This window comes from Ammospiza caudacuta, chromosome 6 (genome assembly GCF_027887145.1).
Source record: "Ammospiza caudacuta isolate bAmmCau1 chromosome 6, bAmmCau1.pri, whole genome shotgun sequence".
Lineage (NCBI taxonomy): Eukaryota > Metazoa > Chordata > Aves > Passeriformes > Passerellidae > Ammospiza > Ammospiza caudacuta.
Window position 1 is genome coordinate 29,091,342 of NC_080598.1, and position 70,514 is coordinate 29,161,855.

General features: G+C 46.4%; 2 protein-coding genes across 4 annotated transcripts; both read left to right on the top strand.

The window, feature by feature from the left end:
* The first annotated feature begins 11,117 nt into the window (after positions 1-11,117).
* LOC131559432 (transmembrane protein 151B-like) lies at positions 11,118-12,829 on the top strand. The gene has a single exon (XM_058807785.1). The coding sequence runs from the start codon at positions 11,145-11,147 to the stop codon at positions 12,540-12,542; it is 1,398 nt and encodes a 465-aa protein (XP_058663768.1). The 5' UTR covers positions 11,118-11,144; the 3' UTR covers positions 12,543-12,829.
* Positions 12,830-18,471: 5,642 nt separating this feature from the next.
* TYRO3 (TYRO3 protein tyrosine kinase) lies at positions 18,472-59,707 on the top strand. 3 transcript variants are annotated; one of them, XR_009274834.1, is made up of 19 exons: positions 18,472-18,812; positions 22,069-22,252; positions 24,315-24,415; positions 28,392-28,562; positions 31,230-31,316; positions 35,242-35,357; positions 38,171-38,348; positions 38,810-38,952; positions 40,233-40,377; positions 44,461-44,590; positions 45,420-45,520; positions 46,455-46,550; positions 48,263-48,343; positions 49,989-50,081; positions 50,790-50,911; positions 51,276-51,385; positions 52,805-52,969; positions 54,293-54,429; positions 57,272-57,359. XR_009274834.1 is itself a non-coding variant. In XM_058806648.1 (19 exons), the coding sequence occupies exons 1-19, from the start codon at positions 18,725-18,727 to the stop codon at positions 57,645-57,647; spliced, it is 2,619 nt and encodes an 872-aa protein (XP_058662631.1). In that variant the 5' UTR covers positions 18,472-18,724; the 3' UTR covers positions 57,648-59,707. The 3 variants fall into 3 exon arrangements, 2 of the variants coding, with proteins under 2 accessions (XP_058662631.1, XP_058662632.1); XM_058806648.1 differs by having other exon boundaries at positions 52,805-52,964; positions 57,272-59,707; XM_058806649.1 differs by lacking the exon at positions 22,069-22,252 and having other exon boundaries at positions 52,805-52,964; positions 57,272-59,707.
* The last annotated feature ends 10,807 nt before the right edge of the window (positions 59,708-70,514 follow it).

The window sequence follows — 70,514 nt, forward strand, 5'->3', positions numbered from 1 at the left end:
ATGCTGCCATCAGCCCTTTTTTAGGATGTCCCTGCAGTGTAGGACCAGGGGCAAGGGCACCTGCCTGAGCACCTCTGTGCAGCCTGGCTGGCTGTAGGGGGGGGGAAGGGGCTGCCTAGGCATGAGGCAGGCTGCAAAATACCCAGTGACACGGCCAGCTATCACTCATGTCATTCACTTGGCCTTACTAATTCAACAGTGGCTGGGAACTGCATCCTAGGAGCATTCTTGTGGTTGTGTGGTGTTTTTATCAGTTAACTGATAAGCGTTGAGGCAAGCCATTTAGTTATACCTGTGAAATTTACCCCCTGTCTACTGGAAACCACCAATATTCAAGGCAGGGGAGTAGGCAATATGAGCTAAGTACAATGGGTTCTTAAAGCGTAGAAAAAAGAACTGTTCTTGCTCTGAGGCAGCTTGAATCCCAGCTTTCCTTTCCTGATGAACTCATACCCAGTATTGGCATTACTGGGGAAAATCCTCTGCCTCCAAATATGTTTTTTAATTGATACAGAGTCAAAAGCCAGTGGCAGCAACATCAGCAATTTGGGGGGGAAAGCAGTAATTTTGTTAGTGCAGCATTTTCGTGATCTTGTAAAAAGCTGCCACAAAAATAGCCCTGATTTCTATTTTGTAAATCGTGATCATTTTGTTGCTAGGATTCCTTGGCACTGAAGATGCAACTGCACAGTTTTCCTTAGAGCAGAGTGAGGAAGCATCACTTATGGATGTGTTAAGGGCCAAATTCTTCATGACAATCACATATGCACCGTTGTATTGTACTAAGTGTCTTTCCCATCCTGCTGTAATAAGCAGCATATATGTTGGCAGGGATCCAAATGGCTTCTCTTTCTTGGATTTCCTTTATTTCTCCCTGAAGAACTCAGATGTATCCTGCAGGAACTAATCCTGAATCTGACATTTTACAGTACTGTAGACTCCTTCTGTCCTGACTTCTGCTTTCCTCCCCTTCAGATGCTGGCTTGAATTCATGAGGATGATTAGTGTGTGAAACAGCAGACTGTCTTTGTATGGTATTTCAGGGACATCCTAGCATCTGAAATTCAGCTGGATCAGCAAGATTTGTGTCTTTTCATAGTTCTGACTTGTCCTGCAGTAGGCTCTGCTGCAGAAAGGATTTAACGCTACCATTTTGTGCACCTGCCTACCCTGAGGTGTTCCCCCTGACAGCTCCCTTGATGGAAGGAGGAGATTATATCTCCACAGGGATTTAAATCATGAGAAACCAGACAATGCCTGCTCACCACAGGAGGGCACTTGCCTACGCCTGAGCCAGTGATGCTACAAACTCGTGGAGTGCATGATGCAGGTTCTTATTTTCAAACCTAGTAACAGCATTTCTGCTGCACACTGACATCATGGCCCTGCCTGCAGGAACTTCTTATTCTCACAGTTTTGTGGCAGACAAGCAAATAGATGTGCAGCAACCAATCTATGTGTTCAAGGGCTGGAGGGAGATTATCTTTGATGCAAAATGGGGTTTTTTTGGTTGCCTTCTATCTCTTGTACTTCCCTTTCCGTGCTACTGGCTCAGCAGGAGCTGGGGGTAATGGGCTTCATGCCGTTCAAGATGGATGGCAGGAGGCGTTTTGTTTCAGGCTCCCCAGGAGGGCATTGATGAGATGCCTGTTGTAATATCTCCCTTTCTCCTGACCAGGCCTTATTACTGATACCCCATGTGGTGCCAGGATTTGGTCACATGGTGGAGGAGCGCTTCTACCCACCATTACACCGGGGCCTGGGTTAGCACAGCCTGTCGGGCTCCTTCTCACTGTAGTAATGAGCATCTGACTTGGGAGTTCATTTAGCCCTGGAAAACAGTGAGAGGTTGCATTTCTCCTGCAATTGTCATCTCCCTGGTCACCCCAGATTTCTTAGGCTGGTTTTTCACTAGGATCAATTAAGGAGCTGGAAGATGATAGCTGCACCCACATCTGTTGTGGCTGCTTGGGGACAGTGGATAGAAATCTCCTTGTTCTTGCATCATCCCTGTCCACTGCAGAAATGGTGAAGCCCTTCTCAGCGCCAGAAGCTGGTCCTGGTGTAAGGGCTCTCCTCAGTTTTGATTAATAGCACAGCCTAGGGCTTGTCTAGCAAGGACTCAGTGGTCCTCTCTGTAGTATATCCTGCCATCAGGAGGTGGAACATCCTCCCCTGCCCTGTCTTGACCAAGATTGAGGAGTCTGTCATAGTTAGAGACAAAATTCTGCTTTCATCCAGACTCTGGTCACCACCTGCTAAAGTGTATGACTTGTGGTTATTGATTACTCTTTCTCTCTCAAGTATCTCATTGGGATATATTAATTACAAGCATAAATCCACAGGGCCAAATTCAGTTATGACTGATGTTCATTTATCCACCATTTTTTCTTCTTTCTTTGCTGATTTTATCTCTTTTTTCTCAGTCCTCTGTCAGTGTTTCCCCCATTCCTTTTCCCCCATGGTCAGGAAGATTATTCTTTCTAAATAAGACGAAAAAAATACAATATTAACTCTTTGCTTACATGAGTAATCAAAAGGAGTGGGGTTGTTTTGTTGTTGAAAACAATCAAGTCACCTTGTAGCCCCAAAGCCAGGTTTTGGCAGAGAGCAGGAGCATGCTGTGATGCCACATCCTGCTGAGACACAGCTGCAGCATCAGCCCTGCAGTATGCTCTCACCTCTGTGGAAATCCCTGGTTCAATTTAGCACAGCCTTGTCCTTCCAGGCTGTGGGGAGGAGAGAGGGGCATAGATCTGTTTCTGGAGAAGTTGCCAGCAGTGAGAACGCAGCCATTCAGGAGTATCTGCTTTCCATGGATGGGCTGGGGGAACTGCTGGCTCAGAGGATGCTTTGGTGCTGTCAGGCTCAGTGCTGCCTCCATTAATCTTCACCCAGGTCCTTTCTCTGGGTGTGATTCCCTCCTGCCCCTGCCCAGGCTGACTGGTCTCTATCCTCACCTGCCAGCACCGTCCTCCTGCCTCAGTGGCACTGGCATTTGGAGCATGTCCTGGCTATCCTTTTCCCTCTTTCACTTCTTCCCACCTTCCGTGTTTCCCCCTCATTTCTCTAATTCCATTCAGGCCACGTCTTTGCTACCCTCTGTTTTCTCTCATTCTTTCATTTTAGACATGATAGCATTTTCCTTCAGCAAATTTGCAGCTCTTGAGGTCAGCCACCAAGGACAAATGCATGTGGGATTTAAAAGAACAGGAAATGCTTTTGACATGATTTCCCCAAAGGAGAATTTTAATGCTTTTGAAATTGGGGAACACAGGTACCTCTCTGTGAACCAGGCACAGACAGTCAAGCTTGGCCCCAAACTGTCCACAAAACAAACAGAATAAACTCGTGCTGCGACAGCATATTTTCTGCTTATACAGCTCATGCTGGAGCTTTCAAGGAGACTGAAGAATAAAGTCTGACAGAAGAGGAAAAAGTCCTTTTGTCAATAAACACATATGAAGAAATAGCAGGGATAAGTCAAAATTATAGATCAAATGTTTAAAGAATGTGACTCCAAGATAATCTGGCATATTTCTTTTAGACATCACAGGCTATTTCTTCCCCTTCTATTGATGTCAATTTGGCAACTTTCCGTTCAAATTTATTGTGCTGGTCGAAATCAGCAGGGGGAAAAAACCAAGGGATTTTTCAGTGTAACTGTAACCATTTGCATGCCATCAGCACTACTGAGGCACCTAGAACAAGAGATGCTTCAAGCCCACGCTGCTACACAGCTGCTTCTGGAGTAAAATTCAGCTACTGCTGAAGGTCACACATAGCAATCTAGGTGATAATGTGCTCTACTGAAGCTTTGGGAGGTTCTCTTAGTATTCTATTCAGAGCTGCTCATGGAATTATTCCTGGCAGTGAACACTGGAAATGTGAGGAGCACCTCAGTGTCCACATAATGCTTACAGCCTTGTTTTTGTGATTGCCACTTAGTTTTGTGAAAACAGTTGTCTTGTATAAGTTAATGGGGTATTTAGCTATTAGACTAGCAGAGTTCTGCAGGAATAATTACCAGATTTGACACTGTTCACTGGAATTAGGCATAAAACCACTGCTGGTAGCATTTACAGTTGGCACAAACATTAGCAGGCAGGTCTATAATGATGAGATGAGCACAATTCTGTTTAGAGATCTCCTTAATTTGATAATTTAGTTACTCAATCCGAAGCCAAATCTGAAGTTACACATTTCAGGGTGGAGAGTACAGCCAACCTTTCAGCTGTCCTAAAAAAGAGTGACTGAAAAAATCCCTGGGAGCCAAATGAGCGAGAGGTTGAGCATGAACTCCTGGGATGTTGCTGGGCAGAAATATCTTAATGCAACCCTTGAAGACAGTAAAAAGGGGGAATGAGTCGAAGTGGAAGGTAATTTTATTTCTTGGTATGATGCCAGAGAAATAAGTGCTGGAGTCCTGTATTTACTTGCAAGGTACAGACTTAAGAAGGATCTCAAGGTGAAGAGAGAGCAGAGCTGAAGAGAGAGCAGAGTACTAGAAAGAGGTAGAGCAGTGAAGTGAAGGACTTGAAGACTTTGGCTCCTTTAAATTGTCAAAAAGAAAGCTGAGAGATGTCATAATGAGAATGGAGAAGTCTCTTCTGGGTGAGAAGGCAGTCATATAAAAAAAGTCTTTCATCATTTGGAGAATGGGCATCCTCCTGCCATGAATGGGGGGCTGAAGCCAGACAAAACTACAAGAGCGATAGAAGTTCATCACCAGAACAAATTTCAAAAGGAATGGCAGATTCTTCATTTCTTTTAGGCTATCAGTTGAAACAGAGTTTTTTTGTGGAAGATGATCTATTACCAGCCACTGGTTTCTGGGCTGTCCATAGGATGGCAGAGTGAAGTTGTGTTGCCTGTGAGACGCAGGAGATGTGAGGAGAAGGCATAGTGAATCCCAGTCCTAAATTTAAATGTAAATTGTGTTGTAATATAAGCTGAACCTTCCTGACCCACCGTAACCTTGCAAAGTTGGTAGGAGAAATTTCTGTGACTACCTGGAAGGACTGAAGAACTGTCTGGTTGTTTATTCTCTAGTAGGAATCCCTGCCACTAGTGAATGGCTGGTGGCTGAGTCCTGCTCAGTCCACACTTGTATCCAGAGGCCAGGGAAAGCAGCAAGCCAACACTGGCAAAACAGAGGCACCAGAGTTTCAGGTTAGGCATTCAAAAACCTGGGCTGGTGGAATCAGTCTGGGCTTCTTTGAGTGTGGCCCTTCCTCCTCCTGCTAAGTGGGGAGCTCCTTTAGAGGAACAGGAAGAGCCAGACCACCTTGGCTTCTGCCTGAGGAATGAATTTGTTCTATGTATCCATCAAGAGAAAGGGGACCTAGAGTCATTAGCACAATTTGCTTTTCCAGAAATGTGTTGTTCTCATTCTTTAGCATCAGTGTTACATTTTGAAGATAACTTTTAAAAGTCAGGGTTTGAGGGAAAGTAATTTTTTTTTCATTCTTGGCCACCCCCAGTGCAGTCACTTTCAGGCTGAGTTAGGGTGGTTACCAGGTACAACTTACCTACCAGTGTCCTAAATCTGGTCACTTGTGAGGAGTCAGGGGGTGGGTTAGAGAGCCAAAACCCTGACCACCAGGCCTTTGCTCCTGGCCACCAGAGCACGCTCAGCTCCAGATGTTAAGCAGGGGATGTGCCAGGCTGTGCACACCCCCTTGACTCTCTCTCTCTACCTCTTTACTCTAGGCAAGATTAACAGCCCAAATATGCACCCTCCTGTAGCACAGAGCACGTTTGAATGGTTTTAATTATGGTTGCTGCAGCCAGAACCTGACCTGCCTGCTGTTGAGCCAGGAGGAGCTGGGTGGGTATGCCTGTGCAAAGGAGGCTTCACCTCAGCCCTTGCAAACATGCTTTTGATCTTGGGCATCTGCCATCAGAGGGTGCCTTTGAAGGCAATTGCCCTTTCAGCCACTGCCTGGATGTTTTATCATTTGCAAGCTGAGTTTCTTAAAGAAGAAATAATTGAAATGTTACCAGCCTGGAAACTCCTGTCTCCTACAGGTGTCAGTTGAAATTCCAGTTCTCCATCAACAGGTAGGGATTTCCAGACTGTTTTCCAGTGACTATGGCCACAAATTAAATAGCATCTATCATTGTAGTGTCTCAGAGTGCTCTGCACCACCAGAGAGCAAAGAAACCATATGGAGCTGACTGAGTGGTACACAGCCTTTGCTCTGTCTGAGATTTCTAGAAATGATGGGCCAAAGAAATAAAGCACAGAGCAGCACTGTGGGGCTGACTGACTGCCTGGGGCTAGGGACAGCTCAGGGCAGGCTATCCCTAAGCCTTGCCACTCTCCACAAGGTTCACAACACAGACACCCACAGCCCTCCCCACTCATGCCACCTCTCACTCATGGCATTTTCCTCATTCATGCTGACATCTACTAAAGAATTTGGAAAATATTTTTGGTTACTGTTTTTAAGTGAGGAAGAGTTAAGTGAATTTTGGCATGTGATTATGGATAGTTTCGGTAAGAGTTACCCAGAATTTCCAATCCAGTCAGGTGCAATGAGAAGGGAGGCCTCTGAAAGCAGTTCAGCAGCATGCCAGAGAGTAGCAAGATGTTATTAACAGCATGTGTATTTAATACAGCTTGAAATTCATAAACAGTGATACTGACAGCTCAGCTGTGCTGCTTCGTGGCATTCCATTCATAACAGGGGATTTTTACCATTTGTACTGTCATCAGAGTTGGTTGGGACCTTTTGGGTGAAACACTTGATTTGAAAAATCCATTCCTCTTTGCAATATGTGGTTGTGGAATCACAGAACAGTTTGTGTTGGAAGTGGCATTCAAAGCCCCTGTCGTTCCAGCCCCCTCCCATGGGCAGGGAGATGCTGCACTAGACCAAAGTTGCTCACAGCCTGTCCACCCTGGACTTGAACACTTCCAGTGATGGGGTATCCACAACTCCTCTGGCCAACTTGTGCCTCATTTAATATGTCAGGATGTTTCTCAGGTCAATGCAGGAAGCAAAGCTCAAAGCAAAGCCCACCATAAGCAGAAGAGGGAGGACATCTCTCTTGGTTTGTGTTAGAGAACCAAGCTCTTTAGTTTTAGCTTGCAGACAAAGTGCCTGAAAACTGATCCTCCTTCTATTCTACTCTGTTTGGTTCTGGCTTTCTGCCAGGCTCTCTATCTTTTCTTTCTTCATTTATTTCTTTGAGTTATGTTTCTCTCTTAAGATTTTCCAGGGGTTATGCTTTTATTCCACATGAAAACAACACAGATGCCACAGTATTCCTCAAAGAATGCAACTCCTGTTTGCTGGCTAGCCCAAGTTATCATGGAAATTATTGGTTTCCTTAATCTTTTATTGTACTCATCCAGAAATACAAGCTTGCCCTGTTTCAATCTGAAACACTATGTACAGAAAGGAGAAAATTCCACACAGTACCACAAACATAATTCTTGTAAGAAGGTGGTATGTTAATTAATAAAATATGAGAGCCACTGGTTTAACATATTAATGAATTTGTTATGCAGAGAGAGATAAAAAGATATATTTCCTTATTAGGTTTTTGAATGTCTGAAGCTTTATTGTAGTTATGTTCTATTTCGTGTCTTTCTTGCAAGTTTCTGATAGTATAATTGTGTTAGATAATTAGTTCAGCAAAGAGAAATAGAGGGTTATAGGCCAGATGAACTTGCTCAGAACTTGAAACAGGCAGGACAGCAGGGGAGGTAGACCCTGGAAGAGAGATCTTTTTATAACTGAGGATCTGCAGAGACTGGGCTTTGCTTAGGAACAACAGCGGGAGCAACACAGTGGGTCAGAAAAGCCAGGTGAAAGAACTTGTATTTTTTACCAAAGGGTTACGAACATGAGGGCCCTGCTGAACTGGACTAGGTGTGTGAATCAGATGTGGCAGTGGGCTCTATGGCTGCATGTTTTCACTAATGCAAGGAGGGGAGAAGCTGCCTTTTTTGCAGGCTGCTGTGAGAATAGTGGAGAAAATGTGTCTTGGGCTGATCACGCCCTTTCAGTGGGTTGAAGAACCATTTTGAAGTGCCTCCAGAGAATGCATACAGAAATGTCATCTTGAACCTGCAAACCTCTGAGCTACTGCCAACTCAGCTGGGTGCTGCTCTAGGCCTGGTGGAACCAGAGCTATCTCATCCCCCAAAGGGGACATGGCATTTCATGGAGATGAGCACATTAGGAGGCATTTGCCCACTCTGATATGGCCTCTGATAGCCCTAAGCAGCAGGGCTGGTTGAACCACCCCTTGGGCAGAAGCCAGCCTGTGGGTTGCAGGCTGGACCACAGAGAAGTTGTTAGTCAAAGCAAGTGAGATAAAGGGAAGGTGGGGTTGCAGTGCCTTTGGCAAACAGTCATGCCTAACTGGAATGGGACAGCCTGCCTGTGCCCAGGGCCAGGCTGACAGTGCTTCCAACAAGTCATAGAAAAAAATGGGGCTCCTGGAGCTGCATGGACGACTTGAGCACTCTCCTTACATTAAAACTGACTGCTGGGCATTTTTTGGTGGGTCCACTGGCGCTGTTCACTGTGTGAACCATAAGTGTCTTTAAATGAGAGGTACCTGCAGAAGCCTGAATGAGAACACAAATTCATGTCTTAGGATATTGTCCTGCTGTTCTTTCTGCACAGTCTCAGGGCCTGGACTAGAGAGATGTCACCTCAGAAAACCTTCAAGGGAGGAAAAAAAAGGATAGACCTTCATTACACTGTATATTGTGCATTACTATAGAAGTTGAAAACTCCAATTTCATGTCAAAAAGAGACAAAGAATAAAAGTCAGTAATTTCCAGTGAGTTTTCCATGAGTCAGGAGAGCCTGGGGCTCTGACCTGGTCCAGCGTACAGCTGGAGCAGAAGCCTACAATGGGGCAGTAACCACACTGAGACTGAGCAATGGGCATTTGATGAGAGTTTCAAGAGCTGAAACTCTCCGTGACTGCACATAGGCTGCACGTGGAGGATTCACTCCCAAAACTTCTCTAGTTATTTTTTAGCTGATTTAGGGACTGCCTGAAGCCACCTTGTAGCTTTCCTCTAAGTTTCATGCAAAAAGCTAAGAAAAACAGCTTATTCTTACCTATACTGAGTTTTTTCACTGCCCTACCTACAGAAGTTATGTACTTTGTACTTTATAACCCACTGAGCTTCTCTACATCTGTTTTACCTGCTGTTAAGAGAATTCAGAAGCCAGAATAAAGCTCAGAATAATTATACTTTATTCTGACACATGTACAAAAGTTTTGGGATAAGAATATAAACTTTTTTACAGATTTCTTCTGAATGCATCAGGAAGAATCAAGGGCCAGATTCTGCCCCAAGTCCCTGCAAGTGTATACTGGTGTAACTTCTTAAAATCAGCAAAATTACTCTGCACTTACACAGTGTCAGATTAAAAGCTATGAAATCAAAACCAAACCCCATGAAATTTAATTTTGCAGTGTTCACAGTAAGTCATAAACCCTCTGTGGTTACTTAGGAGTGGTTTTCTGTCTCACGGAAAAAGAAAAAGAGAGAAGCAGTATTAAATCTGACCCTAAGGCCCTGCAAAGTTAGATGCTAATGCTTCCATCTTATTGGGAAGACAGCAAACTCCTCTTTCCAGTGGCACCATGCTATTATTTCCTAAGTTACAAGATTCTGCTTCTTAAATTCCTTGCTGGTTCAAGATCACTTACTGAGTCCTAACCACTGTAGATCCAATATAAGCTTTACTTGGGGAGAAATTTGTCTGTGGAGAAAGAAAGAGAAGACATTTCCTGAACCTAGCATCTGTTGGCATCTACAGAGCAGTTTGATGCATTAGAGGTAGGCCCTTGGGAGAAGGAGTAACAGTGTGCTTCTATTTTTGCATGAAATCAGGCTCGGCAGAGGGCATGATGATGCATGAGTATCAGTGTGTATCTGCTTTCTCACTGTCATTTCCTCACTTAGGCGAGAGGCAGGGGATGGCAGTAACCAAAGGGATGCAAACAGCCCTCCTCTTGCCGACTAGGGCAGTGGGGATCTTTCTTCCTGCACTCTCTACAGACACACAGCTGCCAGCCAGCGGTGTAACTCATGCTGCCGCTGCTCTTTGCAGGGACACCACTCTGCTGGAGCTGCTTGGCTCCATTTGGCATTTTTCTTTATAGCTGAACATTGCATGACAATGCAGCTGATTGACTGCACCAGGCTGGGGTAAGGACTGCAATTGTGCCCTCTCAGGGGACGAAGTGGGAGTACAGGAGTGTGAACCCAGCTCTGCTCCCAGCCTGACTTTTGGGACTTGAAAGAGGGGGGTGTGCTCTTTTAAATATTCACTCATACACCCTTAGCTTCAGCACTGAAGCTTGCAAGTATTTTAGGTCAGAGCTGGTGTAACCAGCCTGAAGCAATGCTGCATCGTGCAGTAATCTTGACCATTTTTTCAACTAAATGTGCTTGAATCTAGTCATTTTCCTGATGGCTCACCTCCAAGAAAATGGTGTCGATCATTTGGTAGGTTTCAGGGCTGGATGTGAGTCAGCTCTGAGTCAGGCAGCAGCTTTAGCTTCGTGAAGTGCTGGTCCTCCTGTGCTGGCACAACCTGTGGGGCCGCAGCTCTGCAACAGACACTGCTCCTGAGCCTCCCCAACAGCAGCACGTGGGAGCCTAAGCATGGGGCACTCACAAAGCAAAGGGGCAATTCCACAGCCCCACATTTTTGGCTGTTCACCTGCTCAGCACTCTTGACCTCTGAAGATGGCAGAGTGTGTAAATGATGCTGGTGGCAGGCAGGGAGAAGGAGATGGGGACCTGTCTTGCTCCCCGCAGAGGTGCCCATCTGACCAGGGTGTGGGCATAGTGTGTCACTGCTGCACAAACAACTTCCCTCCCCAGAGCCAGAAGGAAGCAAGGAAAGAGCTTTGACCAGAGTCCTCTGTCCCTAGCAGGGTGTTTCTGTTTCTATTGACATTTTATTAAGTAGGGTGGTGTCCCAGTTCTCAGGGAGTAGAGAGAAAAGCCAGACACAGCCTTGATGGCAAGCAGCCACTGTGTGTGTTGTGCAAAGCAGCGTGACTGACGGGTTCCTCGCTCTCTCTTTGTCTTTCTCTCCCCTTGCACGGTGTGATTGAAGCAACGCCCCGTGAAACAGTCCCTGAGCGCTTGCATGTGCCGAGAGTCCCACTGGAAATGCCTCCTCCTCTCCATCCTAATGTATGGCTGCCTGGGTGCAGTGGCCTGGTGTCAGCTGGCCAGAGTCACCAAGCTCAGCTTTGATAGCTCCTTCAAGGGCAAGTCTATGATCTACCATGACAGCCCATGCTCGGACGGCTATGTTTATATCCCGCTGGCCTTCCTCTCCATGCTGTACGTGGTGTACCTGGTGGAGTGCTGGCACTGCCACGTCAAGAGGGAGCTGCAGTACAAGGCAGACGTGGACAGTGTGTACGAGTGCATCAACCGCATGCAGCAAGCCACTCCATGCATCTGGTGGAAGGCCATCAGCTACCACTTCGTACGGCGAACCCGGCAGGTGACCCGGTACCGCAACGGCGATGCCTACACCACCACGCAGGTCTACCACGAGAGGGTCAACACGCACGTGGCTGAAGCTGAGTTTGACTACTCTCACTGTGGATACAAGGACATCTCCAAAGAACTCCTGGGCTTGGAGAGCTATACAGCCACCAAGCTGAGGTTCACCAAGTGCTTCAGCTTTGCCAACATTGAGTCTGAGAACTCTTACCTGACTCAGAGAGCTCATTTCTTCACAGAGATCGAGGGGCTAGATGACTACATGGAGGTGAGGGAAGGCATGCAGCTCAAAAATGTGGATTTTAAAGAGCTTATGATGGCCTACGGAGACCCAGATCACCTCCCGTGGTACGTGTCCCATTATGCTTTCTGGGTGGCAGCTATCCTGATGATCTCATGGCCACTCAGGGTACTCATAGAGTATCGGACTGCGTATGTCCATTACCACGTGGAGAAGCTGCTGGGCCTGGAGTACACGGCGCCCGTGGCGGCGGAGGAGCCCCTGTACCGGTACCGCATGCCCCGGGACAGCACGCAGGACAGCACCGAGCTGGAGTGGCACATCTGCACCAACCGGCAGCTGATCCCCAGCTACTCGGAGGCCATGCTCATGGACCTGGCCAGCTCCCCGGCCTACAACAGCTACACGGTGTGTCGCTACGGCCAGACGGCCCATGGCTGTGAGCGCTGCAACCGCGCCTCCAGCACCTCCTCCATCTTCTCACGCCACGCTTTCCACAGCTGCAGCGGCAACTCCCGCCTCTCCCTCAACACCAGCCGCTTCTCCCTCTGCCGCGTCCATGGCTCCCACAGGACAGGCCTCTGGAGGAGCCGCAGCAGCAGCATTGCAGAGCGGGGCTGCCAGGACGAGCAGTGCTGCTCCTATTCCAGCCAACTGGCTGTCAACGAGAACCCCCCCACCTACCACGATGCCCGATTCTTCCCTGTCCTGATCGTGCACAGGCCGGAGGGGCAGGACAGGCGGCATTTCTACGTCAGGCGCTCCTCCTGCCTAGAAACCTCTCTGTGACAGAACTCTGTTGTCACTTGGCTCCTCTGCTCTGGGACAGGGATTGCAGAGGTGACACCTGTGGGGAGCCTGCAAGTGTCAGTCTCTACAGCAGGCCAGCAGGACAAGTTTCAGCTCTTCCCCCTGCCATTGAAAGAGGACATAGAGACTCTGACCAACACCTAACCTCATTTTCAAGATTTTCTCCCCCTCCACCTCATCTCCCATGTCTTCATTCCCCATTCCTCTCACTCTTTCACTCCTTACCCTTCCCTTCCTCTGCTCCTTGATTTCCTGCCTCTCCTGCCATCCCACCCTCATTCTTTTCTTTGCATTTCAGTCACAGCATTTGGTTGTTGTGGCTGCTGGAGGATTTTAAATGCTTGTGCTTTGCCAGTACATTTGCCCTCCTGGATGCTTTGCAAGGTAAGAACCTTAGATAAATCAAGGCACAAGGCACACAGCCAGCCAGAGTCAAGTCAGAAGGAGAATTCAGATCTGCAGGTGCTGAGTCACCTCCTGCAAACCCCAAACGAGGTGCTTTTTAAAAAAATTATTTTCCCCAGTCTTTTTTTCCTCTTCTTTTGTCATTCCTTCTGTCCTTTATTCATGCTCTTCTCCTCTCTCTTTATCCTCATCTTCCATTTTTTTCAGTTCTTTCATTCTGCTTTACAGTTCTTCTGGGGTTTTGCCAGTGAGGATATCTTTTGGGGTGTAATTATCTTCCATTGGGCAAAAGTAAGGTTTTCATGGCACAAATGTCACTGACTGCTCACACAGCCACAAATGAAGCCCCTGAGAAGTGCTGAGGGCTTCTTTCAGGAGCAGTGTTGTACACCGATATAGCGAAATGCCCTTTACTCACACTGCCCTGCCTGGTCTGCAGCAGAGATACTGCTGCATTTCCAGCTGTAGTTTACCCTGTCCAGCTCCACCCCTGATAGCAATCAGCGAGAGCCATAATGTAGATTAGTGCCCTGTTAATGCCACTATTTTTAGGACAGTAGGCCTGGTTTGTGGTTGTTTCATTCCTTCGACTTGAGTGCAGCAGCACAGGCTTGACAAGGGGAGAGGGGCTGGAGAGGGAAAGGTAAATTTGGTATTAACCCTCCCACAGAGAGTCTGGGGCTGTTAGGAAGCTCTTCCACCCACAGTGTCTATTACAGCAGTTGTAGGACTGCCTACATTACCTTTCAGCTTTCTGTGTGCCCTGAGGAGGGCTTTTGGTCTGCAGCCCACTTCACCTTCCCAGGCGAGATGTGGTGGCATCCCAGCCCCAGGCAGAGAGCACAGCTGAGAGCCAGCCCCACTGGCCGCTCCTGCTGGGGCTCCGAGCATTTCCTGCAAGGCTTCCCCTGCAGCAGGTGTAGCACCTTCCAGAACTAGTGCCAGCCTCTCCAAATCCACAGGGTGTCTGGTCCTGACAGAGTGTGCCACTGCAGTCTGGGCTGTGGGCTCTGCCCCCTGGCCTGGCCCCCTCCGAGCCGGGGGCTGCTCTGAGAACCTTGTGGCCACACTGAGGACCCACCAGGGACCTCGCACCTGCCAGACCTCCGTCCCACAAGGGATGTTGTATGCCGAGCAAGCTCCGTGCCCCTTTGTCACATGGCTGGTGGAGATTATTATCCACTCTGACTCACAGGAAAATGCAATACGATCACAGTACATAGGTCACTTTCAAAACCAGTGTTGTCTCACCCTACCTTACAAGTAGGTAAGAAACTGAGCCCCCAGAGGGGCTGGAAACAAGTGCTTCCTCCCAAGTCCATTTTGTGTGTATCAACATGTAATATGAAATTTGTAAATTCATATTGATATGTGTAGATTATATGTAACTCTGCATACTTATATGGTGATTTCTTATGGCATTGACTGTTGCACCATGTTAAATACATTTTGGTTTTGTTTGATGACTCTGTTTTGATGTGCTGTGTTTATTTCAACTCCAGAAATGGAAACATTGGCAATACCTGGTTAACCTGCTGCAAATGACGGCACCATCAGAAAGGTTTTTAAAATTCTTATGAGTTGATCTTTTTTAATGTAAATACTTCATGTGTGATTTATGTGACATTTTCAGTCTGACAGCTTGGCATTTATCACAAAAGACAGATAACACATATGATGTGTTAGTTTATCACTTCTAAAAAAAAAATAACCATCCCAGACATGTGGAGGAACAATGTTTGGGCTTGGGATGATGATTATGATTGAGCTGGGGCCAAACTGGATAACCTTGAAACTTAGAGAAAAATCCAAATTTAGATCCACCAATTTCCACCTAGTTTCCCTCATCTATACCATGCCACCTGCCACACCCAGGTAGAGCTGGGAGAGTTTGGGAACTAGGAAAGGATCAGGCCAGAACTCAAAGCTCAGACTCATACCTGATATCCTGGTATTCTGAAGACAAAGTAAATGCAGATCTTTAATAGAGTTCCCTGTCCTTCTTTGTATTCACACGGAAAGTTAAAACCAGCACATATGAAAGATGTAAGAGCTGGACGAGGCTGAAACAGAGAGGCTGGAATATTTCAATACAGTTGCTTGGTGAAGAAGGTGGTTGAGAGGAAGACAAGAAAAGATAAGGGAGGAGATGGTAGAATAATATAGATTCAAAGAGAACAGAGTTCAGCTGTATCTAAGAGAATTCCTAAATGAGCAGCATAACTCAGTTATGGCAAGCTTAGCCCAGACAGAGGCAGTATGAGTTTCAGCCTTCTTGTGAGCTGCTGTTGCTGCTGCAGCCACACATGGCTTTAAATACCATACCCAAGGTCCTGGGATGGCCAGTTTTGTCCCACATGTACGCCAAGATGAAGAGTTATATTTGGGGCCTCAGAAGTGGCTACGTTAAACACTATTATTATCTGACATGAACAATCCATTATGATGGGTTGGACAGAGAATGGAGATAGTTTATTCTCAGTTTAGTCCTTCAGTGACCTGAAATGCCATTGCATTATCCAGTAGCTCTCAAGCTGTGTCCTTGTCAAATTTTGGAAAGTCCTCAGGGTTTGTGCTTCCTCAGTCACTGCATTCTGGGCCAACTTTGGGCCATTAATTTGAGAAGCCATCCCTAAGCTGCAAAAGCCTTCATACTCAGGGAGCTTTCTCCCATCACTTGCTGTAGCCTCTGGTGGTGACCAAAAAGCTGGGAGCAGCTCTTGTTCTAGCCTGGGACTAAATATGCTGGCTTCAACAGATCTCCCATTCAGGAAGCACCTGAATATCCATCCTGGGTCTACTACATTGTAGAGCAGAGCTACTCCTGTACTCCTGCAACCCTTGAATGCCACTTCATCCTTGTTCTTGCCATTGCCACGGCCTCCCAATGCAGGATGAGGGATCTGCCCCCTAGCAATGGAGGGGTTAATGCTGCTTTTCAAATTCCACCTCAGAGGATGGAGCAGACAAGTTCTTGAATCCCAGTGCAAACCAGGCAGCTCTATAGAAAACACCTTGTATAAAACACAAGGATTTTCTATCCAGTTGCAGACTGACTACTTTGACAGTGGAGCAGTGGTATATGCCAGCAGCTTTTGTTGAACTTTTAGGGCTATGGCTTCTTATGTGGAAATGGGGATTTGCTTTCTCACTGGGATAGCCTATTCCAGATGTCCTGTTGGGTCTCAGCAGTTAGAAAAGGCTTAACAGTAGAAGAAGGTGAGGAAGTCCAGCAAATACTTCTCTTCCTTCTACCTTCTCACTTTTCCCTCCCTCCCTCCCTTTTGTCCTTTTTTCTCTTTTTCTTCATCTTCAGAAGTCTCCCAGCACTGGGCATTCACCTCTGGATTATGGTATAATAATAATAGGTATTCAGGCATTTTCTGGAATATACTTACACTTCCCAGCGTGTCTGGTGAGATGTGGCAAAACACTATTGCAGCAGAAGTAAGGAAAGAATGTAATCCAGAGAGCCAACAGCTGTGTTCTGTGTGTGTGAACAGTGAGCACTGTCACTGATGTTACCACCTGAAGAATAAAGCCATGGTGCTAATTCAGTGCCACAAGAGGCCAAGAGAGTTTATTTTTCTCCAGTGCCTAAAAACATTTAAGATTCACCAGTTCCTTTGCTTTCTGCATGGTGATACTCCACTCCTCTGTAAGTTTTCCCACTGCAGTTTGCACTTCAACCGGCAGTGTGCGCAGAATTTCAGTCCAATTTTCATATGGCTCCTCCTGCCTATCACTGTTAACACAAAGTCCTTCTCAGAACAGCTGAAGTCAGATCTTTTGATGGGAAAAATCCTCCTTGGTCTACTGCTTCCAGCAAAGCTTTGCTCTCTTACACCAGCCCTGAATCTGGCCTGTGCCATGCTACAACTGGAGCACTTCCTGAGCCCATGGGACCAGTGTAGTGTAAGCCTCTGTAATTGTAGGGCTGGAAGAAATCCTTAGAAGGAAAACACCATAGAAATATGTCATTATTCTAATGGCCATTTTTTTTTCTCATGAAACAGCTAAGATCTGCAAAAGTAGCTACCTTCTGGAGGGTGCTATTGCCCTAAGTGCAGGCACAGACCATGTAGCTGGATGGATGCCTGGGGGAGAGGCAGCAGCGACAGCAAGTGTGCATGAAGCTTTTAGCGAGCACCAGCACAGAACCTCTCAGCCCAAGAGCTGCAGTGATCCCGGCGATTTCCTGTCCCCAGGTGCAACTAGACTTCCCACAAGCACTCGAATGGATGGCTTTGTCAGTGTCTCCTCCCAGCTACCTCATTGCAGCAGGAGGCACTGGGGAGGGAGTGACATTTCCATTCCAGTAATGAAATCTTCTTGGCATTGCTTCAGTCCCCTAGGAATTCCTATCAGAAATGCAAATTATTTGGGAGGGGGAGTGAAGATTAGAGTTTGGAATGGAATTATATGAGCTAGTTGTGCCTCAGTTTCTCCTTCCCCCTCCTGGGGATGGTGCAGATTCCCTGCGTTCCTCCGTTTAGCCAGGTTTCCACAGCGTTTCGGGTGCTGCTGGGCAAGTGCTGCACGCTGATGGCTGTGGCAGAGCTGAGAGCTGCATCGTGTTGTAACGATATTGCTCCTTATGTCGCCTTTCAACCCAGATTCTCACCGTAACTCCTACGAAAAAGCAGCGCTAGATTTTTAAAAAAACTGTTTGTAAGTGACTTTTCCCACGCCGTTCCACTAACCCTGTGGCAGCAGAGATCTCCCTCCCGAGCTCTCTCCCTATTTTTCCGCTAGTGGAAAAATGGTCAAGGCCGAGCCGATCCTGCCTGAAGGGCGCGGGTGGATCTCCTCACCTTGCCGGTGCTCCTCCACAGCTCAGCTGCCGGGATGGGGTGACCGACATCCGCGGAGCAAGGGGCCGAACGGTGAGGAGAGTGTGGCCGAAGCGAGGAGCTGGAGCGGGCCGGCCGAGGGAGATGGGGCAGGGGGTGCTTGTGCATGAGGCGGGGCTCTGCTCATCCCGGCAGAGCCTCGGCTCGGGGGGGCTGAGTCCCGGTGGTGGCCCTAAGTCCTCCTCCCCTGCAGGGCTGGATGGTGCGCTGGGGCTCCAGAGGGGCCACATGGCTGTAGGGGGATGACCGTGCCCCGGCAGCTCCCGCGGATGTGGGTCATCGCTCCCGGCGCTGTGGAAACCAGGCCGCTCGACGAGCAGCCCTCGGGGGGCGCCGCCTCCACACACCTCCCGACCGCCGCCGCTGCCGCCCCGCCCCGCCCCGTCCCGCCCTCCCGGGGGCTCGGAGCCCCGGTCCCGTCCCGGGGCGGCGGAGCGGGGGCGGCGGGCGCGGTGATTCGCCGCTTCGGGGGCGGTGGGCGCCCGGCTCATGCATATTCATGATGTGATGTCAGAGGGGGAGCACAGCGCGCGGTGACCGCCCGAGAGCGCCATTTCCTGAAGGAGGCGGCGGCGGCGGCTGGGCAGGGACGGACGGACGGACGGAGCGACCCACGGAGTGGCGCCGCGGCGGCCAAACCGGCAGGGGGAGATCGCCCGGCGGCGGCGACCGGAGCGGAGTGGATCTGACCCGACCCCACCGACCCGCGCCGTCGCCCCGCAGCAGGTTCTCCCGAGGCTCGCCCCGGCCGGAGCAAGAAGTTTGAGCGTGCCCGTAGCCTGCCGGGCGAGCCCGGTATCGGGCGGCGACGCGGGGCTGCCGCAGCCGCTGTCGCCGCCTTCACGGGCGGTGGGAGCCCCCCGCGGCGCCGGGAACAGGGGAGAGGATGGTGGTGCGGGAGAGATGGAGCTGAAGCGGAGCATGGCGATCCCGCGGCTCCTCGTGCTGGGACTCTGGGCTGCGGCACTCCGGGACGTCGCTGCCGTGGCAGGTGAGCGGGGCTGACAGCCCGGTGGCGGCGGGGCACTGCCCCCCGAGACCCCGGGTGCGGCGGGAGGGGCTGCGGGGCTCGGCTCCTGCCGCCGGCCGAGTCTCCCCGCGGGCAGCTCCCGCTCCGCCGCCTCTACGAGTGTCGACAGCCCGCTGAGGGTCGCCGGGCAGGAGCGGCCGGGGCGGCTGGTCCGCCCGGTGCGGCGGCCGCGGGGCCTCGGGCAGCCACAGGTGGGGTCGGGGCCGGCGCATTTTGCCCCTCCCGGCCGGGCACGGGCGTCTCCGCCGCGTCTGTGGGACCAGCGACGTGGCGCTCGGGAGCCGGCGGGGAGCCCGAGCTGTGCGAGCCTCGCCTGGCTGCGAGTAGAGCAGCGAGTAATCCTCGCCGGGTTCGCGGAGGCATTGCTCTGGCGTGTGCCTAGCGCGGGCCGTCACCGAGGAAAGCCGGGCGCTAGCGCATTCCTCAGCGGCTTTTATTGTTGTTTTCCGTCATGAACTCGTTTTCCGAAGTTTCACACCCCGGTCGGCAAGGAAAGCAGCGTGCTGGAGCGTCTCGGCGCCCCGGCCAGCCTCCTCCCGACTTGAGCGGGAGTTTGGGCTCCGCGCTGTGTGTGGAGCGATGTGCGTGCAGTGGCACGGAGCTGGGGAGGCTGTGGCACAGGCTGGATCGCTAGATCAGCGTCCTAAGGAATCTGAGAAGCAAAAAGCCTTTACCCTGCATGCATGAGCAGACGTCTTCCTCTCCACTCCCAACATCACAAAAAACATATTCTGTTCCTAGGAATTAAAATATTCAGAGATTGCAAGTTTAAAAAGCAAACAAACAGATGTGTCATGTATTTTGACAACTAGTGTGTTCACTTGCTGTCAATTCAGACAATTGCTTGATAAGTCATTTAAAACAGTTCTGTTTCCTACCCATACATTTCACAATCTGCAGCTCTTACAGGTAGGCTTGGCGGAACCTATTTGGATGAAATTACTTCTTGCACAGTTGAATCAAGAATGTTGTCAGATGAGAAATAGTGAGTGGGAGAGTAAAACGAGGAATAGGTGGAAATTAAAATTCTTATGTGATTCTTCCTGGTACCTGCAGGAAGAGATGCTGCAGCCAAAACTGCGTTACTGACCTGTGAAGTTATTAAAAATACCTGACCTGTAATTCTTCATTTCGGTTGAAATTGATGGAGGGATTATACTTGGACAATATGTACAACTCTGACTGAACACTTGTACTGTATGTTAATTTCCTACATCATTGATTCCTCTGCTAACTGAAAACCATATAGAATCTCTAACAATATTTCCTGTTTTAATTTATGACTAACTCTTTCAGCAGGGCAGTCTGAAGGATGTTGAGTAGTTTGATTTTCCATGAAGGCACCTGTAATGAAAATGTCTGTCAGTTTCTGCATGTGTAGCAGCCTGGCTATATCAGTTTTCTGTAACACAGAGAGAGCTGCTATGAAGCTTTCATGTATTATTCCAGTGCTTTGAGTGGTGAAAGGGAGGATGCTTTCTGGCATGCACTGGGACATGTAGTTTGTGTCACATTTAAGTAATGCGAGGTTAGATCATCCTCACCCAAGGTGATCAAATCCTTAGCCCAGCAAATGAGCTGTAGCAACTAAACTCAAATGATCAGCTTGCCCATTTTCCAGTGCTCTCCGTGAATTTGTTAAATGAATAACCGCAGATAGAAAGGCAAAAGACTGAGTGTCGGGAAACCAGCTGGGGAATCTCATTAAGGAAAGGAATAAAGCTCTTCTGCCTGTGTTCTGGGTTTTCTCCTAGACTACTGGTACTCATCTGGGTACAGGCTGCTGGTGGCAGAGCTCTGGCTGGTCCCACAGTGCTGGCTCCCCTTCTCCCAGCTGTTACAACCACGCTGTGAGCTCCTCTGCTGCTCCTCTGCCCTGTGAGGTGGTGCCCTCGTGGCTGTGGGAGGGTGGCGTTTTAGCAAGAAGGAAAGTGGCAGATCTGAAATCTGTGTTGGATTGCTGGAAAGGCTGTAACAGAGTTTGAGAGCAACAGGGCTGCTCACTAAGCAGCACTTTCTGACTGGCTCTGTGGGTAGCAAGGCATCCTGTGAGAAGCTGACCAACCAGTGAACTGCGTGAAGTTGTAATGTACTGTGATACGTGGCCAGGCAAGAGTGATGGAGTAATTTTTTTCTGAAGGACGTGGAGTCCACTGCCAGGGCATAGTACTGGACTAAGCTAGACCTGTTCTGGTCTGTCAGTCCTGTGCCACTGCATAGGAAATAGCCACTCTCCCTAACAAAACTAACTTTACATTTATTTTCTACCTTCCTGCTTTCCCACGGTCTCCTTTGATCTTCTGGTTCCTCCTTTATATGCCTGTCTTTCTTAAATGTGCTTAGATAGTTGGCTTCCGTGTCTTCTCATGCTAACAAATTCCATACATTCACTTCTGCTTGAGGGAAACACTCCCGGTCCACCCACACACGTAACAGCGCTCCGGGGCAAATTCTGATCACTTCTGTGTCCATAAACCTGAGCAGCTTCACCAGCTCTGGCCCTGCTGCTTTGGGGTGCCAGTGGTGTAGCTCTGGGTACAATGGGGTCCTTTGGCTGGACTGAAGGGTCCTCCAGGCGGCTCACTCCGCACACACCCACATCACGCGACAGAAATATCTGTTCCCTACACAGTTCTGCTCCTCAGTGAGGTATGGTGTGGAATAGGCTTTGTTTTCATGGGTTTTGCAAATTGTAGAGAAGCTCTCTGTAAGGCAGGAGAACAGTGTATGCTGAATAACAAAACATAATTGATTCTTTCTCATATCCACGCTCTTTGCAAATGCGTACAAGGGAGCAAGCACGATGTTTTCTAAGCAGCACAAGAACGGCATAGCTTAAATCCAGGCCTGGGGAAAAGAGGGAGGTGTGGCAGCGTGTTGAAGGGATGCAGTTAGCACTGCTGGAACACTGACACGGCGAAGCTCCCGGCATTTCTGTGCTTCTCTGCTTGGGCACTGCTCTGCAGAACATCACCCTGCTGTTACACGAGTTGAAAAAATCCCCATGTACATGCTGAACTACCACTTTTCTCCAGCAACTGTGCTTTCAGTGCTTGCATTTGCTTAGCAGACGTAGTAGAGCAGTGCTGAGACTAACACACTCCTCTGCAGCGTGTGCTGGTAGGGTGCGTAATTCCAGACCACCAACCTAGAGTAATTTGCTGTACTCCAACCCCCCTTCTTCTGGGGGTGGGGCGGAGTAGTATTTTTTTTTTAGGTATGAAATTTACAGGACCTCCAATCAAATTAAAGGTGTCCCAGGGTCAACCCGTGAAACTAAATTGCAGCCTCGAGGGAATGGAAGATCCCGAGATGTTGTGGATCAAGGATGGAGCAGTGGTGCAAAGCGTAGACCAGGTGTACATTCCAGTAGATGAAGAACACTGGATCGGCTTCCTCAGGTACAACAGATGCAGAGAAGGAAGAATATCATGGAAACTATTGCACAGTTTTCTGCTGTCAGCTATATCTCTGCGACTGCAGTGCCCTCAGTGGGGCAAAGTCCTTAGGTCTGCAGTTCACTGTGTGGCAAGGGTATAACTGAGAGCAGAACTGAAGCCACTGAGTGCTGAGATTTTATCCACTAGAACCATATTGGTTTTCTGACTACTGTGGGGACAGGTGCTTTGCTAATGCTTGTGATGCTTGAGACGTGACTTCAAGGTGAAAGGATGGTCTTGCTTTGTTTGTTCATCTTGCTCTGCCATGCAGCAGTATAAATAGGTTTTCTCTCGTACTCATCCTGTTCTCTTACTCTCTCTCTTGAGCTGTCAGTTTGCCTAAAGGGTGAGGATTGTTGATTGAAATGATACTCCCAGGACTACATCCCCTTCCTTTCTTTGGGGAGGAATGTTTGTCCTCTGAACCATCCCTGATTCATTTTGCAATGAATCCTAATTTATTCCTAATACATTTACACTACATGATATCGGTCCTGACCCATTCAGAGGCATGAAACTCTTGTGCAAAGCAGATCTCTATACTTTTATTTCAGCAGAAGAAGGATGTCAGCTAGTTCTGGAAGTACTGAGATAAACAAGACCCAAGGTTCTGCTCTGTCTTTTTTTATGCATTAAAAGAGCTTGTACAGATAAATATACCAACACCACACCACAAGAGCTCAAAACTGTTGATTGACTGAGAATCATTCTTCCCTGAGCTCTGGCTTCATCTCCTGTTACATTTCTTGGATTGACACTGTACAGGGTCTCCAATTCCAGCAACTAAAAGTCTTTGTGTTAAAGCTTGTCTGTAAAAAACATTTTGGTAGGAAAAACATCTGTGCACAGTAAAACTATTGCATAACATTATGTTGTGGAAACAGTTTGTCTTGAAACTATACTGTTTACTTCCCCCCAGTTCCACTAGTTAACTCTGTCCTTCACAATCTCATTCTGATCTCCTTTCTTGCCTCTTGTTTTACTCTGCTGAGAACTCTCTCTGCAGCACCAGAGATAAGTTAGGGTGCTAAATCTGGATGTATCTGAATCTCTCTCTCTTCTTCCTTTCTTCTCCCAAAGAGATCATTTCTACTATCCATGTGTGACTCTCTGCTGTGATCACTGTATTTCAGAACATGGGCAGGACAGCTGATGCCATTTGAAGGTCCAGCTCTGAAAATCGGGCTGTAGTGGGTCCATTGTGTGCATTTCAGCAAACTCTCCCCCCTTTCTGTCTTCCTTCCTGAGACATCCTTGCCCTTCTCCTGGAGGACTGCTAGCCTTAGAAAGGTGGGCATCAGCTCTGCGGGGGATGCCTGCATGGCAGCAGGCGCGAGGCTGCACGGCCTGCGGGGAGCAGGCAGCACTGGTGCCCTGACGGGCTCTCCGAGCCACACTGTTGCCTTTGGCAGCTGACACCTCGTTGCTTTGGTACCAAATTCTGCCCTTGCTCACCATTCACCAGCATAACCCCTCGAAATCACAAACTGGGAGGCCCAAGGAGTTTTGCAGCGTGAGCCGCTCTGGAATCGGGATAGGGCTGAGCACAGTTGAGGCAGGGGGACCCTTTTCTGCCCCATCTGTTCCTGTACAGGCTGTGCCAGTCCTGTTGCCTGAGGCAAAGCAGTCCAGCTCACCAGAGGTTTGCAGTGCAGAGTTTCCTGCTAGCTCAGATGTAGGCCAAGCTGCCGCACTTGAAGGCTAGCTAGAGTCATGATTCAGGATGGAGATGACCTCTTCCTATCCTCAGAGGACACAGATGACTGGTTTTCTGCGAGAATGTTTTGGAGGAAGACTGTCTGCTCTGCAAGGACTTTCTCCACCCACTTTAGAGAGGAGCCTCCCATCTCAGCTGTTTTGCCATGTGCTTTGTGCTGGCTGGCTGTTGATCTCCTCCCCAGAGCTGGCTGTGTCTCAGTGGGTGTTTTCCATGCATCTGGTTTGCAAAACACTGGAGGGTCCTTTGGGGCAAAAACATGCTTTATCCACATAAAATATCGATATGGCTTTTGACTTTTTTCAGCTTGAAATCCGTCGAGCGGACAGATTCTGGGAAGTACTGGTGCCAGGTTGAGAACGGGGGGAAGAAGGAAGAATCACAACAAGTGTGGCTCGTAGTGGAAGGTAAGGAGGAGTAGTAGTGCTGGTTTCCTTTCACGGCTGACCCACCAATATGCTCCAGGTCGAAGTGGTGAGAGCAGATTGCTCCAGTGACAGGCTTCTTGGCTCTGAACCATTGCTGCTGACTGCAGGGAAATCGCTACAGAGCAGGAGTAAGAGCTAGGAGAACTGCTTCAAAGGGCAGAGCTGTCCGTTCATTGCCTTCTGGTTTTATTTTGGCATGTTAGGAAACAAGATCTTTTTGTGCAAGCACATTTCTTTCCAGCTTTTAAATCCATTGTTGCTGCCATCTCTAAATAATTCATAGAATGTTGAATAGTTCAAGTTGAGAGGGATCCATGGGGCTCATCTGGTCCAACCCACTTCTCTAAGCAGGGTCACAGTCTGCTTCTGTGTGTCAGCCGAGCAGGTCTTTGTGGGCAAGGTACAGTTTTAACACAGTTGTGAGTTCTGTGAGAAGTGCTGTACATCAGCACTTCATAGCTGTGGCTGCTCTGTGTGGCACTTTTCTGTCCACGGTTGTCTGATAGGAATGGCTTCTACATGGCTGCTAAATATCACCCAAGGTGGTGTGGATTGGTGGCTTCTTACTTTCTCTAGTTTCATTTCCCTTGAGCCATGATTCTGTTTGATCCTCTGTTAGGAGCTAGTAGTCATAGGATGGCTTAATTTTTGGTGAGGAAGTTGACAGGAACAATGCATTTTCAGCAAGAAGTAGTTTTTTGGATGTGTTTGGTAACATTTTGGGGCAGACCTGAATTGACAGTCCTAGACAGGGGGAGCAGGGAGGGTGTTGTGGGAGGTGATGTGGTCGGGGTGTTTTACAGTAAAGGTGTCGCTCACTCAGAGCATGGGAACATTCATAGCAGCTCTCACAAGAGGAGTAACACATTCTGCCTTCCATAAAACCCAGGCTTTTGTCCACCTAAATTTTACAGCTTAAAACACTCTCTTGTGTGGAGTTTCTATTTCTATCCAATTACCATGGTCTGCTCCAGAGGTGGCTGCATTTGCATGGTGGGTGCATTAGGAGTGACTGGGTAGCTCAGCGTGCCAAGCTGAAATAAACACGCTGCCTTTCTGGACTGCACAGGCAAAAAAGCATCTAAGTCACAAAAAACCAGCTGCAGTTAGGTAAGGTGTATTATATTAAGAATGAAGGCCAAAGCTTACAGCTGAAGTGAAAAAAAAATCAACCAGTTGCCTTTATGAGAAAAACAAGTACAACACAAGGTAGTTAAACTTGAACTGGGCATGTAATCATGTGTAAAGGGAGTTGGTGGATATAATTAAAAATTAACAAGTAGTGATAAGGGGTGGAGTTTAAAAAATGTGTCAGCTCTTAGCATAAGAAAGCACCTGGGTTTTCAGACCCACCTTCACTGTTATCTCTGTGTATTTTTTCCCTGGACATGCCAGCTTTGTGTAGCAGTGGCTGCTCTATCGATAACAACTGTCCTCTGACTGAAAGAGGATCTTTACTGTGGTGATTTGCAGCCTTCACTAGGTGCTGACATGCCTCAGTGTGGCACACAAACAAATGTGGACTATTGGTGATCTAACTTAAAGTGAGCTTGACTGCATTTCTATGCTGTGTAATAATATCTGCTTAGGTAGTCTGTATCTGCCAGATTTTCTAGCAATGGTATTTGAACTGTCTTTGTAATAAAAATGTTTGATCTTATGAAACACTTCTTTGAATTTACAAAACCAAAACTGTTTTGAACCTGTTTCCTGATTCAGAAACTAGTCTCTGGCCTTGCTGAGAACATGATGGCTGGAGAGGTGATCTCAGAGGCACACTGTGGAGTGTTAAAAAATGGATTGGGTTTCTTACAGAGCTTTCTGTCTTGAAATACACCTCTGACAATGTGGCTGTTCTTGGGGCTGCTAGCCCCCATTGTGGCTACAGTCAGAGACCAAGCCACACCTATATGGGCACACTGCCCTGAATCAATCAACTCTGTCTCAAAACTGTACATAAAAAACAGCCTTAAAGGTTGGATACTGCGTTGGAAGAGGGGAATAGGTGGGATGATTTCCTTGATTTTGTGCTGATTTCCTGACTGCTGACTGCTCAGTGCCTCCATGGGGTGTCTGTGAAAAGGATGTGCTGGCACTCACCTCTTGTACCAGGAACTGGGAGGCAGCAAGCTGCCCAGGTAACATACGGATGGGGCCAGTGCGAGTTCCTCAGCTGGATGAGTCAGCTGCACTCCCTCAACTATGAAAGTTTTTAATTGTGGTCTTGTCTGCTCTGTTTAGCTGCTCCCAAAGTGAGAAAACCTGCTGAGCTGGGCAGGATCTTCCTGAAAGTTTACCTTGGATGTCATGACAAATGGACAGGAGGCAGGGATCCTGCTCACTGGTAGAGAAACGGTGATTATTTTCCCCTCTAATCTTCCTTGGAGAAGGAAGGCAAAGCAGGCAGAGGTGTCACAGCTGGTATCTCAAAAGCTTACTCATTTTTATTGTTTATGTATGAATGCAATAAAAAAATGAAGTAAAATATGTCAGCAAAAACAAGCAGTATGCCATGACAATGGATATACGTGTCCTGAATATTAGCCTTTGCACAGATAGGCACTCTCATTCCTCAAGAGACTTGGGTTTAGACCTGTTTTAATCTGTTTTAATCATTTACTTACTACTCTAAGGGAAGGAGGCAAGGAAGGCACAAAGGAGCTGCAACCTGAAAGATGAAACTGTGACTGGACAGTCAGTGAAAGACTGAGGAAAGCACTTTTGTATGTAGCTTGCAGGAAATGTCAGGCTTCTAAATCCCTATTAGGCATCTGTATTAATTGCCTGCTGGTGGAGGTACTTGGGCCTGTCATCTTTGGCCAGGGACAGACAGTATAATTTCAGCATGTGAATGCACAATGTTGTCAGTTCCTCTGTTTCTGTGAGGCAACAGATCAGCAGCTTCCAGAACACACTTTTTCCAGCTGAGAATGCCTGATTTTGGTTGGGGTAAGTGGTGTTGGTAGAAGCAGTGTTTGACACACAAAGATTTCTGTATAGAAGGGAACTGAACATTTCTCTGGGCCTTCAGCTCTTCCAACAATCACAAGAAGTGACTGGCTGTCCTGCATGGTCAGCACTGCTGCTGATGGCTGCTGAAATTTGTGCTACTGGTTTGGAGCAATGAAACCACAAGAGCTTTGGCATTGCCCATAAGAAGAACCACATCTCTTGATGTGTGGAATTACGCTCAGCTATTGCCATTTAGAGATGACCTAAGGTAGGTAGCCTTGCAGCTGCATTCTGCTCCCCGTGGGCCTAGCCTGATACCTGTTGTACCAACCAGGAGTCTTTCCATGGTGGGGAGGAGGTAATTACTGAGAGAGCTGTGTCCGTGGATAGCCTTCAGCTCTGAAACAAATTACCCCTGGCTCTAAGGCAGCCCGGTTGTCGTGGTGTCACAGTGTGCTGGAAGGCATCTCCATTCAACTAAGCTCCAGAGCGAGCATTGTAAATGCTCCAGTCTCTCACCGCGAGGATTCTTTCCTCATTCATGGCTTTGTTAAAGCCAGCAGTTCAACGCTTTCTCAAGCTTCAGTTTTTAATGCATGGCAAGAGGTATCTGCAGCTGGATTAGCTGTCTTTCAAAGTGGTGTCTGCCACTGCTAAAGTTATTGACTGTTGCCTCTTTAAACTCCATTCTCTCCAGCTGAAAAATTGAGAAAATACTACCACTAAAAGCTGTTTCATAGGGGGGTCTTGAAAGTGGTTTTTCAAAGGCATTGTGGGAAGCAAGCACTCTTTCTCTCTGACTTCCAGGAGTAGTAGTACTTAGGTGTTCGTGCCCTGAGGTGATGAAGCATATCTGACCCTTGGTTTTTGTGGAGGCCTTGGAGGGCGTTGGATTCAGCCTAGCAGCAGGACAGATGGATGTCCAGTGCTGGGCACTGGTGTTAATGGAAATAAACAAGAGGCGGTTGCTCCAGTTATTGTCACTTGTCTGTTGCTTTTCCAGGTGTGCCCTATTTTACTGTGGAACCTGAGGATGTGTCTGTGTCCCCTAATGCTCCATTTCATATGGCCTGTGCTGCTGTTGGTCCCCCTGAACCAGTGACAATTGTCTGGTGGATGGGAGACTCGAGAGTGGGGCTTCCAGACGTCTCCCCCTCCATCTTAAATGTGTCAGGTAAGGCTGCTGCCACTGCCGGGATCACTTGGAGCATCAGAAGAGGAGAACAGCTCTCTTCTGATCGTGCCCTGTGCGTTGGGTAGCCACATAGTGTGGGAATGATGTTTAGCTCTGCATTAAAGGCTGAGTGGTCGTGATCACACATGATCACACACAAGGATTATCTCAAGGAGTGTTTTTGCTGCTGGCTTGAGGCACACAGGCTCTTACAGAGTTTGGGTAGGCCTGGCACTCTTGTTGAAGATGCTGTTGAACAGATGATGCATTGGGTGCCTCTTGTTCCACCTCGTGGAGGGTGTTCATGGTTATATGAAGTGACTCTGTTGGTGCCATTTCTCTTGGAACTCTCCAAGCATTCACATGTAGCAGATGCCATCCCCTCCTTCTGTGCATAGCCCTGCTTTCCCCTCCCTTACCCAACCTAATCTCTGTTCTTGCAGGCTTGCTGGATGCTTTTATCATTAAAATCTGACTGCCTCATGTAATTGATACTTCAAGAGTGATTGCATCAGTGCTGAAATGGGCTGGTTGATACCCTTCAAGACCAAGGTTTGCCCCAGAGCAGAGCTTTCCCCAGCAGAGTCAGCAGAAAAACTCAGGAGCCAGTAGGTGTTAGGGCCTCTTTTCAGACCACTTTCAGAAAAAGGTGATGTTTCTCTACCTAAAACTGACTGCAGCTACCTATTGCAGTTACATCTTAAGTTGCCTCTTAAATTCTTGCAGTTACCTCTTAAAAGTAACTTCATTGTAGTTAGTTGTCCAACAGCCTGCTGTTTTATTATTATCAACTCCCCTGACCAAAAGTTTAACTTGTTATTTAGAAAGAAAATGTTTTAAACTAAGAGTTGTCTCTGGGACCTCTTTATCAGTGTTAATACAGTTACACCCAGGGTGAGTTTTTGTATGTCTTTGACCATCCTTTGAGCTGTCCAGTCCTATTCAGGCTTTCCTTAGAACCTTTTTTATTCACAAATCAAAACATGATTTGTGATTTGAAATGGTTTTAATCATCTGCTCCCTCTCTTAGGTAGCCACCAACGCTGTTTCGAAGTTGGAAGTGAAAACTGCTCCCTTATGATATAATCTGCCTGTTGAAATGGAAACTGAAAAGACAAATAGTCAAGAGGAGAAAGACAATAAAAAAATAAGTCGCCCCTCCTCCACTAACTCATCCCACAGTGCCTCACAAAATATCTGTTGTTTTGGGGCAGTGGCTTGGAAGCCTGAAAAAGACATCTACTCCTAATGATTCTCCAAATTAATTGCTATTTTATTTTTTAAGTGTCTTCAGCACCTTTATTTGCTTCCAGTGTTCTTTGGGATGCCCCTTGGGCACACCTTCTTTCATTGCACTTTGGGGTGTCCCTTGGGCATATCTTGTCTTTGCAACTTGAAACATTAACAGGACACAATCTGCATGGTTGGATTACCAAAGCATGTCAAAAGAGGCAGTTGGTAAGAAAACAAGCATTGCACTCTGAAGAAAATAGTAACAAAATACTTGGCTAGAAAGCAAGCATTTAGAAGGTTCAGCAATGTTGTATTTGGAAAGCAGTGCTGGCATGGTGTTAGGGAACATGCAGTTCCTGGTTTGTGGTGTATTTTGTATTTTCCTCAGGGCAGGGCTGTGTTAGGTTCTGTCTTGGGACAGGCCTGCCACCTCAGGTGCTGCTCTGCTGTGCTGTCTGGCCTTCAGCCTCTTGGCAGCCTCTTCCTCTGGTCCACAGGGATGAGAATAGCACTCCCTGCTCTCTCCCATTTCACCTTCTTTGCAATTCTGTTAGTCTCAGGCTTGGGGGATGAGTCAATGGTCAGAGACACTGTGCAAGCTGCTCTGTACAGCTCTGAAATTAGTTTCCTTCCTAAATTGTATGCCCACAATGAGCCAATCTTTAACTTTTCTCAGAGTCTTTTAAGGCAACTGAGGGCCAAGCCACGTGACAATAGCTGCTGGACACAGTTCTTCAGGCAGCCTTGCAAATCTATCTCAATTCTGATATATTTGCAATATCTGTGTGTGTCCTGGGACATCGTGCCATGATGCCATGGGATGGATGGCTGGATGGATGGATGGATGGATGCTCACAGAACACATTCTGACTTGTATCACCCCTGGAAAGTGTTTCAGTGCTGATGCAGTAGCATTTAACTCCCGCTTCCTTTGTGTGTCTTCAGAAGTCTGGTGCAAGGTGGGCGACAGGTGGGCATTGACTAGAAATAGGCAGCATCTGACTGAAGGTTTGCCTGGGCTTATAGCCCAGTTGGAAGATGAATGTTGCTCAAGTGTAGGCTGAGACCCAAAGCATTGGGCTTTGTGTGAGCTCACAGTTCAGCACAATCCTTGCTCCAAAGAAGCTCACCAGAATGTGAGAAGCAGACGTCTACTACCTGAGCACTATGAGCTGCTGTCCTGACAGATTCTTCCTTCCTTTTCAGTGCTTTCTGACACTTCCATGAAATCTTTTCTGCATTGCCACACTCCCTCCATTAAAAATGTGTTTAGCACATTAGTTACATTGAAATCTGCATGCCTTTGATTGGCACCCAGCTCACCCCTCCAACTGCCTGGAGCTGGATGTCACAAATAACTGAAATTCTGCTGAAGGTTGAAGCTGGATTATATAGCTATTTGTGTTTCCTTTCCTTTTCTTGGCTGCTCTCCAGGTATTAATCAAAGCACAGTTTTCTCCTGCGAAGCTCACAACGTAAAGGGATTGTCTTCATCTCGGACTGCCACTGTTCAAATTAAAGGTGAGAGACTGGGTGCCAGAGACTGGGCAAGGGCCTCAGATTTGCTCTCTGGGGAGGGAAGGTAGAGCTCCTTAATGTCAGGAGGTGCCTCAAGGCTGCCAGCACCGGCTGGAGCTCTCAGCAGTGGAAACAATGCTTTGTGTTCTAACAGCAGTTCCCACTTCCTATGCAGGGCTGTATCCCAGGCTGTTGAAAATAATCCACATCTGATTCTGGAGTGGAAATGTGATGTCAAATGACAGCTTTTCCTTGAAAAGAAGAGAGCTGGGGTGATTAAGTTTTTTGTGAGAGATGAAGCTGATATAAATTTGTAGCAGGGAAGTCCTTCCTTCTTGGGAATAGACGGGTCTTGTTAGAGCTAAAGAGGCCATTACTTCTGCTTGCTTTTGTTAGCGTCACATTAGATACTGGAAAAAGTCAAGGAAGGTGATCACCAGTGGCCACTAAGGTCTGCTCATCCACACTGGGTTTATGAATTTTATTTTTTTATTTTTGCAATTCTTTGCTCTTTAAAAGCTCATTGAAAACAAATAATTCCTAGCCTGTGCATGACCAGTTGCCAATTGGAAGTCTCCAGGCTGATGTGACATTTCCTCTGTTCCTCCAGGTAACTGAAACAGGGATAATCAGAGCAATCAGCTCTTCCCCTCTTCTTCATGTTGAGATGCTTCTGCATTTGAATTTTTAGTCATGCTTTAATGCACTTTTAATTACGTGATCATCAGTTCCAGGAGAGGCATGGCACAAAAATAATTTGTTCCAAGTGGTAGCTTATTGCTCAGCACAGATACAAGCAATCCTTTATGTACTGTAGTTGTAGTAGCTCATGTTCATTAAAGGACAGATCGAAATCCAGCTGTAACCTACTGCTCCTGGAGTGTGTTTTTGTTCAGGACATTGTGGTTACTGCTATGCCAAGAATGCAGAACGTTGCACTAGTAAGATTTATAACTTAATTTAAAACCATTTGGAGTTGTTGTCTTAAAGGCTTGTCTACACAGCGCAGTTAGCTATTGTAGAATATATCTTCTATGGATATTTTATCCTGGGATAAATTTAGTTCACAAAGCTATTACACTTTAAAAAATCTTGTCAAGCCATAAATTGAAAAAAGAATTAGCATAAACAAGCTTTTGAAGTTTTTCATTTTAATACAGATTATTATTTTTTTAACCATTAATAAGATGAAGAAGTAACGACCTCAGAACTCTCTCATTTCCCAGCAATTATGTTTAGCTGAAAAGTGTTCCTCAGGGATCATCAGCTAATGAATCCACACATCCTATTTATGGGGGTCATATTGCCATCACACACTTGGGTCACACACACATGTTCTAGAGCTGAGAAAGAGCAAGCTTAAGTCACTCAGCTAACATTGCACCAGATATGGCAAGTCCCAAAGACAAAAATTCAGGTTTTGAATAGCAAGTCCAGTGCTGTAGTCATAAAAGTAATGTCTGTAGTACCTCATACATATGTCTAAAAATGTAGTTATAAATTTACCTAAGTGACGGGGCTTTTCTAAATAGAAAAGTTTTGAAGATCTAGTACAGCCCTGTTAAAATTAAAGCAAACCTCCTACACAGCAGAAATAGGGCAGGTCCAAATAATGTTTATTTAGTTCTTGGTCCTGTGAACATGCAGAATTCAATGAAGTTACTTCTGGATGTAGCTGTCTGCGCATGCATGTTCAAGGCCTTCCTCTCTTACACAAACCCATCTGCTGATGAGGACTCTAAATCTTTCTACAATTTATTAAACAATTAGTTTCTTCTGTGTTTCCAGAGACAAATATTTTTGCTAGGACATTGACAAACTGTTAACATTTCTTCCTATTTGCTCCTGTTGTTGTTAATTATCTATTCTCTGTAGTGCCCACAATGTGCTGGGTGTACTCCAAGCAGAAAATTACTGTTATTGTGGCCCACGGTCCCCAGCCATTGTTCAGCCACTCTCTAAGCACAGAGGAAGCTAACTCTCTTGTGTTAACACTCAAGGTCCTGTTTTCTGACAGGCTTTTCTCCCCTTTATGTGTGCAGCTAACACTTTTAGGGTTGTATCCCGTGTTTCAGAGCACAACAGGAAACAGCCGCCCACAGTTTTTTCCCAGGAGATGAGGGGGACAATGCATCCAGCCCTTGCCTGCAGTTAGGGGAAGGTGCTGGCAAGCCAGCCCTCCTCAGCCACTGTCTCCTTCACACAGGGAGTGTGTTAGCAACTGATTCTTCTCACTGGTGGCACAGCACATACCTCCTTTGGGCCTGCCATCCTGCGTTGAAAAGTACCCGTTCTGCTAAACCCAAAAGTTACAGGTGTGTCTGCAAAAACTTGAGTTATGGACAATGTTTCAGCAATACCCAGTAAGCAGTAAAAGCAGAATTTTTTCCCCTTAAAGACCCTACAGACCTGAAAATAAAACATCAAAAGAGAATGAAACAAAGATGCAGGAAAGTCTTAAGTTAACTAACTAATAACTCATTGACCAGCTTCCATCCCAGACCCTTGGTCTGCTGCTCCACCCCCCACCCATACACCCTGTTATTGTCTAGGTGCCAGGCTCTGCCCTGAGTCCTGGTAACTGGTTAACCAGACAACAAAGGCTTTTTAGGGTTAATCTGTGTCACCATCTATTTGTCTCCTCCAGGCCCTCTGCAGAGACCTGAGCCGTTTGGGCTCTGCATTTCTCTTGCAAGATGGCCCTGTGGATATGCTGAATGCAGCAGTATTGTGGTTGTCCTTGGTGCAGTGAAATACAAAGGTGCTCTGGCAGGGTAGAAGATGCAGCTGGAGAAATCCCGGCTTGGAATTGCTTTTCCATTGCTGCTTTCTGATGGATACAACTCAGGAGGCATGGAAAATTCAATCTGCAGGCAGAGCCTTGTCCTGAGGATGGGTTTCTGAAAGAGGACTCCTGAGGTGTACAATTTGTTGAGGTGCTGCAGGAAAACTCTTACAAGCACCAACGTACAATTTTTTAAAATGAGAAGAAGGTCAGGGGAGAGGTTAGTTTTCATGAAGCTGCTAATTTTGTCAGGAGTGAAGTGCCAGAATGAAAACTCAGAGGTGAAAAAGAGATGGTGACCGGAATGATAGGAATTAACTATGTGGAATTGCAGTGAGAGGAAAGGAGAAGTCAAAGGGAAGCATCAAAGATCCTAAAAGGAAGCCAAGCAGTTTGGTGCTGTGCTGTGGTGGTAGGAAGCATGAGCTTCTGACTAACTGTCCCATCTTGAAATCCTGATTTTGTTCCTGGCCCTGCCCTTAATTTGTGGAGTGGTATCAGCCATGTGTGGCAGTGTGACAGGCACTCCCCTTGGCTTGAATTTCCCCTCTGTAAAACAGAGTTTATTCATCCCAAGCCTGAGGAGGCAGTTTTCAATCCAGGCTCTGTCCCAAGGTGTTTCAGTGGGAGTTTGCAGTGGACATCTGGAGGCAGCACAAAGAGATCTACTGCAAATCCAGCTCCAGGGTATTCAGGTCACTGCAGCAAGCCACCCTCCACCTGGTGCTGGCAGAGCTGGTGTCAAGGGCTGGACTGAGAACCCGAGGTGGGATTTTAAAGCCCTGATTTAGTTCACAAGGTGGGTCCACAGGCAGCTGAGTCATGCCCTGCAATGGAGGGGGAAGGGAAGAGAGCTGAGTAGCAAAGGTGCAAACATCACACACTGGCATTGCTATGAAAGAGATCAACCACTGCCTGTATGCATCTATAGACAGTGATGAATGGCTGACAATAGCTTGTCCAGATGTTAAAATAACAGTTTCATTCACAACAATTCAGGGACACTCTCTAAAGATGTGGTATTTTAGCACATTTCTGTTAGTGATTTCATTGCGTAATTTTTAGCCTCAAGCCTCTTCCATTTCCACGTGAATACCTGCTCAGTTCTGTGTACACTGAAAGGTCTCTTTGTTTCCTTTCCAGCCATGCCTCTCCCGCCTCTCAATGTAACTGTAAGCCAAGTCACCAGCAGCAATGCCAGCGTGATCTGGGTGCCAGGATTTGATGGCCGTGCACCTCTCCATTCTTGCACTCTTCAGGTATGGCCTCTCTGCCTTGTGCCCTGGTCTGCATAAATAATTGGACTCTTCTAGGCCACATTTCCTGGGCTATCGTTTGCTCTGCCAACATTTTAGCCGTGTTCCAATTCTTACTTCACAACCTTAAAACATAAAAACTTAACAGGAGGCAGCTCATAGGTGCCAAAGAGCAGATCATGAACTTCATGCTCAAAAGTTGTGTTAAGGACTGGCCACATTCTCCTGGCCAGCAGGTTATCAGTTGCTTCGTGGCAGCTGCTCCACAGAGGTTATTACACTGCAGCACACATGAGGCACACAGCACTCTGTGGGAAGTGCCCTGGAGCAGCTGTGGCTGCAGGGTGCCCACCCTTCCTGCAAGGAGCAGTGGCCCATGGTAGCTTTTTCCAGGGCACGTGCCTGTGAGTCCCGTGCCAAATCAGGCCTGTGCTGTGGGATGCCAGAAGTGCAGGAATTTGCACATACCGATGAATCCAAAGGATGAGGAGCTTGCAGAGTACAGGATGTGGTACAGGAAAGGGAGGAATGATGGAAGCAGAAGGCTTTTGGATAGAAGATCAGGCCTATTTGCATGTCTCAGAGCAAATTTAAGCCCTGTCTCTAAATTTTGATCGGTTTTCCATTGGCAAAGACCAGTTCTTCCCAGAAAATCAAGCTTGATACTATTCTGTAGCTCTGCTAGGTGCAGAGTACTCCACATCTGTGAAAAACTGGTCTGCTCCTTGAAGTTCCTGAGAACAATGGTATGTGTCCAACCTCAGGCAGAGTTAGTTTCTATCATTGCATACTTAGCTGTAGAATCAGATCAAAGAGCAAGTAGCCCAGTGAGAAAATAAATGGTGATACCCAAAGCAGGCTGTGCAAACACAGCTAGGCACATTCCCCATGGATCTATTTGCCAGGCCTCTATGCTTTCCCTACCTGATTACAGCAGCCTTATGAGCTGGAGTGGAATTTCTATGCAGTGTTGCCAACTATGCAGAGGAGGATTATAAACTTAAGGTATGCTGGAAACAGTCTAGCTAATTTACTTGTAGTCCTCTTTTTATTTGAGGGGAAACCAAAGGTTTCATGCTCTGATGTTTATTATATTTCAGAAGTAAAGGAAATAATAATTTAGTTTCAACTCACTGGCAGAAAGAAGTCCTGAATGCAGCTGGCCCTGGTTTGTGGGTTTTGTTGCTACTTCTGTTCTTTTTTTGCAGTTGAAAATACTTTTCTTCCCCTGTTTTACAATGTCAGTTATCTCAAGCTGGAACAGCCTATTCTCTCTGGCTTGCACGCTGCAATGCTAATCATTCCGGGGTTTAAGTTCTCCCTCACTTTTGGCAGGGGCAGGGCTGGGGGATGGGACATGTGGAAAAGAGGCTGAATTAGAGCAGCCCAGTTTCTGTCAACTCAGCAGTCTCTCACCCCTTTTCTAAGCCTTTTCTGTTCTATTTGGGGAGGACGGAGTTCCTGCATTTGAGTCTGGGAGCGGGATAACTTGGCAATGACCCTGCACTGTCAGAAAACTGCTGTGCTTCCTCTGACTCCCACATTATGAGATTCTGTGTGAGGCATTGACCTACATTTCCATGTGAAAATGCACATGTTCCTGGCTCCTCATGATTGCACTTGTGCTGGGAGTCTCCCAGAAAGAGAAGGGGGATTGGAAGTTTGCTGTGCTGTTCTGGCACTCAGGCATTGCAGCGGGTGCCCCAGGAGCACCGTGTTCAGACAAGCAGATTGCCTCTGGGGACAGGGCAGGGCATGGCAGTGTTTTCTGACTGCTAACACAAGCCGAGTTCCAGGGTGTGAAAGGGGCACATGCACTACCACCAGCTCTTGGGAGTGTTGAACAGAAATACATCATCTAGCAGACAGGGTTTAACAAAATAGTTGTTTTTCCGTGCTGCGGGTGACAGTGATAATGACAACAATATGCTTTTCTAGTCAGGAAATTTGAGATTCTTCCTTTCTACCAGCCAAATAAACCAGTGTGCCAAAAGTGTATGTGAGAGTGAGCAGAAGGGCAGTGAGAAAGGAAGAAAGGCTGCCATATAAAATACATAAAGTCCAAATGACTTTTTTGCTTTTGTCAGTACATCTTGCTTTTACTCTCTGCTTTGCTATTTTGCATGCACTTGAAGAGAAAGTCTGAGCTTGGGAGCTATGCAGTGATTTCTGCTATTGTTAGTGCAAAAGTAGGAGCATTCACTCTGTGCATTAAAAGCACACAGTGATATCAGATTTAAATTAACATTCATGCTGCTTTAAAGCTCAGATTTGGCAACAAGAAAAAGAAAGATGTAGGAGTGGTAAGAAGTCTTTTTCCAGTTTAATTTGAAACAAGTTAGTTGAACCAAGTTACCTATGTCTACCATACCTCTCATCCACTACAAAATTGAAAATATACAAAGTTCTGGAAAAAAGAGTTGAGCAAAAGGTGACAGCAGGCAACAGGCAAGTTGCTCTACTGGTTTTCATTGCCCAGATTTAAACAAGCCTCAGAAGCTGGCTGCTACCACTCAAAGTGATAAGCACATTTAGTTTTCTTTAAAGGAATAATAATCAGAAAGTGTAACATAGGGAAGGAAATGTTTTAAAATATGGAACCAAATTTTCATCTGGTGGAAAATTTCTGTACTGCCCAAATGATGTCACTTCATGATTCTTAGTTTGACAAGTCCCATTTCAGTATTTTAAGCACTACTGGTGCTGTATCTATTCTTACACATTCCTAAACTGACAATTAAATGAATTCTTATCCATGTGGACATGTTATTCATATTGTTTATGGTAACAGTCATCACATTTCACTCTTGGCACAGGTAGCTGAGTCCCCAGATGGCCAGGAGGTGTCCACTGAAGTGACCCCAGTGCCACCCTTCTCCTACACCGTGCAAGGCCTGAAGCATTCCACCAACTACAGCGTCCGTGTGCAGTGCAGCAATGAGATGGGCAGCTCCCCTTTCACTGACAGGGTTTATTTCCAGACCCTGGAGCTTGGTAAGAAACAGCAGACAAGAACAGGACAGTGGTTCTGAAACTGAAAAAGAGATGATTATAAATGTCATTAACTCCTTGCTGGTTCTGCAGTATGGGAAACATTATGCTGTTAGATTGCTCGTGCATTCCAAGGGTCTCCCAGAGCAAAACAATAATACACAGTCACAAGTGGTAGCAGCAATGATGTGTAATACAGGGCTTTACCCAGCCATGGGGTTTCTGCATGCTGGTCCCATTAGCTCTGTGAGATCCGTGGGATCTTGAGAGAAATGAGAGGTGCTGACCTGTCTTCTCCACTTGAAACCACGCACAGAGTGCTGGTGGTTTGCAGAAGTTGTTCCCTCTCCTCACACCCTCTCTTTTCTGGATGATCTCAGGAAAGAGGGTGAAACTTCCATTTTCAGTGTGGATAGTGCCTTATTTTCCTGCACAAGTGATGGTGTTCTGTTCTCTGCTTTCAGCTCCAAACAGCACCCCTCAAAATATCCATGTTATTCAAAGAGATCCTGGTCTAATTTTGGAGTGGGAAGGTGTGACTCCAGATGTGCTGAAAGAAAATGTCCTGGGATACAGACTGGAATGGATTCAGGATAATGTAACTCAGGTAACAGATTGAGAAGTTACTGAGCCATTGAACACAGAATTACAGAAGGTTTGTACTAAATTTTCTAGGCATTAAGGTCCCTTATCCATACCAGGGGTTTAGTTTACTGACATTGCTTTTGTGTAAATGGATGTATTCTGACATTAGGGAATGCCCCACTATTTGACTTCAAGATATAGGACCATTTCCTCCTTCCTGCCGTATTCAGAATTCCTTCACTTGAATGTTCATCTGCAGACAGACCAGTTCTCTGCCATTCCTTGCACAAGCAGGACATAGAGAGAATCCATTTGTCTGTCTCTGCCTCTTTCTGGGCTGTCCAGCTCAGACAGTACAGGATGTGGGCTTTCTCTCTCCTGTGACTGGGCCTTGGCTTTCCAAATCCTAGCAGCAAAGGTGTATTTAACAAGTGAATGAGTTGTGCTGTAAATCACAGAAAGAAGGTTGTGGAGTCTTTAGCTTCATTTATAATACTTAGGGAGTTGAAAGGACCCTGACAGGGTAGAAGGCCTTTCATTTATTTGTTGGCATTGACCTTTCCCAGGTATCTATCAGCCTTTGAAGTTCACAGCTTTTCTTATGGTTTCTAACTTCCTAATAGGTGTTTACCCAGTGCTTATTAATGAAGAGCAAGGCTGTAATAGTAGACAGCTAGAGGGAAAAAAGAATTATTTCCTATTTTGTATGACCCATTTCACACTAGGTCAGCATCATTGACTTGAGTGATGGTATTTTGAATTCTCATTGAATTTACTCTGTGTCAGTGGTGGCAGCCAAATGTTCACGGGTTTGCTGTATGAAGAAGGTCCATAAAACTACTGAAAATATGTTGACTTTGCCATTGTAAGTGAAAATCGGGGCTGAAATTCAGAAGCCATTCAGGATTTGGTCAGCAAGTTAAAACAAACAGACAGATTCCTCCCTTGGATTAAAACCAACAGATGCTTTACAGTAAACCACAAGAAGGAGGTATATCTTTTAATAGCAGAAAAAAAACCATATTTCTATAGCAACGTGCATGGGAGGACTTCAAAGGAAGAAATTATTAAACCTCCTATCTCCCTTATGCTTTGGGAAACTATTAGCAATTTTTGGGAAGCGAAACCCAAGACAACAGCCCAAATCTCAGGCAAAACTGAGATAAGGGTCCAGAAGTCACAAATCCCAGCCCTTGTTATAGTGCCAGTGAAGTACATGTTTGGTACCGTTTTGTTTAAAGGTGAAGTTTTACATTAGATGCCTTTTAAAACAGCTCACTGTTTATTGTCATTTGCACTCAGGGGGAGATGATTGTGCAGGACACAAAAGCCAATCTCTCCATGTGGAATCCTCTCAAAGACCTGATTATCAGGGTGTGTGTGCTGAACTCTGCAGGGTGTGGGCCCTGGAGTGACCTCTTCCTGCTTGAAGCCCAGGAGGTCATGGGTAAGTGTCCACTATTTTCTCCCTTCACTTGGGGAGAAAAGTCAGAAATACTGGGACTGCTGTTTTTTCACAGTCTTTTTCTTTCAGTGCTTATTACTTACATGTGGGATTATACAACAGCACACTTCATTAAGGAGACTAGAAATTCAATAATCTTCAAAGAGCTGGTATAAACAAAACAGCTTCTGGCCTCTACTGTGTCTTCTTAGAACCGGGTTTTACTGCTTAGTGCAGAGCAGAAGGGCAGACAAGAGAAAATATGCAAATTAGGCTTTACACAGATTTACACAAGTAAATGTGGCAGAAGACTCCTCCAGTACAGATTGCCTTCTTTGATTTAATTTTATGCCATTCCTGACTAGTTTTAGTGAAGCCTGATTTAACCTGTGGCCGCATGGGGGTTCATAATGGTTTTACTGAATGTATAGATGTTAAACCAGTTTAGCTGTCTCCATGGAAAAGCTGAGCTACTGGTAGAAGAGGAAGATGATGGTACAGATGCTGTACCATGCAATCTGGACCATGTGGAAGGGTTTGTTGAGAGCAAAGGACATGCACATGTGGAGTGCACTCCTAGTGCTGAAGGGCAGTTGGGCTTGCCTGGGGTGATTTCCTGGCTGCTTGTGTTTCCCTGTGAGTGGGAAGTGGCAGGCAGGCTATGAAGTAAGACAGGATGTTATACGGGGAGATGGACAGAAGGGAGAAGGGAAAAGCTCCTGTTTGTGAAGGAAACTGTAACAGAACTAAGAGGGAAATGTTCCAAATAAAGATACAGATTGGTGATAAGAAGTCATAGAGGTGTGACCGTACAAAAATTCCACTCTCCTGAGGTTTTGTTTCCAAGTGGCTGTGGCAGGACAAGATATCTAATTTCTAAGTCTATCTAATATCAAAGTCTCTAATTTCTGATGCTGACCCATCTGCTGCTGCTATCTTCTCACTCTGCATGTCTCTGAGGAATCACATGCACATTGATCTCTCCTGATCCCTCCATGCTGAGGGATGGCAGGGGGACTCAATAGAGGAGTTCCCAAGCAAGCAGGAGATGGGGATACAGGTAGAGCAACCAGTAGAGAACTATATCCTTACTTGCAGTAGTGCATTTAGTGCTGGTTTTAGCATGCACATTACTCAGGTCCTTTGGCAGCCCAGTTCCTGTGACAAAGTCAGCACTGAAGGTCAAGTGTGAGCACACAGTCACTGTGGGATCAAAGCCCTCAAATTATTTAAAAGAGATTGAAGGGGTGGGAAGGTTCCGAGCTGAACCTACTGAAGTTGGTCACTAGCTCCATCAATTTGTTTCCTCCTATTTTTTGATTGGGTATTTTCTGTGGCACCCAAATACATACAAAAGTATCTGAAAGAACCAGGGTTTCCTTTGGAAAACAGCCATCACTGGCAAGAAGCCCCAGGGAATGTTTAGGGTTTGCATTTTACAGGCAGCTGGAATGGGGTAATCCTGAAAGCACTATATGTTGTTGCTTGATTGTTTTTATTTACAAACCACTTCAAAAAAAGCAGCATCGGGAGTGGTGCTTGTTTTGGCCAAATGCTGTCTGGAAGCACATGTATTTCTTCACAAGCATAATAGGCTGGAAGTAAAAGTTCACTGTGGAAACACTGACAGGCCTTAAGCAGCAGAGCTGCAGAAAGACTGCAGTTTTGTTTCAGGCCTGGTAGAAAACATAAGTCGCTTCCTTTCCTAAAATAGCAGCCTGGCACTGGTTGCTTTATGTGAGAAATGCCAGGGGTGGTTTCTGCCCAGCTCCCAGTGCGGCAATAAGGATGACTAAGCTCGTATAAACTTTAAGTCGAATTTGTCATCACAGCAAAGCTAGTGGGAGCTCCACCCTACTTATGCAGAGATCTTGAGTGCTGTTAACAAAGATTGTTTTAATATTTTGAGAAACTTTCTCAGAAGAAACCTCTTTTTTCATAGCAGAGTGAGGAACAGAGTGGTGTAATAGCTTTTTCCTATTTGTAATCTTCACAATTTTAGGCAGAAAACTCTTGGATTATGTTCTTTGCACACTTTTGAAATATGAACTTTCTATGAAATAAAAGGGTTCATCATCCGACGGCTCCTAAATACTCTTCTAGACTCTTCTAATAATACTGAATTCTCTCTGCCGGGTGCAGTCTTAAGGCATGTGCTGGTTGAAAAAGGGGCTGCAGGAGATGGGAGAGAGAGTTGAGAGAGGAGAGGCAACTTGTGGGCTGCAGCCTCCTCTCAAACTCAGTGACACGAGAGGGAAGCAAGGATGTGTGGGGCAGAGCAGGAGAAGCAATGAATTTCAACATTCATTTCTATTTCTGACACATTTGCTATAAACTGTGAGATGGGCTTCTGATTCCCAGCAGTTTAGAAACAGGGAGAATAATTTATTTTAGTTTTATTTTCATCCATACTCCTTTTGGAGGGGGTCCCCAGAAGTTAACCTAAATCCCTGCTCTCTCACCAGACAGAGACTAGAAAAATAAGCCAAGAGAGGTTTGTCTCACCACAGGGAGAAGGAAGCCTTATTGTTAACCATGAGAGAGGACCTTTCTCATCAGTGCTGTTAGCTGTTTCTACCCTGATTGTTAGGCAGAATCACACCAAGTGAATGCCTTGGGAATAGTGGAGAGGGTTGGAGTTAGCTCTATTTTTTTGAGAAAGACAGCTTCTGTTTCTGATCTCTCCCTCCTCATAAACAGCCTTGAAGGCTGGGTTGAAAATTGCAGCAAGAGGGAGTATCATAAGCCCCAGAGCCTGTAAAGCCTTCTGGATGGTAAAAGAAAATGTGAGTCACTGAAGGAGATAAGATGCTGGAAAATAAGTACTGAAGATCTGATAATTTGCTTCAAGTGGAGAAGTACTAGTCTGCTTCCTCCTTTTGTCTACAATTCTGTGTCCTTAAGCTCTACCTATTTATTAACCAATACTACTACTTTAAAAACCTGGATGATAAGGCTCCCAGGACTCTGCCAGCAAGGGTTGTCTGACTGTTTTTCATATGCATCTATGCAGACATCCATCCAAATTCCAGCCCATTAACCTAACATCTCTTTTAAGAACAGTTTTATTTATACTGTCATGACTTATATCAGGATTACTTACATCATCAAAGATGATTCTTCCTTGCCTTCAGGTAAAGGGCAATCAGCTGCTGAGGGTGAGCAAGTGAGCATGAAGATGAAGGAGGTGCTCAGGGACATGGTAGCTTTTCTTGTTAGCTCTTAAACATTTTGGAATGAGGGCCATCCTAGATTTTAATAAATCCATTCAAATTCACATTTAATCCTTAGTAATTGTATTTGGAGAAGAAATCTCTCAGGGAGTTGGATTAATTTATCGTTTTTTGCCAGGCATACATAATATTCTTTTTATTCAGAACTGTATTGCTTATCTTCCTTGCCTGACAGCTTGCTCAGCTTGGCATTGTCTCCATTTCTTCTGTAGACATTTTGTAGTCAAAAGTATACATATTCTGGGAGCAAATATTCTTTTCTTTGGGGAGAGACATTGAGAAGCTGCAACCACCAAACAACATTGTAAAGTTACAGCTAATACCAAGTCCCTCAGGATGCTTCTTTTTGTGGGAAGGGTTAGAGGAAAAATGTAAATATTTTTAACCATATTGCCATGAGGCAATTGTCCTTCTCTGTTGTCTTTCAAAATGTTGCTTGGCTGACATTCAGGTAGTGCTGTGTTACCTGGTCAAGGTTCTGGTCTGTCTCAAACAGGACAGGGTGAAACCCACACACAGAATGATCATGCTGAGGAACCTTCTTGTCCTGAGGCTCCAGTTTGAAGCGCCCCAGATCATGAGCTCATGTGAAATAATATAATCTGCTGCAGCACCTGTAACATTCTCAAGGCTCAAAGCCAATAGTTTCTGACAACTAGATGGTTCTGCTCTGCCTTTGCTGTGAGAAGAAGCTCGTTTGCCTGATGATTTGGCTGTTTATGCCGAATTCCAGTATACAAAGATCCACCAGGTCCAGCAGCATGGCTTTCCCATTTAAAATCTAAAGGAGAAATTGGTCTGTTTAACATTAGCAGTCTTCTGTTTCCTGACTGGTGTTTTCTCCATCATCTAGGTGGCCAGAGACAACCTCCTTATGGGACATCCTGGGTTCCTGTGGCACTGGGCATTCTCACAGCTCTGGTCACAGCTGTTGCTCTGGCTCTTATTCTCCTTCGAAAAAGAAGAAAGGAAACTCGGTTTGGGTAAGGGAGTTTCTCCTTGTGCTGATTAGAGAGATCTCTGCTTTCTCTTCTGTTGTGGTTTCTGACTCAATTATTTTTCAAAAAAGCATTGTGGATGGAGTACTTTTGGCAGTTTCTTTGAGTAACTGTATTGGTTGTTTTTCTGTTGGAATTTTTTGGGGGGTTTGTTGTTACTGTTTTTTTCCCATAGTTTTGGGGTGCCTGCCTTTTCTTCAAAATGACAGCACCAAAAATACAGTAGAAAAAATGTTAATAGCAATGCCTTATTAGACTATACAAATATAAACTCTATGAAGGTAATTCTTAGCACTGCTGCTTAAGAGAAAAGATCCACAGATGAAATATCTGTATTCTTATGGTCTGAGCCCTTTATCCCATGCTGGTTTTCAGTCTATCAGCTGATTGTAACTTCCTGTAACTTCCTGACTGCCCAGAACCTCTGGATCCCCAGTAAAGTTTCCTTTCCATCACCTCTGACTCTTGGCTGTGGTTTGCTCCCTACTGCAAGCAATTTTCCCTCTCTTTCCAGTCTCCCAGACCTCCCTGTCGCAGCAGCATCTCTGCTCCTATGACTCCTGCAACCAACCCCAACCTGCAGCTTCTCCCAGGCACTTGGGAGGAGTGATTTCCCTGTTTTGGAAGGCTGTAGGTGCATCAGCAAAGCAGCGTAAACCCATTGTTTCTCCTCTCCAGATACACCCTCTTTAACAAAGCAGTCTGCAGAATTTATATGGCAAGGGGGGAGAAACCATCCGTACTGTTCAACACACCCTTTTAGAATTGAATGACCCATGTAATCATGGTCCTGTGTGTCTTTTCTGCCTTCTAGCCATGCCTTTGGCAGTGTGGTTGGCAGAGGGGATCCAGCAGTCCATTTCAGAGCTGCCAGGTCTTTCAACAGGGAGGGCCCAGAGCTCATTGAAGCAACATGTAAGTAAAATGACCTGAGTGATTCTTCCCGGGAAGCTGTGTTCATGCATTTACAATGCTCTCTCTGTTTTCACTGAAACTGATGTTTCTTGATAAAAAACATGGGATTAATTTACAATGAGGCTTAGACACTGTGAATTGCAGAGGTGAAAGGCCAGAATGGTTGTTTCCATACCAATTACATAGCACTTGCTAATTACAGCTACAGTCATTATGTATATTAATGCAAGACATAAATTCACCACTCCCTTGCCCCAGTTTCACAATACAAGGACTCCTTCAACTGGAATATAATCCAGTGGTGAGATAAATATGGCTGAACAATATTAGCAGGACTTTTTAAATTCAGTATGCTGAGCTGTGCTACAAGCATGAACCAATCAATCAGTCTTGGAAAGCAGGAATTAGTAACTTATCAAAGAGGAGATTGAGTTCCAGGAATGGTCAGATGATCCATTAAGGTGATCCATTTATGTCTCCTGGTTCAGGAAGGGCATGGCTCTCTGTGGCAGCACTACTTATCTGGGGTAGGATTATGCTCCAGTCAGTAATTAAAATAGTGCAGCTCCATCAGGTAAAATTAAGTTGTGTGAACCAGTGTCTATCAGTGGCCCTTCAGATTGGATTTTGTCTTCTCAGCATTCTTTACATTATTTCTGTATTCGTATTGTTCTTGGAGTGTTTAAGGGTGGTATTATCACACCCTCTCCCCTTAAATACTGTAAGTACATTTTCTGATGGTTGAAAGTTACTGGCCACTTGTCTGAGGTGAGGCTAGAGGACATGGAAAGGAATTCTGCCCTTTTCCCTGCTTACAGTGTGGGAATCAGATTGGAGATGGAGATTAGAACAGATGACTCTTAATGTTGTGACAGAATATTTAAATATCCCTTATTTGATGCTTCATTTGTTTTGTTGTTTGGTTTTTTTCCAGTGGAGAGTGTAGGGATCAGTGATGAGTTGAAGACAAAACTAAAAGATGTCTTAATCCAAGAACAGCAGTTCACCTTGGGAAGAATGTTGGGCAAGGGTAAGAACCAAAACTGAACAAGGCTTTACATTGAAAATCCCACTTGTGTTAATTTAACTATTGAGTAGGAAGAAGCAATTACAAGCAGCCTGTTTTCTCTCCAGCTTGTAGATGGAAATTTAAATGGAACTATCCCTTCCGCTGGGATAAAACATTTCAGGGGTTTAGCATAACTAAGAGGATATTGCCTAAGCCATTCCTGTAATATGGCTCTACACAATCATGGACTGCAGCCTATGCTCAGCTTTCCAAAGCAGTGTTAATTCACTAGTGATGTGAACTTCTTGCAGAAATTTAAACAAAGGAATATTCAGTTAACATTCCCCTTTTCCTTTTTCTTTATAAGACTAGTTTTATTGCAGGGTTTTTTGACTCTTTCCCACAGGGAACATTCTTCCCCTCCATCCCTCCTAGAACAAATGTGTTTCTTTCAGAGCAGGAAGATGACCTTCCTGCAGAAGTGGTCTCAGAGGGCTTAACAATGCTAAGTAATCAAACAGCTGTGTCATCTGTTTGTGAGTGTTAGCTCTTGGCCAGTTTCTGGGGTCCTACTTCAACCCTCTTGGGCTGCTCCCATGACAGGTAAACTGAAATTGGCTGCAGAGGGGCCCCAGGGCATGGCCTTGGTGTGGGGATGCCAGCTGGCAAGACCTGGTCTGTGTGGTCAGCCCCACTGCCACAAGCCCAGGTCACATGTTATAAGATGACATAATTGCATTATCTTGGGCTCTGCTGACTCTATAGCTCCATAGTATGGGAGCAGCACAAAATACCTTTGTTCCTTCCCATTTTCCTGATCTGTGGTCAGATCCACTGCTCATGGTTTTTGTGAAGTAAGCACATGCCATAGAGTAGTGAAGGACACTGGTGAAAAGCCAGTGGGAAGATAATGCTTCTAGGGTAGGTGTCCTGAGTGCCATATTTTGCTTTCTTCTTTTCAGTGTCAGAGTTTCTCATACTAATGCACTGTGGGTAGGATAAGCAGTTACAAAATTAGGGAGAGCAAATCTAGAGCCAGATCTAATGCAAAGAGGCTGTTAGGCTGTGGTATAAAGCCTCTTTAGGCTAAATATTTGAAAGAGGTTTTGGCCTGTTGCATTTCCTCTTAACTCATTAGAGAGCACACTTGGGCAAAATACTGCCTTCTGTGAATCAACATATCACTCACACACAAGTAGATGCTCTGTTTTCTCTGGTCTCCTGTGATTCATAGAAGTACTTCTCTGAGTTTTGTGAGATAAGGCTGACTGTGTCTCAAATGGTTGAGCCCTGGCACTATCACTCAGCTCTGATGGCTGTCAATACTAAGAGCTTCTTCAGCCATCCCATCCCCTTACTGCTCCAGCAAAGAGCCTCCTCTCTGAACAGAACCTCACTCAGACTCATCCCTCATGATTTGGCTTCCCCAGAAATGTCTGCCCAGCCTAAACTCTGTCTCTGCATCATCTGTCTAGTCAGGAATTGCTTTTTTCCCTTCTCATTTTCCTTTGCCTTCTGGACTGCCAGCACAGTGAGCTCTGTCTACTGGTAGTGATGTCTCTTCTAGACACACATGTGCTGAAAGCTGCTGTCTGGAACTGCAGAATGAAAAACAGAGCATTTCTTATGGGTACTCAGCTTCTTTGCCAGTGACCCCTGAAGTGAACCTGCTGTGAATCATACTTTCTTCACAAGAAGCTGTTCCCTCACTGCCTACTCTGATAATTTTGCAGGAGAGTTTGGGTCAGTTCGAGAGGCACTACTGAAGCTCGATGATGGCTCTTTCCAGAAAGTGGCAGTGAAGATGCTGAAAGGTATGTGGGAGCAGGGCTACCTGAATTACTCAAGAAAAGAGAGCTTGGAAAGATTAAATGTTGTCTGTCCTATTCTCAGCAAATATCCCCTGGTGCTCTTTATTTCTCTCTGAGCTTCCCCCTCAGCCAGTCTGCCCGTGTTGTCTCCCATCCCTTTCATGTCAGTTTTTTTGTAGTGGAAGGTCTTCAGGAAAGGACCTATAGCACCTAATTGCTTCTACAGCACACAGCATGTGTTGAACGCCACCAAAACCACTCCATCATGTAGCACAGACAGTTCAGACAGGTCTGCTTTGCCCTGATAATTCAGCAGTGAAAGAACAGTATTCCTGCAAGCACATGGTCTGGAATAAACAGAAGAGTGTCTGGGCTGAATGCAGTGACAAGCTAGCTCATCTCAGTCAGCACATTTGACTGAGCAGCCCAGCTCCCTTCAGATTTGCCATTTGGTGAGTGTACATAACAAGGGCAACTAACAGGCAGAAGTCTGTAACAAGAAAAGCAATTAAGAGATAGGTATAAATCAAAGGAAATGTGCGTATATCTGTGTTTATATATGTTAACCTACGTTATTTGATCCCTTTTGCCTGTAAGGCAGAAATTAACTGTGACTGACTGAAAGCAAACTCACTTATCTGTGGAGCCCAGTTTGCTGTCACAGAATAACAGCTTGTACTAAATACACTTAGTATCATCTAGTGTAACTTGTATCATTTTATCCAGCTTCAACAATAATTCTAATCAGCTTGCAAGCTTTTGTGTAGTCAGAATGTCTCCCTTCAGGCATCTAACTAAGGAACAATCTGTCAGCCTCCAGAGGTACCTTCCTTTCTTCATTGACTGTAAAAAGGGAATCTCCTTTTGTCTTTTGAATTATATTGAAATTACTTGCCTAAAGTAGATAATGTGAACACTCCCCTACAGGTCTGAGTCTGATCTTGCAGCAGGACTGGAGGACTCTTGCTAAATTCAGCAGCAGCAGTGGTGGGAGTAGTCGACTGGGATACTTCTTGATTATATTGATATATTTCCATAAATCTGGAGTCATAGCAATGAGAAATAATTTACTTCAGAATTTTGCTGATATACATCACTGCTGAATTTGGTCCAAGCTGTCCAGTAGTGTGGTTATTTAAGAAATCTTAGCTCTAGTGCCTTTCAAGACTCAATCATGCTAAGAGACATAAAGGCATTTATCTTTCATGACTTCCTTGTCACAGATTAATTGGGCCCTGTTGTGCCAGTCACAGGCTCTGCCATCTCCTCAGTTTCAACATTTTCTTTCATTCGCAATGACGTCTCCTCTCCCTGACATTTGTCGTTTAGGTTCTTTTACCTAATTAATTCTTACATCTTTAACCCTCACACGGTTTGCGCAGCTTCCAAGGAAAGTTCTTACTCAGAAAAGAGCTGCTAACCAGTGGTTCTTTACCAAGAACCAATTTACCAGGTGTCCCTGATATGTGCTTACTGCTGCCCATCCCAGGAGAGAGTGTCAGGCTCTGCTTTGTTGTAAAATGGCTTATCTAGCTATAGATCTGAGGAGATGTGCTGAGCCACAAAGAACAAGCTTTTGACAATCACTATTTGTAATGCACCTTGGAGCCACCTACAAAGAAAGAAAACTCACAGTCTCTTTTTCCAGCTGACATCTTCACCTCTACGGACATTGAGGAGTTCCTGCGAGAGGCTGCCTGCATGAAGGAGTTTGACCACCCTCACGTCACCAAGCTGATTGGTAAGGCAGCGCTGCTGCTCGTGCCACAGAGCTCCTCCTGCTCCTGCATGATCCCACACAGCCCCACTCTCCCCAGCAGTGCTGCTGCAGCCTCCTCTGTGCTGCCTGGAGTGCTGTGCAGGTCGGCACTGCTCCTTCCCAGGGGCTTGGAGTGTGTGCAATGCTCCCCACACCTGCCCTCACACACCAGCAACAGCCATCTCCTATTTAAGCTGGTTCTTTGGCTCCTGCAAATGCATCAGGGAGACTTTGGCTGGCTGAGACGTGTCTGAACTGCTGTGAAATGTGAACAGGTGGGCAGGTAGGCTATAAATAGGAGGAAGATTGTGGCTTTCCAAAATACTGAGTAAGAAGCAAGACATTCATGGGTAGACACTTTGGAATGCAGGTATTTTCCATAATGTGGAGATTGCTCTGCAGAGCCTGGGCTTGGGGCTGTCTGGTCTGGAGTGATCCTAGAAGCATTTATAGTTGGTCCTGCAAGAAGAGCTGAGAGGCTCTAGGCTCTTAGTACAGCCTCTGGAGCAAACAGGGTTAGAGGCATCTTACCACCTGGCATAAAGCCACAGACGCTTGGAGCATGGAATCTACCCACCAAAACTGCGCATTTTCCTCCAGATCTGTAAGAGGAAGGCACAGCAGCCTGTAAGATTCCTCCTGGGAATAATCTATTTGCTAACAGCCCTTTGCTGTGTGTGTCCTCACCAGGAGTCAGCCTACGAAGCCGTCCCAAGGGCCGTCTCCCAGTTCCCATGGTGATCCTGCCCTTCATGAAGCATGGAGACCTCCATGCTTTTCTGCTGATGTCAAGGATTGGGGAAAACCCATTTGTAAGTCTGTCTTACTGTAGAATTCCTTCTGGGAGGTTAGGGATGTTAGGGATTTTCAGAGAATGTATTTGGAGCAGCTCCCAAAGGCACTGGCAGGTGGTTGGATTTTAATACCAGGGGAAGTTGTGAGATGTTGTCTTAAAGTATTTAATTCCATGCATGCTGGGGACCAGCTCCTCCATCCCATCCCATCCCATCCCATCCCATCCCATCCCATCCCATCCCATCCCATCCCATCCCATCCCATCCCATCCCCTCCCTGTATTACCCATCCCTGCTCTGTAAAGTGGCAGCAAACTTTGCATTTTTGTCATATGTGCTTGAAAGCCTTTGGGAATAGAACTTAAACTGTTATTTCTTACAGAACTTGCCTGTTCAGACACTCCTCAAGTTCATGATTGACATTGCCAGTGGGATGGAGTACTTAAGCTCAAAAAATTTCATACACAGGGACCTTGCAGCTCGGAACTGCATGTAAGTGATTAATGAGTTTTTAATGAAAAGAAAGACCAGAGTGGGTGAGGGAGGGATAAAAAACCTTTTGCATGACAGAAGTGTCAGGGGTCCTGCCTAAGAATGCTGATGCTTGTGTTAAGTGACAACAGACATAGGGGAGCCATAGTCATTGTGGTGGCGTGTGTGGTGGTGCTGCTGGGAGCAGGGAGCAACTCCCACTGATCTTTCAAACAGGCCCTTTTTATAATGAACTTTTCTATCGTTGGTTTGCAGATAGAGTTTCACAGAGTTGATTACAGTATGTGTTTGTAATTAGCCACTCCAGTGGTTGTGTGTCAGCAAAGGCTATTTGTTCCACAATGTCAAGCAACCAGCAGGAGGGAATGGGTTTTGCTGTATTAGGAGAAAAGAACTTCCACAGTATGATGAAGTCTGTATTTCTGGTATCTATTTTGAGGACTTGATTATCACAATATAAGAACTGTAGTTTCCTTGAAAGCTTGTGGAGAATGCCTCTAAAAATATTTGCATGGCGAACACACCATATGATCCCACTTCACTGTTCTTGACACCAAACTACCTTGACTGCTTTGAAGGAAAGAAAAGTCCTTTTTTTATCCTTTCCACTCTGCTTCTTCCCTGAGAATGGAGTATGGAACAGCTCAACAGGACAGCAGTACTCTGTCTCTGAACAAAACCACAACAACCAATAAAATCCACAATGAGACACAGATTTCCAATGTCCAGATGTACAGGCAAAGAGCCTGATAGTTATGATGAAAAATGATGGGTTAGCCTGCTTTGGCATTTATGAGAAACCCAGACTGATTTTCTATTTTCGTAGACATCCTCCAGAGGAAGCTGAATGGCTATTTCAGCACATCTTCTGGAGAAGTAGTGAGTTCTTTATGAGGCCTGGGAGCATGAAGTTTGTGGCCTTTACTTGGACTGTCTGCCAGCATGTATAGGTTTAAGTGGGTGACAGAGCAATTCAGACCATTAACCAGGCTTGGAGAGATGTTGCAGATCTAGCAGTTCAAGCAGTTCTAACAGGCAGTCTAGGCAATCACCCTATGATTTTTGTGATTTCCAGTATGGGGTGCAGGCCTTGGTGATAGCAGTGAGCATTGCAGATGTCCTCTGATAATCTTGGAAACAGAAGGTATCTGAGTTTGCTTTGTGTAAGAGTCTAGACCATCTGAGCCTAGCCACTTCCTTACTTCCTTAGTCATGATTAGTTCCCTGTTAGTCTGAAGGAACTAGTTTGAGACTACTAAGCTATTTCACATTGGTCACCAAGTAGATGAAATCATTCTCCTTCTGTGTAATACTTGGTGAGCTGTATATCTTTTTTTATTTTTTGTTTTTTTGGGTTTTTTTTGTCTGAGGTAGCCAATAAATGCTTTCCTTTCCTTATCTGTGAAAACTTTCCCATAGGTTGGATGAGAACATGAACGTGAGTGTCGCAGACTTTGGACTTTCTAAGAAAATCTACAGTGGAGACTACTACCGCCAGGGCTGTGCCTCCAAGCTGCCAGTGAAGTGGCTGGCTCTGGAAAGCCTGGCAGATAATCTGTACACAACGCACAGCGATGTGGTGAGGTTTGCTCTGGTGTACTGGGGACCACTTGTATTCCTGCTGGAGTGGAGAAGTCCCACTGAGGGTGGGAAAAGGCCCTGGTGATAGGAAAGAGAGTTTACCTTGTGTTTGAGGGATGATGTCAGAACTTAAGGCTAAAAATATATGAGTGTTTAATGGAGAAGACATTAACCCTTTTCTTCTTGTCCTTTTGTCCTTTATTTTTCAGTGTTTTTCCCCATCCTCTTCCTCTTTCCCCTTCTCCTCTTCCTTTTCCTCTCTTTATGCAGTTTTCTCTCTCTTATTCTCTCTTATTTTCCTTTCTCTTCTGCCTGACAGTTTGAAGGTGACATTTGAAATGTGTGTGACCCACACACTTAGGCACAAGTGCAGCAAAGGTGCTCTGTGCTGCAGAAGGCATTGGTGGAGCTCTGTAGATCTGAATACGTCAGTGCTTACACTCCCCATATCTTTGCCCCTGGGGAGCAAGGCTAAACCCATTCATCTGAAATTGTTACTTATTTTCCTTTTGGGATTTTTTTTTCTGGTACCATCTTTGCTCTTCCTTGCTGTCTTTTGATCTATTTTCACGCTAGTTTTGTCCTTCAGTCCTGTGGTCTTGCCTTTCCAGTTGTCCCTGTCACAGTGTCCTTGAAGAGATAACCAAGAGTGCCTTGTAATGTGGCTGCTGTGTTGCCCAGCCATTGCTGCATCCACTGTACACTGGGTTTAGTGATTGGTGATCACTAGTTCAGCCAGTTTACAACAAGCATTGGACAGGGGTTTGCTTATGAAAATAATAACTTTTTGCACCTCACAAACCTTGCAGTTTAGTTGAAAAGTACAAGTATGGCTGTGCAGTGTAGAGCAGAAATGAATGTGAGCCGTAAGGGGGGGTTTGTTCTTGCCCTGCTTATTGGCTAAACTCTGCTTTCCCTTGTGTCTGTACATTACTAGAAACTCAGAATCTGGTGAAATGAATTAAGAAACTGATTTGTGAGCCCCAAACCAAAATATTCTTCTATCTGGGAATCAAAAAATTGATACCACATACCTTAAAGAACATAAGTAGGAAAGGTCTGCAGGTGGAAGACAGGAGTAGCTCCAAATCTTCCCCTGCTCCACTGCAGGATGGGGCTGGACAGGGTCTTCAGTTGTCTCCTAAGATGATGTGCCAGCACCAGAAGCATCTGGTGGGTCATTTCTGTTTTGTGGCTAGAATTTGGATAGTCCTTGCATCACTGTTTCTCAGATGACATTACCCAGCACAGCCTGAGCATACTGAAAGCAAGCCCAGCGAGCAGGGAACGGTCTGTTCACTTGTTCTGTGTGCTGTTCTCTTTCAGTGGGCGTTTGGGGTGACCATGTGGGAGATTGTGACCCGAGGGCAAACCCCTTATGCTGGCATTGAGAATGCAGAAATCTACAACTACCTCATCAGTGGCAACAGGCTGAAGCAGCCCCCGGAGTGCCTGGAAGATGTGTGAGTACTTCCTCACCCTGCTGACATGATTTTTTGAGGAATTTGGCATGCTGGAAGGAAACAGAGGCAGCTGGCTGGGATGCTGATCTGAATCTCTCCACTTTCCAGTACACAGAGCCATTCACTAGAAAGTCCCTGGGTTAGCTACTAGATATTCTTTGCTGGCAGAGCTCCCAGGAACCTGTGGTAACTACACAAGCAGCTAACTTGGCTCAATGGTTTCAACAGGGTCAACATTAGCAGTTCTTGGCTTTGTGGAACTGCAATTGTGTTTCCAGAATCACTGAACCCTGGCTTCTCAGGCCAACATCTGAGCAAAGGGATGAGTTCCATGGCACACCCTGAAAGATTAATAGAGAGGCAGTCTAGCAAGACTACAAGGAAACTGGATTGCAGAGGCAGTGGCCTGCATGTGTCGTTCAAAGCTTGGCCCAATTTTCAAATTTTGATCTACTACTCTCAGAAATAGCAGGCTGAAAGAGAAGAGAGCAGGTGGGACAAACTAAGGTTGTGTAGATCAGTGTCCCACCTTAAATTACATCTAGGAACAAATCCAGGACAATCTTGAAGATTCTGGTTGCAGACCAGAATCTTTTTTCAGACTTACAGGAAGGACCTAGATAGTCCACAGGGCAGCAGGCAGCCACATGCTGCAGCCTGTGCTCCTGCCTTAATCCTGCTGCCAAGGGTCCACTCGTGGCCAGCAGGTCACAGGAAATGTTTGCCTAGGAACCCTTCTTCCATGGGTGGTGGTTGGAGATTCCTGGTGTCCTCACATGGGGCTGGGATCCCCCAGGGAGTGTCACCATAACTTATCCCAAAGTAAAACTTGCCTTGCCTGGACAAGATGAAATCATTTCACCGAGGGCCCAAGCAAGACTCTGTGTGTTGTGCCCAAAGCAAGATATAACTATAAGCACTGATTTTAGTGGTCTTAGACCTCTTTCCTCCCTCTTCCCTCCTGCTCTGATAGTGGATTATTTAATGTAGTTGCTTTCACCTTTTCCTTTTTTCCTACATAGGGAATAATCTGTACTCGTGTTACTAAAGGTGAACACTTTCGTCTTCTCAGCAGTTCAGTTTTTATTGAATATAAACATAAACAGTTATATCACTGCTTAAATTGATTACACATCATGGCTGCTCTGAGGAGCTTTGGTTCCAAGTTCTGGAGCTTATGGCTGTAAGATGTTAGAGATGCAGAAAGTAGAGAAGATACTCACAAACCTACTAGATAGGCACTGGAGAAAAATCCATCAAAAACTATTAAAAAAATACAACCATTCTTTTGTGAGGTGCTTGAGCTACAGGTTATTGAGACCTGAGAGAATATATCAGAAAAGTCTCACTACATGCTCACCCTCAGCTTACATGCTTTCCCCAAGTGTTGCTACTGGACTTTGTCAGGCACAGGGTACTGGGGCAAAGGGACCTTTGAGCTGATTCAGTACAGCCAATCTTTTTCTACCTTTCCTTCAAATGAATTATTCAATGGATAGCAAAGGTAAAAGCAAGTATTTAATTTGGTTGCACAGAAGTGGAAGTTTCTGTTTTATCTGCAGCATTTATAGTCGTTTCTACTGTTTGTGAGGGATGTAAATCAGGATTAAGACAACTGAACCATAGAAGCTTTCTGTAAAAGTAGTGTGAGATCAGAAACAGTCTTGTAAGTCTGATCACAAGGAATACAAAAAGTAAAATAAAACCCATCATGAAATGCTTTATTTCCCAGTAAAGGCCACATCAGATTTTTTTTCCATTTACAAGTTCAACTGAGGTTCATTTGTATGCAGTGTTTTTCAGTGCCAGCACTGTGCTTTGTTCCCGTTCCCTGCAAAACTGGCAACAATAACAGCATAGGAATGCAGCTGCCAGTCTTGTGGGTGATGCACAAAGAGGGGCAGGACAATGGCTCCGGCCGTGCTCCAGCTCCAGCACAGCCCTGCGGCCGCGGCCCGGCCGGCGGGAGCGCGGCCAGCGCCGACAACCGAGCTGTGAGCTCAGGGCACTGAGCTCTCTCCCCTTGCCCAAGCACGGGCCTGCAGAGCCAGGGACTGTCAGCTCATGCTGGCCCTGGGGCACCAGAGCTGAGCTAGCTGGCATTTCACTGTAGGAGGAAGGCTGCAGGACGGGACCTGGTAAAGGCCCTGTCTTCTGCACTGGAGTGGCACCTTTGTAGTTGAAGGCCATTTCAGCATCCCTCTTCCAACACTCAAGCTGTTGCCCATTCTTTAACAGCCCTCTAAACAAACCCAGGGTGCCTTTTTCCAGTCCTGTTGACAACCTGTCAGGCAGCAGCAGCACACTTCCGTTACTCTGGGAGCCTAATTAACATGGCATGAAAGAAAGGATACTCTGGAAATATGCAGAATGCACCTCCTGCAATTTGATCTTTGTTTTCTTCCTGTGATTTATCTGCTCTTGAACTAGAATTTGGAGGGACAGCTTCAAGCTGTGGCAGAGGTTGTGAGGGTGCTTTTTGTGAATAAATTCAAAAACTATTACTAGGTGATGTCACACTCAAAGTCCTATTCTAGCTCCCTAGAGACAGCAGAACAAGGGTTTTACCAGGAAATTCAGCATACTTTGACAGGGCTTTTGGGTTTTTGATACCATCTAAATAACATTTTTGACCAAAGGGAGAATGCCCTTAAAAATGAGAAGAAACAAGAAATTACACCCATAATGGCCATCCATGCTGTATCACCTGTGCAAGGCCAAAGCTGACAGTTTTTCGGGCAAGTGTCTGTGTTTTTTAGGCTTCACTGCCCAGAGCCCCTCTTCAGAGGTGCAGAGCATGGCTGCTTCACTTCTCAATGCTCTTGTCTCCCTTATTTTGCAGCTATGATCTCATGTGCAGATGTTGGCATCCTGAGCCCAAGCTACGGCCCAGCTTTGGAGTACTCCGCTCCCAGCTGGAAATGATTCGCGGGAGGATGTCCACACTTTCTTCCAGTCAAGATCCTCTCTATGTCAACATTGGGAAGGACAAAGAGGCATCTGCAAGTGAGCCTGCCCTGCACGCCTCCTTTGGAAACATGGATGCTGAGGAGACTGTTGCTGGGGCAGCTGCTGCTGTCACAAGTGACTATCGCTATATCATGAGCCCCTTGTGCCTTGGAGATGATGCTGAGGGTGAAAGGCATCCAGATGGGCAAGAAGGGGAGGACAAAAGCCTTCTGTATGAGCTAGAGACAGAAGGAGAGAAGAGTTGCTAGCCTGTACATAGCAGTGACACCCTGCTTCCCTGGGACTGGATGTGTGCAGCGTGGTGCTGTCTCCTGGGGCTCTGATGCCAGATCTGGAAGAGCTTTGAATAGCACTGGCCAGGGCTCTGTAGCTTTCACCACCCGTATGGGCTGCAGTGGCAAGTAGCTTGGAAGAACTGCAACCCCAACAACCCCTTGGATATAGGGAGGGAGGCAGTAGGGTTACAGGTTGACCACATCCTGCTGAAAGGAGTTCAGAGCTAAGGCAGCAGTTGGAGTCTGTGCTCTGCTTCTTCTCACTGAGTGCTGGAGCAGAGCTGAATACACCTTCTGTTCAGTCAGTGCTTGCTCTTGTGTAGATGTTGTCTTCAATCCTGGCTGCGTGACTTTGAGACTGGTACCCCTGAAAACTCTGGTGGGTATTTATATTGTCATTCAGGACAAGAGGGCAAAATTCCCCTCGTGCTCACTCAGCAGTACTGCCTAGACTGTTGCCTACCTCAGTGGTTCTCAAACTGATCAGCGGATCTACTCCTACCCAGCACTGAATTTGAACATCTGGCTCATTTCATGCAGTGACATTTGCTGCTTCCTCAGTCCAGGGCTCTTTTAAGAGTTTCAGACATTTTGGTGAGCAAAGAGATTAGAAAAAAAAAAAAAAAGAAAATCCAGCATTCCTCTTGTCCCCATGTATCTTTTTTTTATGTCTTTCTTTTTCTTCTATTTGATGCCAGTTCAGGCCTGACTAGACTTGCAGGTGACATTAAAATGCAAAGGGAGGGAGAGCAGCTGGCTTGTGTGAGGGCAGAATCCAACTTCAAAGGAATGGAAAGGAAGCAGTGTAGAGAGGACTTTACAGCAGTATGGGGAAACTGTTAATTAATGCTAAGTTCTGCCCTCCAGGAGAGGAAGAAGACTGAGATACAGAATGATGATTTGCTCAGTTTCAGCAGGATCAGGATTCAGCATTTGCTTCAAAGTTGGATTATTTCTATCATTCTCTTTATTAGCCCTATATCTTCTTCAAATAATGAAGAACTGTAGCTGCTACAGTGACATGTGAAATCAATTTCAGGAAGATGTGTGTTGAGGGGAGGGATCAACTGAAAGATTTCTTTCTGAAGAGAGAGGCCTCGTGATGAAAAAGCTTGAGAACCACTGGCCTTCCTATTTAGGAGGATTTTTGGCATGCTGTAAAAGTCACATAAAACATGGAATATTATCACTGCAGCCTTCCAGACAGGGCAAAATTAATGGGTTTGCTCTTTGGGTTTTGTTTTGTTTCCCAATCAGCATGTCTGACTCACTGTAACTGCAAGTGCTTGTGTGGTTTTTAATAATTTAATATTTTACTGTAAATCAGCATTTGTTTTGTGCAGTGGTTCCCAGCCAGGAAGTGCAGTTACATCTTACTCTACTTATCCTAAATATTTGCTAGATCTTAATTTCTTTTATTTTCACTGTGCTGAAAACTTGGCAGTATTTCTTAGGATTCCACATTGCACTTCCTCAAACTAATACCACAAATGTCAGCATTTACTGAGTTGGCAAAGGTGGGACCAAAAAGTCAAATGAGATTGCAGACTTGGTATCAGAACAATCCACCCTTCAATACCCAGTATTTGCTTATTGTAAAGTCGGGGTCTAAATATAAAATTCAGGTCAAGCCTCAGCCCTTATGAGAACTCTTCCTAGGGAAGGGGAATTTCAGCCTGAGACTTGAGCATGGGCCCTTTCTGTTAAGTTTCCGACTGAACAGAGATGTCCCAGAGGTGTCTCCAGAAATTCAGTATGGTTTCTCAGTCACAGATACAAATGCTACCATCTTACACCCCAGGCAGTACAGGGTTTTCTCTTCACTTAGCTGGAATGCTGTAAATGCAGGTGAGAAGATAACACCTAACAAAGGGTAACAAAAACCTGTGCAGTGCACTTTTGCAGTGAGGGCAGAAGGCTATGCTCCCTGCAGCTGCCTAGGAAGTGCAGATGTACATATAGTCTCTAACTCTGGGAAGCATGTCTTTAGTTTTTATGCATTTTTTAATAATAAAACCTGTACTGTGTTTGAGTACCAGCCTCTTAACTGTAGCAGAATGTGTGATGATGCTCACTAACTGTGTGGGGTCATAGCCCAGCGGAAAGTCATCTTTCTTCCCTCACCAAGCATGACTGAGCTACTTCTTGGGGGCAGAGAACACGTTTGACCTGCCCAGGTTGCAGTTACCCTGCGTTGCTCCAGCCTTGAGATTGTGAAGGCCAAAATCTGATGGGCAGGGGCCAGTGGTTCCATGCAGAGAGGCTCTGCAGCCACCACTTTGCAGGAACCTGGGGAAGAGCCCTTTCTGGGACGTGGTGCTTCCCACCCAGGAATGCAGGACCTGTGCATCAGTTGCTCCCTGAAAATTGTCACGTGCGCCCGTCCAGCTACTGGCAGTGCTCTCGGTGGAAAAGAGGTTTGGAGGAGGCGGGTAGAATTCAGCTCCTGACTCAAGTGTTCCAAGCACAACATAAAAGAGCCCCTGGATTTCCAACTTGCAGAGAAGAAAAGGCGTACCTCACGCTTTTATTCTTCACAAGCAAACAGCACGCTGCACGCCCTCTGCCTGCAGCTCACACAGAGAGGAAGAGTGATGGGAAATGGCACAAGCACTCACCCCCCATCTGCAATGCAGGAAAAACGACTTCCAAAGCATGAAGCAGCTGATTTAGTTAATATTTTAAGTTTCCAGTGCCCAGTTATGTCCCTTAGATCTGTTTCAAGTGATGATTTAATCCTTTTGCATAAAAGCTTGGAGAGACCAGGTACAAATGAGGCTGTATTGTGGGTGGGAGAGGCAACACCAGAAGAACTAGTGAAAAAAGAGGGAGGGAAGGAGATTTTAAAATGGGGACAGATGGGATGAGCTGTCAAGAGGGAGTCAGAAAGCAGAAATGTGAAATTTTATACATGACATACCAGAACAGAGATGGCATTGCCTCAGCTGGGACCAAGCAGGTGTCTGAGGTGGGGGCTGGCTGTGTGTTTTGGTAAAGGATGAGGTGCTCTCTCTGGTCCAGCCCAGGTGCCCTGCAGTATTTTGCTCTCAAATCACAAAGAGGCTGTGCAGAGCTGGCCTGGCCCTGCATCTGCTTGGAGACAGCATTGTGATCCTGACCCCAGGGAAGCTCCAGCCTAACAGCTCTTATTTAGGCACCAGCCTGGCACACTGTTTTCATAATTAAACAAAATGGTTCTCCCACAGCCACCGTCTTTTTCCAGCACCCAGTACAACACTGCAGTCGCTCCCATCTTCCCAAGCAGCAGCCCTTGCCCACTGTACTGGGGATGTCCAACACGTGCGCGTTTATGCTGAAGCAACTTCTGTCCCATATGGATAAGCCTGACCATGCTCCTTCATCCACATCTCCCTGAGACAGGGTCTCCTTCTTTATAACAGAGGCTCTGGCCACAGGGGCAGTTACCAGCTAGGTTGTGAGAAAACATGACTGCACAGCACCTAGCAAGAGCGCAGCAGAAGCTCACAGCACTGCCTGTGTTGCATAGGAGTAGTTAGTGCAGGAGGAGACATGCCCCGTCCCCTCCAGTGCCAGGGCTGGCTGACGAGCCTCAGCTGGGCCGTGCTGGCAGCTCAGCCTGCAGATCTGGGGATGCTGCAGCCTGATCCAGCCTGATCAGTGTGGGCAATGGTGTGCTCAGGGCTGGCAGCTCAGCAGATGCTTGTGGCGAGTGCATGGATATTCCTGGGAGCTACTGCACAGCTACACTGGAACCAGCCACCTTCTTTCTTCACCTGTGCTTGGAGGAAAGTGTTGAAGCCTTGACTCTGTAAAAACATTGCCTAGAAGTGAAATGCAACTAATTTTGAGTAAAAATCTGAGTCTCGCTGACCAGTGAAAGGAATGATATTTGCACATATTTTCCTGATTTACATTCTATACATTGCTGGTAGTGTTCATCCTCTCCTGATGCTCAGTAATCACCAACTTTTGCAAATTCTCTTATTTTTTACCAGGGATTTCTGTGAGGAACCCTCACAGGCAGTCCTAATTTTACACTGATTTGTTACTTCATATCTGCTGCATTCCCTTAAAATAGCTAGTTGCTCTACAAACACTTGATTCCTGTGGATTTGGATCCAATGGGTGATTGCAACCTCTGGGTGAAGCTTGCCCCTAGTCAAGGTTCTTACAAGACTTCTTCCCTTGGTGGGGTCTCTGGCATCTAATACTCATTGAATTTCCATCTGCAGTGAAAGAACTGATGTGGAAGTAATAGGGTCTGCCACATGCAGACTTTTTTCAGAAAACTTATAGGAACTTAATTATCCTTCAGACCTCAATCTTGCCATAGCGTTTGGCCGAAATAAAGCAGTGGATTCAAAAGCTATTAGGGCCAACACGTGCAGCTGGTGATCACAGAGCCTTGTTACCATGGGAAACAGAGCTAGAAATCAATTACTTAGTCCAAGAACTGAAAAGACTGATGGACACGGGTTTTGATTGCGTTTTCTGTCATATAAAGGGAATTCAGTGTCAGTATGAATCAGACCTCAGTCACTGCACTGAGGTCTGGCAACAACAAAGATGATTGACTCCTCACTTCCTAATTACTCCATGGATCCTCCAGCTTGAGGCATGCCAAGCCAAGTCACTCCCAACTGCAGTTAGATGAAACAGACCATCTTTTGGTTATATTTGGCAGTAGGACTGAAATTAGGGAACAGGTATTTCAGCAGCACAGAAAATATCTAAACAGCTTTTGTTTCCTCCAGTTTCTTTTCACTGGCTTGAAACAGATCTGAAAGAAATGTGAGGCCCCAGGAGATAGATGGCACTTGTTGATTTAAGCTTTGCTCAGTTCAGTATAGATTTTCTAGAACTGGACTAGTTTCCAGAAGAGTCTATAGCAGCTGGCTCTTGCCAGCATGTGGTGTAAGGAAGCACAAATTCGTGACAAGGAAAGAGGGCTTGCATGCATAAATGATCCAGCTGGAGTACAGGAGATTGCAGCACGTACTGATAACCATGCAGTGCCAGTGAAGGTGACAGAAAAGGGGGAGCTGACAGAAATGATGGGTCACTGGAGAGCAGCAGGCTGCACACTGCAACATGGCAGTTACTGCAGCAAATTCAGAAGGTCTCTGCTCTCTTAGTTAATATATAAGACAATGATCCTGGCTGCTACCCTGTCATTACCTGAGCTGCGTGGGAGACTGCTGCTGCCTGTCTGCTTCTGCCAATGAATGCCTCTGCAACAGCGACTTTTGCTTGTGTGACATGGTGCTAGCTAGAGCAGTCACTGGCTGCTGCCTCTCACTGCTTCTTCTTATTAAATTACCTTTAAAGAAGCTAAAAGCTCCCAAGGTTCACATTGCTAGTTGATGTAAAGCAGCATGCCTCCCCAAAGTCAGGCAAGGTTCAGAACTAATTAATATGTTTCCTGGTATTATTTGTCTACAGAATCCCTCTTCTTACACAGAGATACACAAAGAGAAAGAGGAGCAGAAATACTGTGCAGGTGTGTGGCAGGGCATATGAGGATGGATTGAGCTTTAATAGCCTTTTGGTGACCATGAACCTTGTACCTGAGCTGCAGGGTGTAAGGGCAAAGGAAGATGCAGACTTGGGGCTTATGCAGGGGATCCAAACTGCATTCCAGAGAGAAGCAGACACTTAGCTGTTGCCAGAAGCCCTGCAAAGTAAAAAAACCTGTGTCAAATCAGAACTTCAAGCCTTAGCATTTCGTCAGACAGCTGGGGCAGTTTAAGACCCTCTCCCCAATATTTGTGTGCTCCCTCTCTGCTGTAATTGGGAGCCCCATCAGCCAGGGCCAGCAGTGCTGGTACTGCTCAGGGTAGTGAAGGTACACCTGCTGATGCACAGAAAAGGATGAAGCACAGGCACATGTTTCCACCAGCGCTGCTGAGGGGGTGGAAATCTCTGGCAGAGCAAACAGCCGGTGGCTTCTCACACTCCCTCCCCCCATCTGATTCACTCAGCTTGTCTGCCAACACTCCCAATTACACCAATGCACTTCCATTGAAACTGATATGCTGGGCTGTACCTGAGGCAGTGATCAGGCTCACTATGTGAAATCTTTCCCATATTTTCCACCTATTGATGAAGTCTCCCTGAGTGATCACTGAAATTGATCAGGGCTGCTGCCCTACCAGCCAGTGGGTTTTTCTGCAGGCATCATCAAGCAAGGATCCAAATGAGAGGGGCTGAACCTATTAATTTATGGCAGAAATTAGCACAGCTCAGTATTTCTCTGTTTCCTTTCTTAATATACTCCACAAAATATTGCCAGTCTGCTGAGCTCTGTCAAGCTGTAGGGTAGGGAGCTGCAATGCTGGAACTAATGACACAGTTGGCCCACAGAGACTTTTTTGGGGGGATTTATGTTCACCCACTCAACCATTTAGTCTCAGTGGAGCAGACCTCATCCCAGAGGCCTCCTGCACTGCAGGTCTGAACCACCCATTGCTGATAGTGGTGTAAATCTGTGAGAAAGGCACTGAGATCACCAGATCAGATTTCTGGCATGAAAATAGCACAACTGAGGGAAGGATGTGGTATGTAACCCGGAAATGCACCCAGTCTGCCTTTATGCCGTGCCCTGATCTCTCCTGGGGGAAGATGATCTGCTGGGATGACGTTGGTTTTCTTCCTTGAGCCCGTTCAGCTGCTGAAGTATTATGTAGCATTGCTGAGCCCTGATGCTGATCCCACAGCAGGGGCACTGTGCAGCAGCTCACGGAAGTCCAGGGGATGATGCCGTCACAAGGCTGGCAAGAATTCAACATCGTGCTTTGCAGCTTGCCTGTTTATCAGAAATCTGTGAATGTAGAAAATACGCACTTTCCTTTGTTCCAGGGAGGCTCTAACATTTCATGAGAAAAAAATTAATGGATTTATTTCCTCAGTAAACATCTCACAGGACATCACTGACACTGAATTTGGCAAATAAAGAAAAAGCTGTTCTTAGCACAACATTAGTGCAAATGGGGATTAAATCTTAAAGAAGGCAAGGCTTTCTGTGGTCTTGCCATACAGTAGCAGGATGAGGTGTGTCTGTGTCTCTCCCACAACACTTTTCCTGAACCTGCTAGCACAGATGGAAGCAAGGCACAGCCTTGTCTTCACCAGGTGTGGTTTAAAGGGCACAACATGCCTTTTCCTCAGTGCAGATGAACCCACAGACAATGGCTTCTCTTCCAACAGTTTCTTCTCACTTGAGCTTTTGCTCGCAAGGAGGATGCTGGAAAACAGGAGCAAACCTTGGTGGTGGGACCCCTCATCCACAGAAGAGCCCAGGGCAGCCTGAAGTGAGCAATCCTGAGGAAGTTTGGGGATCGATTCAGTTTTGCACCCCCAGGGCCAGCTGCTGAGGACTGGCCAGTAAGCCAGTGTTGTCTGCTCCAGAGAGAGCTCAGAGAGGGCAGAGGTGGGATAACGTGCCAGTCGGGGACATTTTGTAGTCTCTAACATGACATTTGTGTCTCAGAAGTGCCAGTCTCCTCTCCTACAGAATGAATTTGAGCTGCTCTTGGGACTTGTATAACAGCAGACTTTGCCTGATTTTTAAAATCCCTCATATTCATTGTTCATAACCCTAAGAAATATGCCCATAAAGGCAGTTGAACATAGGCCCTTCAGAAAGCTGAAGTCATTTAATGATCTGCAGGTCTATAGGAAAAACCTTTCCCAGCAGGCTCTGTTTCCCCTGCAGCTCTCCCTGCTGCCTGCTCATCCATGAAATCCTATTTTGCATCCCACAAATGCAATTTCAATACCTCCCAATGGCCTCACTTGCCTTCCTGTCCCTGCCCCAGCTCAGATTGAGAACAACCATCCTGCCTGGCTTGGGGCAGCCGTAGCACCAGCAGCAGCCCCTGATCCCCGCAAGCACTTACACCCACAAGGATGCTGTGTGTGACCAGTCGGATCCTTCTCCTTGCTGACCAATTCAAGATCCTTGTCACCACGCTACTGAACTGTTCTAAGGGTCATTGGCAGCAGGCACATTTCTTGAGATAGCCTCAGTGCTTTACTCTGCTTAGCGACTTTGCTGGTGAACAGTGAAGGGTAATCCTGCTTATGTTTCTGAATGTTTTTTTTATCAGGATTCAGTTGTCAAGAAGGAGTAGCAGATTGCTGAGTGAGAGAAAATTCTATATTCTAGCTCCATACAGGCTAAGATTTGGGAGATTTTCCTGGCCAGACTTTACCTCTGCTCAGTTATAACTATTGACTCCTGCAAAACTCCAGGAAGCAACTGAAATGAGAAGTTGTCCCCAGACTAGTAATTTTGCTTGCATTGACATTCAGCATGCAAAACCTGATGAGATTTCTGGATGTAGATTTGGTGAGCTTCCCTATGAAGCAAGCTTGGGAGGGATGCAGAAATGTCTTCAAGCGCCAGCTCTCAGACCATACAGAGTTTGTTGCTTCTTTGTGCCTTAAACTGCTTGTGCAGTTTTGTGATGTGGTTATGTTATTTATCAGCAGCATCTATGAAGCAACTCCATATTTGATAATTGCCTTCTCTGTGCCTTTTTAGTAGTTTCTCTGGAAGCAGTGAAATGTTATTTCAGTGAAATACATAACATGAAAACACTGACTTGAAGTGGACACCTTAGCATGTCCTTATTTTAGACAAGGATGCTGTATTCATAGTGAATGTCCTGACAGTCCCTCCTCACACTGACTGGGGGAGTTTTGATGAGGACATGCTGGGAGATGGGCTGTGAGAATGCATCTACTGCTCGCAGGCTGCCCAAGGGCTGCCAGTTCCCAGACCTGGTGAGGAGCTGGACTGAGGAAACCATCACTGCCCAAATGAGTACAGCACAAGCAGCAGGCTGCTAAAGCCAGCGGCTTTGGTCTGTGAACATGCTCTGACCGCACTGCTCACTGATGCAGCTGGAGCTTTTTGAGCAAGTTTCCTTGCCTCAGGCCAGACTCTGAGAGCTGGTGCTCCGCTGCCAGGTGTCTGAGCTGGTCTCTGCATTGCACTCCTGCCTCAGGAGCTTTATTTTTCCTTTGTATCAGCCTCAGAGGTAGGATGTGGGTAGCAGACAAGTGCTTAGGGCAGCGAGTTTCTTTGAATGGCAAAACTGTCCGCCCTGCTGCTTAGTCCTACAAAGGCAGCGCTGCTGAGGCTGGGAGATGGGGAGGGGAGAGGGTGCCCTCATGCCCAGGTGGTACAGCCGATACCTTGAGCTCCCCTCGCCTGCTGTTGACCACTCAGACACCCTTGGGGAGGGCAAAAATTTTGCCAATGTGTGGAGCCTCTAGATGGTCCACAACAGTCTAAGAATGCTTTCCAACCCACCCATAAAACCTGTGACCCCATTGTTCTGCCTCTGAGCAGTACCCCAGTGCCTGATGCCTGCCTCGTCCTTTCCCCTCCTCCTCTCTCTCCCTTTTCCTCCCTCCCTGTCAGCCACCGGGTAGGCCTCCCGCTTTGGGGAAGCTCCAAGCCTTGACCCCAGTATGCCAGTGGCAGTCTCGGCTGCAGGGACAGAGCTCTGCCTCTTGCAGGAGGGACGAGCTGTGCCTGCTTCATGCCTCCTTTCACCGGGGGAGGTGCAGGGCACGGGTGGAGTCTGTTAGATCTGTAATATCGTTTGGGGCTCTCAAAACTGCTTTAAATGACGATGTTGCTGCATAAGAACTACTGGCTTCATATAACTGAGAAATCACCACCACCTTCAGTTTAAAAGGAAATAATTCTAGGAGCGAGGGAGAGGCTTGGGTGATGTCGGGAAGTTCAGCCAGGAGCGCGGCCGCTTTCGCGCTGCTGCCGGCAGACGTGTGCAGGCGCTTTGCAGCTGGAGCTTCCTGCCGGGGCTCCGCGACAGCTCCGCGCTCACGTGGACGACGAGCGATCGGTGTCTGGGTTCCCTCGGCGTGTGTAGGGCGGCGGAGGAGCCCTGGGCCGCGGGCACCGAGGCACCCGATGCCGCGCCCGCCCGGGGGCCCTGGGGCGCAGGGCAGCCCCGGCCCCTCGCACAGCGCTGTGTGCCCCCCGCACAGCCCTGTGTGCCCCCGCAGCCGTGCAGGGCGGCTCCGTGCCCCGGCCCCCGCCCCCGTGTACCGGCGGGACTCGGGTCGATGGCGCTGCGATAGCGATCTGACCGGAGCTGCGCCGGCAGCCGCCTTCCCCGGTTTAACCCCTTGCCTGCGGTGTCGCCCGTCACCGTGAGGAAGGGGCAGCCCGAGGCCTGGGGACGGTGGGTTTGAACCGTTCGGGCAGGAAAGGGTTTGTTAGGCTGCGGTCTCTTCAAAACGGGAAAAGGAAGGAAAAAAGACTGGGCTCGGCTAGGCTTGTGGCAGCCAAAACTGCGGCATATAAAGCAGTTGGGAAAGACAGCGAGGCTGGGAGAGCTCCGCCGGGGTGGCCGGGGCTGCTCCCTTCGGCGAGCGATGGTCTTTGGCCAGATCCCAAAGGTACCTTGTGCCCCTCAGGAACTCGCCTGCAGCAAGAAAGCCAAATCCCAGTGTCTCATCACTGGTGCATTCCCAGGGTTTGTGCGTTCCATAGACACCGTGCCGGGACTAAACGGCAGAGAGACGCGCCGGCGCTGGCGCCAGCAGCTCCCCTCCTGGGTGCTGCCGCAGGTCTCCCAGCTCTCTGCAGAATGACTGAGGTGAGGAGCTCAAGTGCAGCCTTGTTTCGGCCCTGCCTTCTTTGGGCTGGGGAAGGCAGCAGCTTGGAATTCGGAGGTCGACACTGTCCCTGGCCCTCGTGGAGGGAAGCTGGGACGAACCGCGAGAAGGAGAGGACTTGGCCACCTTGCAGTTTTCTGTAAAAGAGAGGGCAGAAGCGCGGGCTCCTGCAAGTGTCCGGAGACAGGAAGATGTAAGAAGGAAGGCTGCAAGGGGGAGCAGTCGATGAGGCCTTGGGGGGCTTTATTTCGTCTGTGAAACAAAAACAGAAACAAAGTTAGGGACATGTCTTCTGCTTTGCCTGCCATTTTTCCTTGTTGAATTAAAGAAAACCTGGACAGACTTTCTCTCCACCTTACTTCTCCAGTCCCAGTGGCTGCCTCTTTCCTGGCCTCTGGCTTTGGAAAGAAGAACCTTTCTTGCTGTACAATTGCACTGTAATGTGCGGCTCTGGTGACCGGTATAAAGGGAAGGTTCAGGTTAAAATTGAGACAAAGATACACAATAGCAGCAGCTCCAATGTAACCAAGGGAAACTCTTAGAAAGCAACCATCGTCAATGAACCCTTTCCATCTATTAAGAAGGTCATTATTTGGAATGCAAAACCCATGGCTGCAAAGCTAGTAAATGTCAGCTTTACAATTATCTCAGTGATCGTTATCTGGTTCCCATGTGTGTAATGCTGATTTCATGAAAAATTCGCACATTATTTTCTTCATATGATCCTGACTCTCTCAATGCCCAGGAAGTTGCAGCCTTAATCTGACGTTTTGCAGGCTTTGAGTGATTGATTAAAGCATTTACATAACTTACTTCAAACATAAGGGTTGTGGTGGTTGTTAAATGCAATTATTGTCATTTAAAGGTAATTATTTTTACATTTTGATTAATTATAAATGGATAGTATTGATGGGAGAACAAAATTTGTTTATAGGGGTTTGATTTCTACAGTCGTCAGGAATAAACAGAGCAGGTAATGAGTTTGGCAATAAAATGCCACCCTTAGGCATAGACCAGATTTAGCACCACCCTTTCTCTTTGTATCACACTTCCTTCCTCCCACAAGCTCAGCCCACTCAAAACCTGCATAATTTCTTCTTATAAAAGGATGTGCCTGTTTCTGCTCAGTTTTTTAAAGCCCTTGTTTCCTATATATGCTCCTCGGTAGGAGCACTCCTATTGGATTTCCAGGCCCGTTTTATCACTCTTAATGGGATGGGTGGGGATGGAAGAACTGACAAAGTTGGGTGCTGATTTCAAGTGTAGAGGCCAACAGTGAACGATGTGTGAACCGGAGGGTGGAGAGGAATGGGGCAGTGAGTGAGAGCCTCTGGGTAAACATGATATTGAAGAGCAGTGTGGTCCCCGGTGAACACCCCTGGAAGAACAGGTACTGACTGCTCTGTCCCCACTTCCCCCGTTTAAAGGTCTTATTCAGAAGGGAAAGGAGGGGGAAAGGAGGATAATTATTTTTCTTCCTTCCTTATTTAAGGGTCCTCAATCTCTAATGAACTTTAGTTTCCCAATACTTATCTTTCAAAAAACAAAAACAAAAACACCCCCAAAAGCCAACAAACAGAAGGTTTTTTCTGCAAAACTTCACTTGTAATTTGGGCATCTCAGCTTCAAATAATGTGTACATTTTTAAAGTTAAGATTTCCCAATATAACTTGGATAGGAACTTTTTCAACACAGCAGTCATGAGATCTATCTCTTTCCAATAAAAGATATTTTTTGCACTTTGAGACCAAACCAACACTTTTTCTTTTTTATTCTTTTAGCTGTAACATGTGCTTGGCTCATTTCTGTGATATTCACAAACAAACACCATCAGGTTTCCTTCAAAACCACTCTAGTCATAATGTCTTTTCCCCCTGAGAGATTATCAAAGACTTACTTCCCTTCCATGGGTTATCTTTTATTTTTCCAACTCCAATATCTTTGATTGCCTTGGCATTACTTTTTTATCCTTTTATATGTTTGCAACATCGTTACAGTTAATGTCAAACAGTAAATTTTATTTGGGTGACGTTTCCTCTGTTTGGCCTATTAAGTAAAACAGATCCTGCAGCTGGGAATGGGGCACTTCATCCCTTATAACAGCAGAAATTTAAAGAAAGCTATGAAATTTCCAAAAAGACAGGTCCTAAGCTCACCAGCGCTTTCTCCATTGACATCCAAACCCTTCTGAACTTAGCTGTA

What these genes read in the sequence shown, in the direction of transcription:
- LOC131559432 (XM_058807785.1), top strand. Translation starts at nt 11,145, where the DNA reads ATGTGCCGAGAGTCCCACTGGAAATGCCTCCTCCTCTCCATCCTAATG.
- TYRO3 (XM_058806648.1), top strand. Translation starts at nt 18,725, where the DNA reads ATGGAGCTGAAGCGGAGCATGGCGATCCCGCGGCTCCTCGTGCTGGGA. An exon ending in CTTGCAGCTCGGAACTGCAT is followed by an intron (nt 51,386 to 52,804) that starts GTAAGTGATTAA and finishes ACTTTCCCATAG; the next exon opens with GTTGGATGAGAACATGAACG. An exon ending in ACACAACGCACAGCGATGTG is followed by an intron (nt 52,965 to 54,292) that starts GTGAGGTTTGCT and finishes GTTCTCTTTCAG; the next exon opens with TGGGCGTTTGGGGTGACCAT.